We start from the raw sequence: 72089 nt of genomic DNA on the forward strand, positions 1-72089 counted from the left end.
TACTGATGGCCAGGGGAGGACGCTATGTTTGACCAAAACTCTACTTGGTTGAGTAGAGTTTGAATTTGTTAGTTGAGGGGATAATGGGGGAGTGATTTAAGGAGGATTATGTAGGATTTTGAAAGGGGAAGAGTTGTAGTTGAATAGGTACTTTGACAAGGGAATTCAGCCTTGAGGTAGGGAGCTTCTCTCGCTTTTCATTTTCGGGTTTTATCAATTTTTGGTTCTTGGACTCTTATTTCTGAAGCTTTGTATAGCTTTGTTTTTATTTTAAGTACCTTTCGGTTTTAGTTTGGTTTGATTCTACACTTCTTTCTAGCCCTTTAGTCACTGATTTCTTTCCTTCACTTTTTTTTTCTCAATAGGTATTCTTTTCTTTGGCCGAATATCACTTGTCCTTTCTATCACAAACCCTTTTCAGTTTTCAGCCCTGTCTGTGGATTGATTCCTCCACTCCCTCTCTTAAATCTTTTATTCTTCTTTCTTTGGCTGAATCTATTAAGGCCTAAACATCTTCTTTTTGTTCCCTAACTGATTCTTGCTGAGGTTTTGCCGAAATCCCACTGATTTCTTGGTAAGTGTTTGTAAGATTAGTTTCCCTTAGCTGAATCTTATTTGGCTTCTTCTCAAAAGTTTAGCTTCTATATCTCTTGGGCATAACATTTTCTTTTCTCTCTTCTTCTACCTTAGGGAAGGTTCATCTTATAGCTCTTTTCATTTGATTGTTGCTAGGGGCTTGTTTTATTTAATCAAGGAGTTAGGCTAATTGCACTGCCCTTGAAAGGGATTCTTTCACTCGTGGTAAGTACTTTAAGTTTTAGATATAGTTATGATGGTTTATTGATTCTTATGAATCACTTAACTATTTCGTGTGAAGGTTAAAGCATTAGAGAGAACGTTGGTTTTAGAACTGAAGGAGTTTTGCAATTGTTCGATTGGTAAGTAGTGATAAATCGATTAAAGTATTTTTCAATACTATAGTTTTGGATCAACCACGAAAATGGGCTGATGGTGGGATTGTTTTTAATCTTAGGTGCTTTGATATCGGAAGCGTTTTGGCTACAATCTCATAATAGGTGTGTGTGCAACACTACCATTAGATGTGAAACAACAAAAGCCGAAAAGCGAAAAAATGGGCTGTCGACACCACACGGGCGTGTGGCCACCTGTGTGGCATGCCGTGTGACCGAACATGGCTACTTGATCGATAAAAAGGCCATGAGTGATTTCATGGGCCGAAACGGTATTGGGCAATTTTGGGCTGAAGTGGGCCGTGTAGGCCCAATAGGCTTGTGGACCTTACACGAGAAAATCGCACAAAAGTGTGGTAAATATTGCGCCAGGCTGTGTAAACCACATAGCTAAGGTCATTTCTGGGCTATGTGGGCCATACCAGAGTGTTGGCCCACATGGGCCCGCAACATGAGCCATGGGCCCATATTCATTGATTGTAGGTTAAGGTTGCACAGGTCACCCAAAACGACTGTGCACCTACTGTTGAGCCGGCAAGTGTACCTGGACCCTTATTTTGTAAATGACTGATATACCCCTATGTAATGTATGGCTGTCTGAGCATGCCATTGGTACTGTATATACATTTATATTATGTTGCATTGCATGGGGTGGGATATATGATTTTGGAGGAAGTGTATGGAAAGGTGATAAGCCTATTACTTGCAGCTCTGTTGCAAATATTGTTTTAGTGCCAGAATCGGTGCTACTTAGAGTGTAAGGTTGGGTGGGTCGATTTTATCCCCACTTGGTGTGTAAGGTTGGTACGGAGATGGTATGTAGAGGCTGGACTAGGTAAAATTTTCTGATTGCATATTGTATTGATACTGTAATGGGCCTAGGCCCTACTGATACTGTTACTGAATGGGCTCTGGCCCAAACTGCTATTGTTACTGAAATGGGCTAAGGCCCTAACTGAGACTGAAAGGGCTTAGGGCCAAATTGTTTTTGGTATGATTGACTGCTATTATGGGATTACACACTGAGTTTTGTAAACTCACCCATCTGTTAACTGTGCATGTATTCCCCAAACTTAGGCAGATCGGTGTGACGGAGGACTCAGCGGTGGCCACTCGCCTTATTTACCTTTTATTAATTGACATTTTAGTTTTATTTTGTGTTTTCTTTATTTAATAAGGCCTCTTGGGTATTTATTTTTAATTTGCTATTTTATTTTTCATTGGATTTATATCTTCTAGTAGTAGGATAGTTGCATGATTTCAAAAGTCAAATGTTTTCAAAAACACCACGAAAGCACAACTAGTTTTAAAAGCTTCTGTGAGGGATAACTGTTTTACAAAATTAACAACGTTTTAATACAAGTAGAATTTAAACATACAAATTCACATTATCAACGAACAAACACTATTTCCTATCGGCTTTTCAAATTATACAAAGAGGATAGCTAAAGTTTAGATTTAGAAAAACCCTTCAATGTGATATAGGTCGATCTGGTCATAATGTTTGAGCTGGGTTTGGGGTGTTGCCTTTAGTGGTATCAGATCCAGGTTACAAAACTCAGCTGTGGATTTGGGTTTTTTCCAAAAATGTGAATTTTTAACAAAATTATTTCAAATTGGTTTAAAGTGATTGATATAATGTGGAAATGTTTCATTGAAGGAGTGGTACACTGAGTCTCTGCGTCGGTCCTGTAAGTCTTCTGACTTTTTATACTGAAAGGATTATAATAATGTTATGACTGAGACTACTTTAGGTAGTAAAACTATACTAAAACTCACTAGTTAGAGTAAAGTACAAACCATAGTAAGACTGCAAACTGTGAAAACAAACTTTGTGTAACGTCCTGATTTTCGGATTTATTTGCGGTTTTCAATATCTTGTAAAGATTTTAAAATTTTGTATTTGGATGTGAAATTAATGTGTTGGGTAGGTAAATGGGCTTATAGAAGGCCCATGTGTTGGCCAAAACCCAGTTGAATTTTTGAATTTTTGGACTTAGGAGTTAGAGGTTCTTGCTAGATGGCCCTTGTATAAAGTTATGGGTAAATGGCATCACAAAAAGAGCCTTAGTAGAGTGGCAAGGGTGACGCCACTAGGCTCCTAAAAAGGTGGCGGGTGGAGCATTGGGGAAGGCATGGGATCGATTCCCAGTGTTGGCAAATAGATGCATTTATTTTTAAGTCTTTGGAGGGTAAGTGTTGGAGTCCAAGTGGATTCTGCTAAAGGAAAGTTTGAATCAGTCTAAATGCTTGAATTAAGGAGTGATAAGGGGAGAGATTTAAGGGATTGGGTGAGAGACTGAGAGTTGGCCGAATTTAGGGAATTGAAGAGGGAAAATTCGGCAGAGGGTTTAGGTTAATATTTCGGAACCTAGGGCTTTGTGAGGTGCCGTTTTCTTCTGCTCAGGCACCACAAGGGTTTTTCTTTTTCTCTCTTTTCCTCCCTAGCTGAAACTTTCACCTATCCTGTTCTTCTTTCTCTACTTTCTTCTCCAAAGCCGTCCATCAAACTTGCTATTCATCAGCACCTTTGCCGAAGTCGCAAAAGCCGAAATCCTGTGATCACTGCTTGTGCCGATTTCTTCAAAGCCAGGTCCTTCTATGTTCTTTTGTTTTATTAAATCTACGATTATCTTTTCTTAATCCTAGATACCTGACGGCAATTCTACTTCAAGGTCAAAGCCTCATATCGTCATCTCCTTCACCACCCAAAAGCCGAAAGTACCATTGGTTTAGGGCTTAAAGTGAAACTTCTTCAACCCTTGGATTGGGTTTTACCATTTTCTAAGGATAAATCACCGGATTCCATGGAAATCAAGTAGGAGTAAGGGTAAGTACTTATCATCTCGATTTGTTCTTATTTTACGATGTTAGAAAAGCGAAATCCTAAAAATTAGGGAGGTGTCGATTTGAGCATAAGGCTTTAAGGGTTTGTAAATCGATGTTTTCTTTTGGTGATTAGAGTCTTCTTAAGCGTTGGATCAAAAGCGTGAATCATTGGAGCAATCGGATTCGGAACTAGCTATCGATTTTGGCAAAAAGATAAGGGTTCAAAGGCTTTTTAGGAACATGGTTCGACTTTGGTTGAGCAAGTTTTGGGTTTAGTGATTACGGTTTGTAAATAAGAACTGTGCTAATCAATTGTAGGACATCGAAAGGGATCTTGGTAGCAGTCGTCGCGAAATAGGTGTGTACCGAACACCCTTTCTTAGTTCAATTCGGCAAAAGCTGAAATGTCGAAATTTCGGCATTTCATAGGCCTGTGAGTATGCGAATGCTCTCAAGACATAGATTAATTGTTAGATCTAGCACCGCAAAGTGGTAAGTAAGTTCGTGTGACATTTTAGCGTACTTCGGAAAAAGGGGCCAGATGGGCCAAAACTGGGCCCAATGGGCTTACGGACCAATATGGGTAAGAGATGGGCAAATTAGCTTTGTTAGTTAGATGGTGGAACCAAATTGCATAAAAGCTGTTGAAAATTTCGAAGTAATTTGTGTAGTTGCTAAGTTACGAAAATGACCCTAAAGAGTAAAATTACCGATATACCCTAGGTTTTAAATTGGCTAAAGCGCATGATTGATTGATCTTGTATTGTACATGATATGTTTTATTAATATCTCATTGCATGGGATTGGGGTATTGATGGAGGAAGTATTGAAAGTGGTTCATCCACGTCTTTGGAGGCTTTGTCTCAACTTATCGATATTCAAGCAGCGTTCTTTGAATGTGGAGTGTAAATTTGGTTGGGTTGAGATATTCCCACATGGAGTGTAGGGTGGTATGGGCAGCGAAGCGGTTGGTGGGTTGAGTAGTCTCCCCAGATGGGTTTGCATGCATTACTACTATTGTTACTTATGTACTGAACTGGGCCTATTTGCCACACTGTTATGTAAAAAGGGGCTAAGGCCTTGCTACTGTATTCTGAAAAGGGCTTTGGTCCACTGTGTACTGTTATCTGAGTGGGGCTTAGGCCCAATGGGCTCGAGCTGATTTGGGCTTTGGATGGGTTTCTGTATACACTGAGTTTTCCCAAACTCACCCCATTTTCTTCCATCCTTGCAGGTGAGCCCTAGTTGGTGGACTTGGAGCTAGGCGGGATTCAGAGTGGCCACACGTTTTCTGCAAATTCATTCTTTTCTGGTGAACTAGATTTTTCATATTTATCGTTTATGGTTTTGGGTTTTTTTTGTAATAAGGCCGCTAATTATTTTTATGGTTTGGGTTGTTTCTTTATTATTTAATTCTATTATGATAAAACTGATCTATGATAACTAACGAAATAGATTAGCTCTAGGACGCATTTTCAAAAACATTAAGTGATTTCAAAATAACACGAATACAAGTAAGACTTTCGCTAAGCAAACGTTTTCAACCTTAATCATTTTCTTAAGATGGACATAACCAAACGGTTTTCTCAAAATGATACGAGATATTAGAGTGTGGCAATGGCGGTGTGCATGTCTAGGATTGGATCCGAAGGGAGCTTGGTACTTAAGCAGTCCGACGGACTCACCTCCTCTTCTTTCTGGTTTCCTACCTGGTGCACAACTTCCATTCACTTTAACCTACTTTTAAAAGTGTCTTTTACAATACCAACTAAGTAATACGGAATGTTTTGAACGCTTCGATGTGGCGCATCAGATCCGGTCATAACGTCTAGGCCGGGTTTGGGGTGTTACATTTTGAGATAATGTTGTTCATCAAATATCTGTAATAAACACTGGACTAATAAATTGACTGGCATAAAACTGTTAAAATAGACTAAGGGTATACGATCATGAGCACCAGAGGTACTCGTGGAAGAGGCTGCGGTAGAGGCCGTGGAGGTACTCGGGTTGGGTCTGGTCTTCGTCAACTGGACACCAACCTAATAAGGAAGCTAGAGAGGCACCAGCTTCGCTTATGACTGAGACAGGGTCTCAAAATCAAGTGGCTGGGGATGACGCATTGTCCCAAGCGATGTTGAGGATTCGGGAAAGGGTTGCTGGGCCTAGTACTGGTATTGTGGGCTATGGGTCGGTTACGGAATGACTTAGGTCTAATGAGGCTGAGATATTCATGGTTATGGCTGGAGTTGCCCTTAATGTGGTTGTATATTGGATAGAGGCCATAGAGAGGATCATGGATGACCTCGACTGTACCCCTGAACAGAAACTAAAGGGTGCAATATCACTGTTGACAAATGAGGCCTACCAGTGGTGGCTTACTGTCAAAGAGGGCACTCAAGCTGATCGATTGACCTGGGAGTTTTTCAAGAGTACCTTGCAGGCTAAGTATGTAGGTGCCAGCTATGTGGATACCCATAGGAGGGAATTTTTGAATTTAACTCAAGGAGATATGTCAGTGGCAGAATATGAGGCTGAATTTTTACGACTGGGCCGCTATGCATGTGGAATGGTGGCAACTAAATATGAGTGTTGTGTTCAATTTGAGGATGGCCTCAGAGATGGTCTAAGAGTTTTTAAAGCTCTTTAAAGAGAGCAAGATTTTGCAGCACTGGTTGACAAGGCAAAAATTACCAAGGAGGTGAAGCACACTGAGCTCCAGAATAGAGAGAAAGGCAGGGGTAAGAGGGATGCTAAGCCCTCAGACTCATTTTAGAGGCCTAGAGCTACTGGGCCAATCAGAGTTGGGGCTCCTACTGCTGCTACTGGACTGAAGTTTTGTACTGACTATGGGAGACGCCATTAGGGTGAGTGGTGGAAATGGATTGAGGCATGTTTGAGGTGCAGATCTATGTAGCATCGTATCAAAAATTGTCCGCAGAGGACCGTTCAGGTGCCAGCTACTGGTTTTGGTTCAGGTAATACACCTCAGAGGGTTATTCAGCAGCCACCAAGAGGCCGTGGTTAGGCCAGAGGTGGAAATGATATGAACTATGGTCATAGAGCATCGGGCCGAGGTACCGCTCATAGTAAGGTGAGGCAACCAATATTGGTTTATACTGCATGCCGCAAAGAGGATGGAGACGCTCTAGATATTGTTACAGGTACGCTTTTAATTTTCAATGTACCTTATACTGCATTGATAGATGTAAGATCTACCCATTCCTATATTGCCTGTACTGTTACTGAGAACTTAGGGATTCTAGCTCAGAATACTTCGAGTGGAATTACTGTATTGAGTCCATTGGGGCAGTCCATCTGTGTTAATAAATTATTTAGAGACGTTCCCTTAGAGGTACGAGGGGTTATCTTTCTGGCAGATTTAATGGAGCTACCTTTCAGAGAATTCGTCCTAATACTGGGCATGGATTGGTTAGTTAAACATTGAGTAAGCTTGGATTATGCCACTAAACGGGTAGTACTGAGAATTGAGGCAGACGAGAAGGTAGTAGTAATTGGGGAACGACAAAACTATTTGAGTAATGTAATTTCTGCACTAAGGGCTGAGAAATTGGTTCGCATGGGTGTTGAGGCATTCTTGGCCTACGTCAGTGTTTCAGATGCTGGGGACTCTTCGGTAAAGGATATCAGAACAGTTAAGGATTTTTTAGACGTTTTTCCTAAAGAGCTACCAGGGCTACCTCCAGATAGTAAAGTTGAGTTTGGGATTGAGCTCCTTCTTGGTACAGCTCCGGTGTCCATTGCCCCTTATAAAATGGCATCGAAGGAGCTTGTGGAGCTTAAGGCCCAAATTCAAGAGTTACTGGACCGTGGGTTCATCTGACCGAGTGTGTCTCCGTGGGGAGCACCAGTCTTATTTGTGAAAAAGAAGGATGGATCCATGTGAATGTGCATCGATTACAGACAACTGAATAAGCTGACCATGAAAAACAAGTACCCTCTGCCAAGGATTGATGATATGTTCGATCAACTGCAAGGAGCATCGGTTTTCTCTAAAATAAATCTCCGGTCAGGGTATCATCAACTGAGAGTTAAAAAGGCCGATGTGCACGGGACGGCATTTAGGACTCGTTATGGTCATTATAAGTTCCTGGTAATGCCTTTTGGATTGACAAATGCATCGACAGCTTTTATGGATCTGATGAACAGAGTGTTCCAACCCTATCTCGATCGGTTTGTTGTAGTATTTATCAATGACATACTGGTGTATTCGAGGACTGAAGTTGAACTTGATGAACATCTCCAAGTAGTTCCGCAAATTTTGAGGGAAAAACAACTGTACACCAAGTTTAGCAAGTGCGATTCTGGTTGCGTGAGGCAACGTTTCTTGGTCATGTGGTATCTGCTGAGGGGATTAGGGTTGGTCCTCAGAAAATTAAAGCTGTTCTGGATTGGAGGCAGCCTAAGTCGGTATCTGAGATTTGAAGTTTTCTGGGTCTGGCAGGGTATTATAGACGGTTTGTAGAAGGATTTTAGTTGATTATTGCACCTTTGATTAGGTTGTTGCGTAAAGGGGTACCGTTTAACTAGACTGATAAGTAGTAGGAAAGTTTTGAAAAGCTTAAGAAAGTTCTAACTGAGACCCCTGTTTTGATTCAGCGGGAGTCTGAGAAAGAATTCACTGTCTACAGCGATGCATCACATGTTGGTTTAGGATGTGTGTTGATGCAAGAAGGGAAAGTACTGGCATATACGTCTCGTCAGCTTAAGACACATGAGGCAAACTATCCAACACATGATTTGGAGTTAGCTGCGGTGGTATTTGCACTGAAAATTTGAAGGCATTACCTGTATGGTGAGAAATGTATCATTTACACGGATCACAAGAGCCTCAAGTACCTCCTCACTCAGAAGGAGTTGAACATTAGGCAGTATAGATGGATCGAGCTGCTTAAGGACTATGACTAGTCAATTGAATATCATCCTGGTAAGGCCAATGTGGTGGCCGACACACTGAGCCGTAGAGCTATGACTGATCTAATAGCAATGTTTGCTTGTCTTAGCTTATTTGATGATAGTAGCTTGTTGGCTGAGCTCCAAGTTAAACCAGTGTGGATTGAACAGATTAAGAATAAATGGTTGGAGGATAAGACATTGGGTCTTCGGTTCCGTCAGGTCGAAGATGGTAATACTGTAGATTTTGGCTAAATAGTAAAGGGGTACTCTGTTTCTGAGGCAGAATTTGTACACCTAAGGATGCGAAATTGAGGCAGTCTATACTGCGAGAGGCACATAATAGCCCCTACGCTATGCACCCAGGTGGAAATAAGATGTACAGAGATCTTCGTATGATATATTGGTGGCAAGGTATTAAGTGTAAGGTGACCGACTTTGTGGGGAAATGTCTGACTTGCCAACAGGTTAAAGTAGAACATCAGTTACCATCTGGGTTGCTTCAGCCGGTTAAGATTCCACTGTGGAAATGGGAAAGAGTAACTATGGACTTTGTGAGTGGGCTACCCCTAATGGCTTCTAAGAAAGATTCAGTGTGGATCGGTTGACCAAAACTGCCCATTTCATATTGGTTTCGCATAGATTATTCATTGTAGAAATTAGCTAAGTTGTATGTATCCAAGATTATGAGACTGCATGGGGTACCAGTTTCCATAATATCTGACAAAAATCCTCAGTTCACGTCTCAGTTTTGGAAGAAGTTACTTGAAGCTCTAGGTACATGGTTGGACTTTAGTACTGCGTTCCATCCTTAGACAGATGGTTCAGTCAGAGAGGGTGACTCAGATACTGGAGGACATGTTAAGGAGTTGTGTGATTGACTTCTGAGGTAGTTGGGAGGATTACTTGCCGCTAGCAGAGTTTGCTTACAACAATAGCTACTAGCCTAGCATACAGACGGCATTTTACGAAGCACTAAATGGTCGTAGGTGTCGCACTACTTCATATTGGATGAGTTGGGTGAGCAGCATGTTCTAGGTCCTGAGCTAGTATTTGATATCGAGGACAAGGTCAGATTAATTCGGGATCAACTGAAGGTAGCATCAGACAGATAGAAGTTGTATGCGGATCTGAAACATAAGGAAATTGAGCATTCTGTGGGAGATTTTGTATTTCTAAAGGTCTCGCCATGGAAGAAGGTACTGAGATTTGGGCATAAGGGCAAGTTGAGCCCAAGGTTTATTGGGCCTTACCGCATACTGAGATGGGTAGGACCAGTTGCTTTTCAGTTAGAGCTACCTCTGGAATTAGAGTAAATTCATGATGTGTTCCATGTCTCTATGCTGAGACGCTACCGCTCTGATCCTACACATGTTGTACCGGTTGAGGAGATTGAGTTGGACCAGTTCTGACTTTTGAGGAGGAACTAGTTCAGATATTAGATCAAGATGTGAAAGTATTGAGAAGGAAGTTTGTTCTGCTGGTTAAGGTTTTGTGGCGTAATCACAGCTCTGAGGAGGCCCCATGGGAACCCGAGGAGGCGATTCGAGGTCAAAATTTTCTTTAAGCTAAATGTAACACCCCAAACCCAACCCAGATGTTATGAACGAATCTGCCGATATGACATTAAAGTGTTTTTGTAAATCTAAACTTTAGCTAGCCTCTTTGTATAATTTGAAAAGCTGATAGGAAATCGTGTTTGTTCGTTGATAATGTGAATTTGTATGTTTAGAGACTACTTGTATTAAAACGATGTTAATTTTGTAAAACAGTTATCCCTCACGGAAGCTTTTAAAACTAGCTGCACTTTCATGGTGTTTTTGAAAACATTTGACTGTTGAAATCATGCAACTATCCTACTGCTAGCAGATATAAATCCAATGAAAAATAAAATACCAAATTAAAAATAAATACCCAAGAGGCCTTGTTACATAAAGAAAACCCAAAATAAAACCAAAACGTAAATTAATAAAAGGTAAATAAGGCAAGTGGCTACCGCTGAGTCCTCTTCCACACCGATCTGCCTAAGTCTGGGGATTACCTGCACAGTTAACAGATGGGTGAGTTTACGAAACCCAGTGTGTAATCCAATAATTGCAGTCAATCAGAGCGAACACAATTTGGGCCTAAGCCCTTTCAGTCTCGGTTAAGGCCTAAGCCCATTTCAGTAACAATAGCAGTCTAGGCCAGAGCCCATTTTAGTAACAGTATCAGTGGGGCTTAGGCTTATTACAGTATCAATACAGTATGCAATCAGAAAATCCTACCCAGTCCAACCTCTACACACCATGTGGGGATAAAATCGACCCACCCAACCTTACATTCCAAGTAACATCGATTGCAGCACTAAAACAGTATTTGCGACAGAGCTGCCAATAATAGGCTTATCGCTTTTCAGTACACTTCCTCCAAAATCATATATCCCACCCCATGCAATGCAACATAATATAAATGTATATACAACACCAATGGCATGCTCAGACAGTCATACATCACATATAGGTATAACAGTTATTTACAAAATAAGGGTCCAGGTACACTTACCGGCCCAACAGTAGGTCCACAGTCGTCTTGGGCGACCCGTGCAACCTTAATCGACAATCAGCGAAAATGGGCCCACACTTTCATATGACCCACGTAGCCCAGAAAAGACCTTAGTTGTGTGGTTTACACAGCCTAGCCTAATATTTACCACACTTTTGTACGATTTTCCAGTGTAGGGCCCATAATCCTATTGGGCCCACATGGCCTAATTCGGCCCAAAATGGCCTAATAGCGTTTTGGCCCATGAAATCACTCATGGCCTTCTCGTCGATCACACAACCAAGTTCTGTCACACGACATGCCACACGAGCGGCCACACGCACGTGTGGTGTCGACAGCCCACTTTTCAGCTTTTCGGCTTTTCAACTTTTGTCGTTTCATATTTAATGGTAGTGTTGCACACACACCTGTTATGAGATTGTAGCCGAAATGCTTCCGAGATCAAAGCACCTATGATTAACAACAATCCCACCATCAGCCCATATTCATGGTTAATCCAAAACCATAGTATTGAAAAATACTTTAATCGATTTATCGCTACTTACCAATCGAACAATTGTAAAACTCCTTCAGTTTCGAAACCAATGTTCTCTTCAATGCTTTAACCTTCACACGAAATAGTTAAACGATTCATAAGAATCAATAAACCATCATAATTATATCTAAAACTTAAAGCACTTACCACGAGTGAAAGGATCCCTTGCAGGGGCAGGGCAATCGGCCTAACTCCTTGATTAAAGAAAACGAGCCCCTAGTAACAATCGAACAAAAAAATGTGTTAGATGAACCTTCCCCAAGGTAGAAAAAGAGAGAAAAACAAACATTCGACCCAAGAGATACAGAAGCCTAACCTTTGAGAAGAAGCCAAATAAGATTCCGCTAAGGGAAACCAATCGTACAAGCACTTACCAAGAAATCAATGGGATTTTGGCAGAATCTCAGGAAGAATCAGTTAGGGAAGAAAAAGAAGTTGTTTAGGCCTTAATAGATTCAGCCAAAGCAAGAAGAACAAAAGATTTAAGAGAGGGAGAGGAGGAATCGATCTACAAGCAAGGCTAAAAATCGAAAAGGGTTTGTGAGAGAAAGGACAAGTGATATTCGGCCAAAGAAAAGAATACCAATTGAGGAAAAAAAAGTGAAGGAAAGAAATCGGTGGACTAAAGGGCTAGAAAGAAGTGTAGAATCGAACCAAACTAAAACCAAAAGGTACTCGAAACAAAAACAAAGCGATACACAGCTTCAAAAATAGGGGTCAAAGAACCAAAAATTGAAAAAACCCGAAAATGAAAAGCGAGAGAAGCTCCCAACCTCAAGGCCGAATTCTCCCAAAATACCACATAATCCTCTTCAAATCACTCTCCCATTATCCCCTCAACTAAAAAATTCAAACTCTACTCAACCAAGCATAGTTTCGGCCAAACATAACCTCCTCCTATGGCCATTAGTAAAAATAATCTCCATATGGACAAGCAGGGATTCGAACCTCAGAGCCCTTGCACACTTTACGCGTCACTATCCACTGGACCAGTAGGCCCATTCTGTCAGGTTTTTAACATGTTTTGTAAAAAGCCGTATTGACCAAAGATAGGGGTTCAACCTTAAAAAGTAAAATTTTTGTGAAACCCAAGGCTTGAACCCATGACTTCCCAAACACTCCCAGAGCACACTACCACTAAGTCAGCCATACTATCACGTCATAAACACACAGTAATAATTTTAACAGGGGTTTTCGGGATTTGGGGTGTTACATCACGTCTACCTTTTATGTCCTCCTCCAATAGTACATGTGTCATTTCCTTAGAATTATTTTGTCCTTGTACGTACAGGTTGGTTGCACCAGACTAGACAGCTCATGCAATTTTAGTTCTTATCCGGATAGCTGTTAGGTGCAGCGACAATTCTATACATAATCTAGAATTAACTCATGTATCAACATTAACGGAAAAAAGAGAGCAAAATTAATGATAAAATAGGCTAGGATTCACTGAGTTATAAAATGCAATTTACTAAATAGAAAATGCTTAAATGTATGCTAAGGATAACTAAATGGAAACGACTTACTAATAAGTAAGGGGGGAAAACCTATGTTCTTTCTTGTGCTATCACCAACCTATAGGGTGACATCCCTAAAGGTGTTTTGTATGTTGTCCTATATGCCTATAAAGCATTATCTAGTCTTTTGGACCAGTCTTGTTGGTTTGGAAAAACTACCTACTCGAGTATGTCTTTTATCTTTTTGTTCGCCAGTTCAAAATGCCCACTCGTCTGCAGATGGTTGGCTATGGCAACCTTGTTCGTTCCATGTGTATCAAGTAACCATTTGTTAACAAAATGGGTCCCTTCATCACTAATAATAGCTCTCAAGGTTTCAAACCTTTTGAACATATGTTTTTGTAAAAAATTCATTACAACCTTGAAGTTGTTTGTTGGATATGCATCAGCTTCATCCTACTTTGATACATAGTCTACTGCTACTAATATGTACTTGTGACCAAAAGACGGGGGAAATGGACCAAGAAAATCAATACCCCAAACACCGAATAGTCCTACCTCGATGATATTTGTTCAGGGCATCTCATTTCTTCTGGTAATGTTTTTAACCCTCTGACATCGATCACAAGTCTTTACGTAAGCATATGCATCTTTATATAGAATTGGCCAAAAGAATCCCGTTTGTAATACTTTTGGCTACAGTACACGTACCTTTGAAGTGTCCCCCACTCGGAGCTGTGTGACAATAATATAAGATCTTATGTACATAGTTTTTGCCACGTATCTTGTAACAGTCCGTTTTTTAGTGGTGTCAAAAATAATGGTTTCGAGGCCCCAAGTCGTACGAGTAAGTCCGTAAATATTATCACTTAATATTTACGAGTTGATTATAGTGTAATGATAAATTTTGATTAAATGATTTATGTTAAATGAAAGAATAATTAGGTTCAAGTTGTATGTCCCTAATGTCAAGTGGTTTTAAAAAATAAGGTATCAGGACCTCATTTCTATAAACTGAGTTGTAAATATTTTATTAAACATTTATGGAGTGTTATTAAGGTCATATTAAATTTTGGTTAAGAAATTTTAACGTTTAGATAGTTAATTAATTAAAAGGATTAAATTATAAAATGTGCAAAAGTTGAATTATATTAGTTAAATGGATCTAATAGCTATGGAAAGGTAAATTCATGGACTTGGATGGTAATTATTCCATGTTTAAAGTTGGTGGCTGATATTGGAATGGTTTTGGTGTAATTAAATAGTTTTTAAAAGGTTAGTTTAGTAAATAAGTAATTAAAACTTAAGTAAAAAGATGATAAAATAAAACTATCATCTTCTTCCTTTTATTTTTAGTTGACAACCAAATAGCCATTGTTTTAGGAGAAGCAAGTTTCGGCCAATTTCAATTCATTGCATGATAAGTTATTTTTGTCCCCTTTTTTACTAATTTTTAAGTTTTTGAGCTTGTATTAGCTTAATCTAGCTAACCCGGGGGTCAAATTGTAGAGTTGTTAAATTTTATAAATTGTGTCATAGATGAATTTAATATGTTTTTGAACGTTTTGTGATAGATTGTAACACCCTGTACCGGAGTCCGTTACCGGAGTTGAACACAAGGTGCACACAGACTTAATTGTTTTCACAGTCCATAAAAAAAAATTTCAGACTAGCTGGTTACTGCATCACTGTCGCCTTAAAAATCATATCTTGAGTTTTAAAGCTCGAAAATCAGTTTCGTAATTTTTCCCTGAAACTAGACTCATATGTCCATCAACTTATTTTTTTATAGAATTTTTGGTCGGGCCAATTAGTATAGTGTATTAGTTAAAGTCTCCCCTAATCCAAGGTTCGACTACACTGACCTTCACGCATTACGAACTGGATATCTCCCTGTACAGGGCTTCAATACTGATGCCGTTTGTTTCTATAGAAACTAGACTCAACGAGGAATCTATACATATATGGCATGACTCCTAATTATCTCTGGTTAATTTACAATGAATTTCCAAAGTCGGAACAAGGAATCCAGAAACCGTTCTGGCCCTGTTTCACGAAAACCAAAATATCTCTTAACATACAACTCATATGACCGTTTCGTTTCTTCCATATGAAAGTAGATTCATCAAGGTTCATTATTTAATTCCATTCCTGCTATTTTTAGTGATTTTTCACATCCATACCACTGCTGCTGTTAGCATCTATTTTCAGGTAAACTTTACCTATTTCGTGGTTTCCATGGACCAACTAGAGTTTTGTCATACATAGGTCCACCTATGATCATGTTTAGCCATTCCAAGGGCTGATCATTGCCAAACACTTCCATTCCAGTCCATAGTCACATAATGAAACCATATATACATACATAAACACAAATGGTCTAATGCCATACTCCACTTCTACGAGCCATTTTTGCATGGCTGTACACACATACATCACAAAACGTACTTGAAAAACAGCAAAGGGTAGTCCTATACATGCCATATCCAGAGTTCAACTAAAAGAGTACCAAAAGGGCTTTGATAGTGTGGATGACTTCGACTTTGATGATCCCGAATCCGATAGCTAACGAGCAAAATCTATAAAACAGAGAGCCAAAGCAACGGGGGTAAGCATTTTAATGCTTAGTAAGTCTCAAGTAAGGAAATCAGCTTTGACTAAAGTATTACATTCACATAGCTAAATGGATCACTTTAGTAATACACATTCTCATAATCATACATACTTCACACTTCATCAACATATACACACACAAGGTATCAACCTATCTAAGAGCCGAAAGTTCGTTAGTCGATTGAACGAATATTATTTCAAACGAATCAACTTTTCCGATGCACATGCAAACATACCTTATCATTTGGGTTTTTTCGAGCGTATTAATTGAAGTTATTGCAGCACAAAACGCTCACCATCAAACCAAGTTTCTTGAATTTAGCGGATATAACCACAAGCACAATTGCCTTGGTCTTAACCCGGGTATAGCAACTTCGCACAAATGCCTTGGTCTTAGCCGGATATAACAACTCGCACAAATGCCTTCGGGTTTTAGCCCGGATATAACAACCCGCACAAATGCCTTCGGGGCTTAGCCCGGATATAATCACTAGCATAAATGCCTTCGGGGCTTAGCTCGGGTATCATTCAAATGCTCATGCACATATATATCAATAATCACGACACATCCATATTTCACTTTCGTTACTAAGGCTCAAACACAAAACATTTATCAAATCTTTCCAATTTCGGCTCAATAGCCACACACAAAGAGCATGATTTCAATTGACTTTACAACGTAGTCCCTACGCACATTCGGCTATCTGCCATAATATGACAAATCATTCAATATAATTCAAGTAGGGTCATTACTCAAAGACTTACCTCGGACGTGGCCGAACGATTTCGATGGCTATTCGATCACTTTTTCCTTCCCCTTATCCAACGGTGGTCCTCTAAGCTCTTGAGCTAATTCACACAAATTTAACTTATTAAAATCTCACTATGCTAGCTTATGGCCGAATATGACAAGGAGTTTAAATGGTCATATGGCCACCCTTTAGCTCGAATACACAATGGTCATGAACATTTTTAATTACATCAAGCAATTCAATACAATTCATTCAAACATCAAAGAGAAGCTCAAGGTACTTAGCCCATTTTTAGACATTAGAGTCACACGTGTACGAAATCACGAATCGAATTCAACATACTAGCTAATATTTCCCCCTTAGCCGAATTTCTAAGTCAAGCTAAAGCCATCAATAGGCTACCTAAGGCCGAATATACACATCAACATATGTACTCGTTCATGTGGCCGAACATACACATCTATGTTGAGGCCGATTTCAACACTTGATACATTCTACAAGTATGGTCACTTGTATCGACTAAACACCATTTTGTTTCAAGTTCAAAACTAGGCTAATACGCACATATACACTAGTAAATCAAGCACTAACATTTGTACTTCACCTTACTAGCACTTCTCATTCAAATAACATGAACAACGACCATAGTTTTCTTTTACTTCCTACCATGGCCGAATGCCATACAACACCATACCATGCATCATTACAAGCTTTACTTTTAGCATGCAAATGACATCCACAAATCCACCTTAGCCGAACATTATCTCCATGGCATAGTGAAGATTTGAACCATGGGCTAGTTAGAACTCAAGCTAACTACTAAAACATGCTTGAATCTCATGGTACAACATTAAACTTACCTTAACTTAGATGCAAATATGGCTGAATATCTTCAACTTTTCTCCTTTCAAACCGGCCAAGAAGAACCAAAGGATGAAGCTTTTCTTTTCTCTTTGTATTTTCTTCCTAGTTTTGGCTCAAAGAAAGGATGAACAATTTTTTTCTTTCTTTTCTTCAACTCACGGCAATGGGGGAATCACACACCTTCTCTCTTTTTTCATTTCTTTATTCCTCACCTTAGTTTAATTTTTCCTCCTATATTGCACCAACAAAACATGTCTATGACATGTTTTGCCCATCCTCCTTGTCATGGTCGGCCACCACTTATAAAAGAGGGTATTTGACATGCAAGACCATTGTTTTGCATGCATGCTTTAATTAGTCATCACACATTTCCCTATCCTACTTTCAAAGTTTACTACTAGGTCCTTTTTAGTGAAATTCACATTTATAACCCTAAGTCAAATCATCAAAAATGTCACACACGAATTAACACATATCATAGGCATCAAAATGAATATTAAATTATTTTTATGCCTCGGTTTTGTGGTCCCGAAACCACATTCCGACTAGGGTCGTTTTAAGGCTGTCACAACTCTCCCTCACTTAAGAAATTTTCGTCCCCGAAAATCTTACCGGTAAATAGGTTTGGGTATCGCTCTTTCATAGAGTTCTCGGGTTCCCGGTAGCTTCTTCTATCCGTGTTTGAGCCATAACACTTTCACTAGCGGAACCCTTTTGTTTCGCAACTCCTTCACTTCACGAGCTAGGATACGAATCGGTTCTTCTTCATAACTCATATCGGCTTGAATTTCAACCTCTGATGGACTAATTACGTGTGATGGATCAGATCTATAACGTCGAAGCATCGAAACATGAAAGACGTCGTGAATCTTTTCAAGTTCAGGGGGCAAAATCAAACGATACGCAACTGGACTGACTCGTTCAGATATTTCATATGGCCCGATGAACCCCGGACTCAATTTGCCTTTACGGCCAAATCTAAGTATCTTTTTCCAAGGCGAAACTTTAAGAAACACTTTATCTCCCACCTGATACTCAATGTCTTTTCGTTTTAGATCCGCGTACGACTTCTGACGATCGGAGGCTATCTTCAGATTTTCACGGATTACTTTTACTTTCTGCTCAGCATCTTTAATCAAATCCACTCCGAAAATTTTACTTTCGCCGAGCTCGGTCCAAAACAATGGTGTACGGCATTTACGATCGTACAAAACCTCGTAAGGTGCCATCTTAATACTTGATTGAAAACTATTGTTGTAAGCAAATTCAATCAAAGGTAAATACCGTTCCCATGAACCACTGAACTCGAGGATGCAACATCTCAACATATCCTCAAGTATCTGAATTATCCGCTCGGATTGACCATCGGTTTGTGGATGAAAAGCGGTGCTAAAATGCAGTTTGGTACCCAAAGCTTCTTGCAATTTCTTCCAAAATCGCGAGGTGAATCTCGGATCTCTATCCGACACAATAGAAATCGGTACCCCGTGTAATCTCACAATCTGAGAAACGTACAATTCAGCTAGTTTATCCAATGAAAAATCTGTACGCACGGGGATAAAGTGAGCCGACTTAGTCAGTCTATCAACAACAACCCAAATCGCATCCTTCTTACTTGCTGACAATGGCAGTCCGGACACAAAGTCCATTGTGACTCGATCCCATTTCCACTCGGGTATCTTGATCGGCTGAAGTAATCCTGAAGGCACTTGATGTTCCGCTTTCACTTGTTGACATATTAAACATCTCGAAACAAAGTCGGAGATGTCTCGTTTCATACCATGCCACCAAAACCGACGTTTCAAATCATTGTACATCTTCGTACTCCTTGGGTGAATTGACATTCGGCTACAATGGGCTTCGTTCAGAATCATCGAAATGAGTTCCGAATTCCTTGGAACACACAAACAACTTCTGAACCTCAAACAATCATCATCATCAATTTGAAACTCCGATTCCTTGTTCGGAACACACTCAGCCCGTTTTGCAACCGATTCATCATCGACTTTCTGGGCTTCACGAATTTGATGAATCAGTAATGGTTTGGCTTTTAATTCGGCTACTAACACATTGTCGGGTAGAACAGACAAGTGTACATTCATCGCTTCGCCATTAAACAGTGATTTCGGCTTAAGGCGTTCTCAACCACATTAGCCTTTCCCGGGTGATAATCAATGACCAGCTCATAATCTTTCAACAACTCAAGCCAACGCCTTTGTCGTAGATTCACTTCTCACCAAATAAGTAATGTCGCCATATTTTCAAGGCGAATACGATGGCAGCTAATTCGAGATCATGGGTCGGATAATTCTTCTCATGTGGCTTTAATTGTCTCGACGCATAGGCCACAACTCGACCTTCTTGCATCAATACGCAACCTAACCCAAGTAGGGAGGCGTCACTATAGATGACAAACTCTTTGCCTGATTCGGGTGCACTAAAATTGGAGCTTCCGTCAAATAAGTTTTCAGTTGATCAAAACTTTTCTGACATTTTTCCGTCCATTCGAACTTAAGATCTTTTTGAAGTAGCTTCGTCATGGGTGTGGCTATCATCGAGAAACCTTTTACAAACCGTCGGTAGTAACCGGCGAGCCCCAAAAAGCTCCGAACCTCAGTAATATTTCTCGGAGGCTTCCAGTTAAGTATGGCTGAAATTTTGCTCGGGTCGACTCGAATCCCCGATGCAGATACCACATGACCTAAGAACCTAACCTCTCTTAACCAGAACTCACACTTGCTGAACTTAGCATATAACCGCTTATCCCGAAATATTTGCAACACTAATCTCAGGTGTTCAGCATGTTCGGTCTCATCTCTTGAATAGACCAAGATGTCATCAATGAACACAACTACGAACCGGTCCAAATACTGTCTGAAGATCCGATTCATCAAATCCATAAATACCACAGGGGCATTAGTGAGCCCGAACGGCATCACTAAGAACTCGTAGTGACCGTACCTCATTCTGAAAGCAGTTTTGGGTACATCCAAATCTCGAATTCGCAACTGATAATATCCCGATCTCAAATCTATCTTTGAAAACACTGAGGCTCCCTTTAGTTGATCAAACAAATCATCAATACGCGGTAACGGATATTTGTTCTTTATCGTCACTTTATTCGGTGACGATAGTCAATACACAACCTCATGGTTCCGTCCTTCTTTTCACAAACAATCTTGGTGCACCCCAAGGTGAGAAACTTGGTCGAGCGAAACCTCTATCCGTCAATTCTTGCAACCGAGCTTTCAACTCCTTTAACTCGGTTGGTGCCATACGACACGAGCTATCGAAATTGGCGTAGTCCACAGTACAAGCTCAATACCAAACTCTATCTCCGAACAGTGGCAAACCGGTAATTCTTGGGAAAAACATCCGGTATTCACAAACCACCGCACAGATTTGGGTTTTATTTCTAACTCCTTATCATCAAGTACATACGCAAGGTATGCTTCGCACCCCTTTCTTACATATTTCTGGGCCAACATTGATGATATTACAGCTGGCAACCCCTTTAAGTCTGTAGACTTAACTCGGATCATCTCGTTATTTGCGTACCTCAAATCAATAGTCTTGCTTTTGCAATTCACAACCGCATCATGCACGGTCAACCAATCCAACCCAAGAATAACATCAAATTCATCGAATGGCAAAAGCATCAAGTCTGCCGGAAAACAGGAACCTCGAATTACTAGGGGACATTTCTTACACACTTTGTCGACCAGCACGTAACGACCCAAGGGATTTGAAACCCGAATTACGAACTCAGTAGACTCAATAGGTAAAGTCTTACTGGATGCTAAGGTTTCGCATATATAAGAGTGAGTAGAACCAGGGTCAATTAAAGCAATCACATTAGTATCAAAGAGAGTGAAAGTACTGGTAATAACATCTAGCGAGGAAGCATCCTCGCGTGCGCGTATAGCATAAGCCCTAGCAGGAGCGCGAGCCTCGGATCTGGTCATAGCATCTCTAGATCCTCTCTGACCACTACTAGCATTGCCCGTATTTCCAGATGGTCTACCTCGAGCGGTGGTAGCACCCAGTTTCCCACTCTGATTTATATTCTGTTCAGGTAACCTCGGGCAATCTTTAATAAAGTGGTCGACCGATCCGCACTTGTAACAGGAGCGGTCACGGAACCTACAGCTTCCAGAATGCCATTTTCCACAATGCTGACACTTCGTTCTGTCTCGACGTTCATTCCCAACACCGGCGACCGAAGTGCCTCGTGTCCCCACAGGGGGTCGATCACGATCTCGTCTAAAAAGGCCTGAAGTGCCTCTAGACCGGCCCACATCATCTCTAAATTTCTTCGATGCATGTTGAAGAGACTTTCCCGGGGATCTTTTACGAAACTCTCCAGTTCCCACATCAACTTTTTGTTTTTCTTTTCTAAGCTCTTGACTTTACAAGCTCGCTCGACAAGTACTACGAACTCTCGTATTTCAAGAATGCCAACGAACATTTTATGTCTTCATTCAGCCCATCCTCGAAGCATTTACACATGATGACCTCGGACGAAACACATTCCGGCGTATCTACTAAGTCTAACAAATTTTCGCTCGTAATCGAGAATCGACATAGAACCTTGCTTAAGCTCAAGAAATTCCTTCCTTTTTGATCAACGAATCTCGATCGATATACTTTTTCCGAAACTCGGTTTGGAAAAACTCCCAAGTTACTTGCTCTCGGGCACTGTGAAGTCGAGTACTCCACCAATAGTAGGCGTAATCACGTAGCAAGGAGATAGCACACTTTAGGCATTCATCGGTGTACAAGATAGCTCATCGAGTGCGGATAGTATTGTCCAACCAAAATTCAGCTTGCTCGGCATCGTCGCTATCCGTAGCTTTAAATTCAGTAGCCCCATGTTTTGAATTCGTCAACTGGGGCTTATTCAACCTTATTTGGTCGATTCTCGGAGGCATTGTAGGTGCGGGGTGTGTTTGTTGGGAATGGAGGTTGTGGAAGCAGTAGTATTAGTTCGAATGTATTGGTTGAACCAATCATTCATCACGCTATAAAAGGCTTGCCTAGCCTCATCATTCGGATTGCTAGCAATAGGTTGAGAGTCCGCCGAGCTGTCCCTTGTCTTGGAGCAGCGCCACACTCTCCACATCATCAGCTATCGCTCGGTTGGGATCGGGATCCATTACTATAAATAAACACAAATTCAAATGTCGAAATATCCACACTATCAATTAATCACATAATGGCATGTATAGCTAGACCCAAGCGTATTACGGTAGTCCTAGAATCGACTAAACCGTAGCTCGATACCAATAAAATTGTAACACCCGCACCGAGTCCGTTCATCGAGTCGAACACAAGGTGCACAGACTTAACTTAATTGTTTTCACAGTCCATAAAAAAAATTTCCACACTAGCTGGTTACTGCATCACTGTCGCCTTAAAAATCATATCTTGAGTTTTAAAGCTCGAAAATCAGTTTTGTAATTTTTCCCTGAAACTAGACTCATATGTCCATCAACTTATTTTTTTATAGAATTTTTGGTTGGGCCAATTAGTACAGTTTATTAGTTAAAGTCTCCCCTAATCCAGGGTTCAACTACACTGACCTTCACGCATTACGAATTGGATATCTCCCTGTACAGGGCTTCAATACTGATGCCGTTTGTTTCTCTAGAAACTAGACTCAACGAGGAATCTATACATAAATGGCATGACTCCTAATTATCTCTGGTTAATTTACAATGAATTTCCAAAGTCGGAACAGGGAATCCAGAAACCGTTCTGGCCCTATTTCACGAAAACCTAAATATATCTTAACATAGAACTCATATGACCGTTTCGTTTCTTCCATATGAAAGTAGATTCATCAAGGTTAATTTAAATAATTTATTCACTATTTAATTCCATTCCTGCTATTTTTAGTGATTTTTCACATCCACACCACTGCTGCTGTCAGCATCTGTTTTCAGGTAAACTTTACCTATTTCGTGGTTTCCATGGACCAACTAGAGTTTTGTCATACATAGGTCCACCTATGATCATGTTTAGCCATTCCAAGGGCTGATCATTGCCCAACACTTCCATTCCAGTCCATAGTCACATCATGAAACCATATATACATACATAAACACAAATGGTCTAATGCCATACTCCACTTCTACGAGCCATTTTCGCATGGTTGTACACACATACATCACAAAACGTACTTGAAAAACAGCAAAGGGTAGTCCTATACATGCCATATCCAGAGTTCAACTAAAAGAGTACCAAAAGGGCTTTGATAGTGTGGATGACTTCGACTTCGATGATCCCGAATCCGATAGCTAACGAGCAAAATCTATAAAACAGAGAGCCAAAGCAACGGGGGTAAGCATTTTAATGCTTAGTAAGTCTCAAGTAAGGAAATCAGCTTTGACTAAAGTATTACATTCACATAGCTAAATGGATCACTTTAGTAATACACATTCTCATAATCATACTTACTTCACACTTCATCAACATATACACACACAAGGTATCACCCTATCTAAGAGCCGAAAGTTCGTTAGTCGATTGAACGAATATTATTTCAAACGAATCAACTTTTTCCGATGCACATGCAAACATACCTTATCATTTGGGTTTTTTCGAGCGTATTAATTGAATTTATTGCAGCCCAAAACGCTCACCATCAAACCAAGTTTCTTCGAAATTTAGCCGGATATAACCACAAGCACAATTGCCTTCGGGTCTTAACCCGGGTATAGCAACTCGCACAAATGCCTTCGGGTCTTAGCCCAGATATAACAACTCGCACAAATGCCTTTGGGTCTTAGCCCGGATATAATCACTAGCATAAATACCTTCGGGGCTTAGCCCGGGTATCATTCAAATGCTCATGCACACATATATCAATAATCACGACACATCCATATTTCACTTTCGTTACTAAGGCTCAAACACAAAACATTTATCAAATCTTTCCAATTTCGGCTCAATAGCCACACACAAAGAGCACGATTTCAATTGACTTTACAACGTAGTCCCTACGCACATTCGGCTATCTGCCATAATATGACAAATCATTCAATATAATTCAAGTAGGGTCATTACTCGAAGACTTACCTCGGACGTGGCCGAACGATTTCGACGGCTATTCGATCACTTTTTCCTTCCCCTTATCCAACTGTGGTCCTCTAAGCTCTTGAGCTAATTCACACAAATTTAACTTATTAAAATCTCACTATGCTAGCTTATGGCCGAATATGACAAGGAGTTTAAATGGTCATATGGCCACCCTTTAGCTCGAATACACAATGGTCATGAACATTTTTAATTACATCAAGCAATTCAATACAATTCATTCAAACATCAAAGAGAAGCTCAAGGTACTTAGCCCATATATCCATTAGACATTAGAGTCACATGTGTACGAAATCACGAATCGAATTCAACATACTAGCTAATATTTCCCCCTTAGCCGAATTTCTAAGTCAAGCTAAAGCCATCAATAGGCTACCTAAGGCCGAATATACACATCAACATATGTACTCGTTCATGTGGCCGAACAAACACATCTATGTTGAGGCCGATTTCAACACTTGATACATTCTACAAGTATGGTCGCTTGTATCGACTAAACACCATTTTGTTTCAAGTTCAAAACTAGGCTAATACGCACATATACACTAGTAAATCAAACACTAACATTTGTACTTCACCTTACTAGCACTTCTCATTCAAATAACATGAACAACGACCATAGTTTTCTTTTACTTCCTACCATGGCCGAATGCCATACAACACCATACCATGCATCATTACAAGCTTTACTTTTAGCATGCAAATGACATCCACAAATCCACCTTAGCCGAACATTATCTCCATGACATAGTGAAGATTTGAACCATGGGCTAGTTAGAACTCAAGCTAACTACTAAAACATGCTTGAATCTCATGGCACAACATCAAACTTGCCTTAACTTAGATGCAAATATGGCCGAATATCTTCAACTTTTCTCCTTTCAAACCGGCCAAGAAGAACCAAAGGATGAAGCTTTTCTTTTCTCTTTGTATTTTCTTCCTAGTTTTGGCTCAAAGAAAGGATGAACAATTTTTTTTCTTTCTTTTCCTTCAACTCACGGCAATCGGGGAATCACACCTTCTCTCTTTTTTTTCATTTCTTTATTCCTCACCTTAGTTTAATTTTTCCTCCCATATTGCACCAACAAAACATGTCTATGACATGTTTTGCCCATCCTCCTTGTCATGGCCGCCACCACTTATAAAAAGAGGGGTATTTGACATGCAAGACCATTGTTTTGCATGCATGCTTTAATTAGTCATCACACATTTCCCTATCCTACTTTCAAAGTTTACTACTAGGTCCTTTTTAGTGAAATTCACATTTATAACCCTAAATCAAATCATCAAAAATGTCACACACGAATTAACACATATCATAGGCATCAAAATGAATATTAAAATATTTTTATGCCTCGGTTTTGTGGTCCCGAAACCACATTCCGACTAAGGTCGTTTTAAGGCTGTCACATAGATTGTTAAGCTTGGCTGTTAAATAAACAAGTTTTGTTAAGTTATTTTTTATAATTTTAATGTTTAGGGATTAAATTGTTGATAAAGTAAAGTTTAAGGTAAATTGTGTGAAATGAAGAAAACGGTGGGCTGATATGGAACCTTAAGAAAATCGGTTAACATGAAATTTTATTAATTGTGGTGAAATTTCAAGTTTTGGTTGTAGGGACTAAATTGCATAAAGTCTAAATATTAGGGGTAATTTTGTAAATTTCCCAATAATAAGATTTATAAGTTAAATTAATTATTTTTAAGTTATTGAATGGTTTTTTTGTGTGAAACATTATTTTTTAGATCAAAAAATAAACCAAACAGATTAAAATCGAGGTTAGTTCGTAGTTGAATAAAAATTATTATTTTCCACTTTGGATGAATGTAAATAGTTATTTATATTTTGGTCAAATTAATTGGTAAAGATGTGATAAATTATTATTATGGATCAATTAGAGGAATTAATCAAATTAAAGGATATGCGAACTATTGCTAATGTATTTGGTGATTATGAATTACAGATTGTCTGTTTAAATGTTACTTGGATTAAGGTAAGTTCATAATGTTTGATGTGTAAATTGTAAGTTTCTTGAAAATAAGTTATTGTTGCTAGTATATTATATAAATACATGTGAAATTTTATATGTTATTATTTTATTTTAAATATTGAAATTAAATTCATATGAAAGTGATTAATGGATGGTGACAATCTTTGTGATGGCACATTGTCAGTATGAATATACATTGATATCATATTATGTGTACGGAAACGATGAAGTGCCCCTGATTGATGAATATGTATAAATTTAATGGATTACATGAAATGCCCGGTTGAACATAGTAACCACTAGGATACAATAGGCATGTCAATAGGGTTAGTATGTGCGCTTGTAAGGGATTTGCACGTGCCTCTGTATACACTTTAGTGTCCCTATTCACACTACGGTTCCCCTGTTTGCATATTTGTGCCCTTGTCAGCACTTCTGTGCTTCTATTATGCATCTATGATTCCTTTGCCGTGGTGTAGTTACTTGAGTATCCGAGTTAAGTTACTAGTTCATTGGGCTAAATGTTAATGGAATTTATAGAATTATTTATGTGCTTAAAGGCTAATGTATAGTCAAGGTATTAGTAAATGTTAATGTTCAATGAACTACTTGATCATATATGAGTATAATTATATTGATGATTATACGGTTAAATATAGATATTTATACACATATATGAATGAGTTTGGATTGAATTATTATAGTATAAGAAACCTACAATGAACCATTTTAGTACTAATCCTGTAAGTGCTTCGTAAATGAATATTAGGTATGATCAATTTATTTATTTAGTTTTCACATTGTTTGGTGGAAGTAAGTGATTTCGAGATGATATGTTTATATGAAAGTTTGAAACAAAAGATGAATTATAGAATGATTATATGTTAATGTGTAAGTGTTATGGTACGAAGAAATGTTTAAGTGAAATGCTTATAAGGAAATATATATATATATATGTATAAGCAAGGACACATCAATTATCCTTGAGAGGTGTAGTGAATAAAATGAAAGTTAGCTTTTGATATAATAAACATATTGCTTAGATGTTTATTCTAAAATGTTCAATAGTTAAATTGCCTTCGTACGAACTTACAAAGCATTATTGCTTACATTAGTTGTTTTCTTTTCCTGTACTTCATCGGAAGGCTCGATTTGGCTGGAAGCATGTCAGAGACCTATCACACTATCCAACAGTCAATTCGGTAGTTTTTTAGTATTTTGGCTAAGGTTAATAATGGCATGTATAGGTCTTTTGTACTAATGGTTCATGGATGTATTAAATGGTTGGTTTAGTATGCTTGTGGCTTGAAGTTTATGTTTACGTGATGGACTTGTATTTCTTGTTAAGTAAGGTCATCTTGATCACTTTTAGTGATTAAAAAGCATGATCTTTTGGTATGTTTGTGATGGTTTGAGAATGATATTTTGATGAATGTTTTAATGATGTCTTTGGTATGTATAAGTTTTGAAAGTTAAGTTGGTTGGGTATATTTTGGTACCTTGCCGAGTTAGGTCATTCTGTTACCTCATTATGCTTGTATATAAGACTCTTATGGTATGTTTTGTATAGTTTGAAAATGATTATAATTGTTATGCTTGGTACCTAGTTGAATTAGGTAAGCATGTGTGAAATGGTACATTTTTGGCATGTGTTGATAGCTTTTAAATTGGTATAATGTGGTGTCTTTGAATGACATATTGATAAGTTGAAATGACATTTTGATGTGTGTTTGGGTGATGTTTAGGTCCCTTTTAAAGTATGAATGAATGGTTGAATAGTTATGAATTGAATTTTTTGGAATTGCTTGATTTTAGGTAAAATTTGGGTTCGCACGGCCTAAGACATGGGCGTGTGACTCAGCCATGTGAGGCGCACAGCCTGGCGACATGACCGTGTCTCATCTGAAAGTTCTTAAATATTCAAGTCAGTGAGTTACATGGCCTGCCACATGGGCATGTGACATGGCAGTGTGACCCTATTAAGAGAGATACAAGGGTGAGGACACGAGCTAGGACACGACTGTGTGTCCCTTGTTCAAAAGTTACATGACCTAAAATATTCCACAAAACCATGTGACCCCTGTTTTCCAATTTTTGCATGTTTTTCCTAAACTTTTCATTTTACTTCAAATTAGTCTCGAATTTCTTCTAATCTATTTTTAGGGCTTCGAAGGCTCGATTTAGAGAAAAATTGATTATCAATGAATGGTTTTTAATATGTTTATTTTATTAAATGTTATGATGTTATATGATTTTCGGTTGATCGGTAATGCTCCGTAATCCTAATCTTATGGCGGGAGACGGATTAGGGGTGTTATACATATCCTAATCATTTGATCTACACACTTTTTAAACAAATATGGTTCTTCCCAGATATAGCACTTCACATCATGAAAAAAAAAATTCTTTTATTGATATGTAATATCAATCGGCATCAAACCACAAGCTAAACAATAATAGCTTCATTAAAATATCTTTGCAATTCAAACATTATTCCACTGACTACTACTGTCATCAATAATCTCACATTATCCCAGTCACTAAAGAATTCAATTCAGAATAAATTCCAGTTCATTCGTTCTTTAGATACCAAACTTAAATAAATCGGTTAGTCAAGATTAACTTCTTCTTTAACAGCGACATTGCGTAATCCAAATGCTCTTCAGAAAAATATGATATCTCTTCTAAAACCGTATTTAGTTGTTAACCCATTCTCAGCTCTAACCGCATTACAAATCATTCAACCACTAAACTTTTTGGTTTCACACTTATGAACTTAATCAATATAAATCTTGTGAATTTCATTGTATAAGACGTACAGGTGAGGGGGTGAAGGTCGTAAAGCCTCAAAATTTTGACTCTCATATATACACACATATTGTAACAGCCCGATTTAGACCCTATTTAGAACAGTGGTTTCGGGACCATAAATCTGAGTTAGAAAAATATTTAAAAATTATTTTGTGTTTATTATGTGTGAATTTATATGTGTTAATTTTTTGTGTTTTAATTTTATTGTTTGGATGTCGATTTAGTAAAAAGGGCTTAATCGCGTAAAGTGAAAATTTAATTGTTAAATATGAAAGTGCTTAATTGAAGTTGTCTTATTAATATGAAGCAATTATAATGCAATTAGGCCATAACTAAATGATTTGGATGGTTAAAGGCATGATTTATGATGGTTTATTATTTTATAACCAAGGTTAAATAGGTAAAATGATAGTAATGTTATATAATATAAATCAGAAAATAATAAAAGCCATGCATGTTCATCTTTTGGTAGCCGAAATTAGCTAAAGGAAAATAAAAAGAAAAAGAAAAGAAAGCCATATTCGGCTTTTTTTAGCTTAATCAAGGTATGTAACTAGCTCGGTTTTTGATAATTTTTACGTTTTTGAGATCGCTGCAGTGTAATGTACAAAGCCCATGCTTGAATTTTTTATTTTGATGAATATTTTGAGTTATGCCATTGATGAATAATTGAGTTTTGTGGTGTTAGTTGATGAATTATGAAAGATATGTTTTGGATTAATATGTTTTGTATTGGAATTTTTGATGAATTTGAGTAATTAGGGCTAAATTACAAAAATAATAAATAGAGGGACTACAATGTGAAATAAATGAAATGTATGGACTTGTATGAGCATGGGTAACATTCAGCCTAAGCATGATGTGTGCAAATTTTGCATGTTTTGTGTTTTGTGCAATTTGGACTAAATTGTAAAAAGTGTGAAATGTTAGGGGCAAAATGGTAATTTGCCCATTTATGTCTTTTTGAACTAAATTGAATAAAATTATGTTTGAATGAGTTTAATTTGAATATGTTTAGATGAAGAGCCAAAGAAATCAGATTTGGATCGGAGGAAAACCAAAGTTGTCGAATAATCGTTCTGTTCCAATTATCATTGCCCGAGGTAAGTTTATAAGCAAATAGATGCTGTAAATTTTAAATAAATACGAGTTATATATGCTGAAATGAATTATGTGAAAGTATAAATGTGGTAGTCGAATGTGTATATGCTTGGGAGCTATGTTTACGAACTCGATTCGGCCGAGATACGATGTACGAAAGCCCCGTACTAACTTTAGGAATAGCTAGGATACATATGTCATGACATAGGATTTCTGATATGTGATTACGTGTAAGGCCATATCTGGGACATCGGCATCGTATTTGATTCATGTAAGACCTTGTTTGGGACAGTGGCATCGATATGTGATTACATGTAATTCCACGTCTGGGACATTGGCGTTGTACGATATGTGTGTACGAGTAAGACCATGTTTAATACGTTGACATCGATATGTGATTTCGATATGTGTGTGCAAGTAAGACCACGTTTAATACGTTGGCATCGATATGTGATTCTGATGTGTGTGTGAGTAAGACACATTTAGTGCGTTGGCATCGATATGTGATTCCGATATGTGTTTACGAGTAGGACCCTATCTGGGACAGTGGCATCGATATGTAATGACACATAAGACCACGTCTGGGACATTGGCATTGTACGATATGTGCGACTATCCGAGTATCCTATTTAATTCCGAATGATTCAATGGGAAATGTTAAGTAAAGACCAAATGCGAAATTGAATTAAAAGGTTCAGGTATGTGTTAGCTAATATATTGAAATTAAGGTAAGTTTTGGCATCTGAAGTGATGATATGAATCATGTTATAAAGTTGGTTATATGTATATTGAATGCAAATCTATATTTTGTAAAATGATATAAGTATGTGATATTAAAGTGTGAAACATGTGTATACATATATGAATGTGTATATATTCATCTATATGATGATATTATGACCTTGGAAGTAAATGATAACTTTGATAATGGATATATATATGTATTTTGGACAAGTTAAAGTTGATACATGAATGTATATGTTGTATATGAATTTGCAAATTTGAGATTAAATGTGATTATGGTAGCATGAATTGGTTTGGTTAAATTGAGCTAATAATGTCATTGATTCTTTTATTTTCTTATGACTTACTAAGCTGTGATAGCTTACTATGTGTGTATGTTTGTTCTCTGTATTATAGATTTTGGAAGCTAGTTATAGGCTCAGGGATCATCAACGAAGTCTATCACACTATCTACTGTTCCTCAGTACTTTTATAAGTTGAATATTGAACCTATGACATGTATAGGCTAGTTTATATTCGGTTAAGATTGAAGTTGTGTATATAAAAAGCCATTCGAAAATGGCTTGTTTATTTTATTAAGTTTGGTTCATATGCTTTGCTCAAGTGATGATTTTATTTGGTTTGATTGAATCGACTATGGTATATACATAAGTATGAATTATGCTTGTTATGTTACTCATGGTTTTAATGATTCAGTTATGTCTTATATTTGATAGTAATGGTTTAATTTGGTTGACGAGTGTATTCGGCTAAATGTTGGGTAATGGATATATTTGATTGATGATTTGGCCATGCTATGTACAAATATGTGAAACATGTTTTATTTAGTTTTGCTATGTATTTTGGTAACAAGGTAATTCGGTTATGGCATGTGATAAAGGTGAGTTCAATATGCTTGCATTAAGTGAAAATAATAATAAAATAATGGAAGGTTTGGTTGTGGTTAGGCTCATTAATGAGTATGAGAAAATATGTATTTAGCTATGTATTTGGTTATGTGGTGTATGAATAGGATGTAGATGTAAATGACTTAGTAATTCGGTAATAGATTAATTAAGAAATTAATGTTCATTCATAAATGGCTATGATTAATATTCAATTTTATGCATTTCGACCATGTTTATATTTATATGTTTTATTGATATGTTTGTTTTTGATTTGAGAATTTGGTTAAATTATGTATATATATATAAACTTGTGAAGTGCTTGACATGTAATGTAAATTATGGTTGATACATGTAATTTATTCTATGCAATGTTACATACGCGTGATATGGCTGAGTAAAATGAAAGTGGACATTGAATAAGCATATGTATTTATCAAGTTTATATTTTGCTAAGGCATTGGAAAATGACCAAATCAATAGTAATTCAAGTTATAAGGAATCATGATTGTTTTTATGCAAATTAGGTAAGCTGATTTTTGAGTTTAAGTTATTATTCAAATGGTTCCTACTAATATGTACCATGCGCATAATGTTATAAATTTTGAAATTATGCTTGAGATATTTGTGAGATTTATTAATGTTGTATTTGTTGCATGTTTAATAGTTACGAATTAACAATTGTTACTATATGTTTCAAAGCATGGTTCAACATTATAATTGTATGACTGTTTTTGAATATGACAGGGTTCGAGTATGAAATGAGATGTTTGTTTAATGTTGTTGTTTCGTAAAATTTTACTATGTGTTTTATAAATTATTATGTATGCATTCCTAATGACCTAAGAGTTCTTGTAATTGTTCGGAAGTTGTGTCTAGTCCAGTAATGCCTCATAACCCTATCCCGACGACGGATAAGGGTTAGGGGTGTTACACATATAACATAACATTTATCAACAACATAATATTATGAAATTTTATTCATACCTTTTTGAGTTCTGACTCATCATAAGCAACATTTTTACTCAGATACTTGAGTATCCCTTTCAACATTATCGAAATTAGTTTGGTTGGAAAGCATCTCTGTTTAAAAATGAAACAAATCACATCAGCGTCGGGAGATATCACACTATCACAAGTTATCTAATGGCATGTATTTCTAGGCTTCACATATACTACATTTAGTCCAAGAACCAACTAAACCATAGCTCTGATACCAATAAATGTAAGCCCCTTAACCCGTATCCAACTCTAGAATAGGGTTACGGAGCATTACCGGAGTTTACATTTTAGAACTATTGAAGATTTTAAAACATTTCATTCATATCATCAATCACAACAAATCCAATCAATAAAATACATATTGTCCTTTATACGAGACCTCAAGGACCTAAAGATACATTAGAAACAAATCGGGACTAAATAAAAAACATATAGAAATTTCAGGTAAAAAATGAAAATTTATAAACTACAGGGGTCACATGGCATTGTAACTCACACGGCCAAGAGACACGCCCGTTCTTAGGCCATGTAGGCATTCAAAATACAGATACACGATCGTGTCCCAGCCCGTGTTCGTACCCGTGTAACTCACTGACTTGGGTCACACGGCCAAACCACACGCCCGTTTGCCAGACCGTGTACCCTTCGAAATAACCTCACACGCCCGTGTGCCAAGCCTTGTGCTAAGCCGTGAAAAACCTAACTTGGAACGCTTTAAAAACTACAGGAGACACAAGACCATGCTACCTGGCCGTGTGTCACATGCGGCTGAGGCACACGCCCGTGTCTCTGTCCGTCTGGACGAAAATAGGCTATTTTAAAAGCCATTTTTCTCACCGTTTTCAACATGTACCTATAATCCCTTTTGCACATATATGTAAGTCCTCAAAGGGAACCTAAATCATGCATAATCAAGCCAAACACATGTGGTATAATAACATCTAACCAATATGCCCAAAGGCACCTCAAATGACAATATTAAAACATGTATAACCATGTACCCGATTTGACCAAAACAATTGATTAATTCTAACTAAGTTTGCATCATTACACTACATGTAAATGACTTACCAAAACATACCATTTGGTACCAACTGTACCACATAATCATTAGCATCAAAATACATATATGCTTACTATGGCAAAACACCAATTCACAACAAGTTATATGTCATATCTAATATGCACATTCAACTACTTTTCTGGCTACCATCATTCAACCATAACAAGTCATATATCAACCATTATAAGGTGTATTATAAGGCTACTTATATACACCTTATAATATATATCATTTTACGAACAAAGGCCAAAATTCAAACTAATCAAATAGTCATTTCCACAACCAAAACACATAGGCTAACATTAGCAAAAATATCTATACATGCCATTATAACCTTAACCAAGACATCAACATCTATCGATATAATCACTAGATAGTGTGATAAATCTCCAGTGAGCTTCCAACCCGATCGAGCTTCTGATATTCTGAAAAGTAAAGAAAAATAACTATGTAAGCAATGAATGCTTAGTAAGCTCGTATAAACTTTAATCAGATCAATTTATTTCCAATATGAAATTTATACATATCAAGAATAATCATATAAAGATACAACACAATTCATGAAACCAAATTTGACAACTCACAAATTAAATAATTCCACAGCATCATTTATACTTATTATCCTTAACAAAGTAGGATTTTATAAAAACTTTAAATCTGTTTCAATTTTCTTCCTTTCGTTTGCATGTCATTACTTTTCATTACATTCACTTTCTTTAGCTTAAATAACATAATCAATTTGACTCATCATTCTCTTTTTCATCAGTCATTTCATATGCATAATACACAAGACACAAGTATATCATCAACCATACCCACAAGCGAGCGCATTTAAACATAGCGCTTTTAGAATTAATCACATGATAAACAATTTCATAAGAATTTGCATAATTTAAACCTTACCACTTTTTCATGGGTACAAGCATATTTTCATTTGAGCACTTACCATTTCAATACGACTTATAAGTAAACATAATACCATTCAACCAACAGCTTGGCACTTGCCTAAGCATCAAACAACAACACATGTTAGCATACTTGAACACATTTCATATAAATTCAATATTGTTAACGTTATTTTCTCAACATGTCACACTTGAGTTCATTACTCGTCTCAACTTACATAATTACCATGTATCAATATACCAAAGATATTCATATACGTACATGTCATGATACATATCATTATCTTACCGTTTCATCATATACGTATATCATCCATTTTAATATATCAATATATCATGTACCATCATTTCCATGTATTTCATCGTATCAAACTCATATTATCTCGTAACAGTACATTTCCCCTTGAACCACTTAAAATAATATCGGATACGCGGGAGTCTCACACACTATGTGTGAACTCTTGTTCAAAGCCACTACTATCTCGTATCTCATATCAATACTCTCAGTCGAGCCATAACTAGGTCTACTTACACAAGCTGTCAGTCAAGACATAGCTACACAGTACTACTCACACAAGCTGTCAAGTACGAGACTAGCACCCATAACCTGGTAACCCCTAATGACATTTCATTTGTGTCCTAAATATTCCTAAGGATCAAACGAGACTCGATAGTCGTCGTGCGTCGTTGAATTTTCCCCGTTTCATTATAAGATAAATTGTATAATATCATATATATATATATCGATTCGTTTTAAATAAAATTCATATAATAACATTCAATTTAATCAGAAATATGCATAGTATAGTTCATACGAACTTAGCTGGCTAAATTGCAGATATACAAAAGTTTAGGGGCATTTTGGTAATTTTCTATTTTTCTCGATTTCCACCCGATCTTGATCTAAAATAATAATTTCATTCAATATAATAATTTAGACAATAAAATAATTCATTTCATACAATTTGGTAAGTTTTGAAATTTTTTATAAAATTGTCCCTAAAGTATTACTTTTATTCAATTTAGTCCCTAAGTCCAAAACATGCAAATTAACCATTTTTACCCAAATTTGAGCTTAGTCAAATGCTCATGGTATAAAAAAAAGCCCACTTATGCAACAATTTCACATTAAATCCTTATACTTTTATAAATTTAACAATTTAGTCCTTAATCGAAAAGTTTATCAAAATCACTTAACAAAATACTTTTACATATAAATCAACATTCCAAATTTATTATCTAACATAAAAAACCATGAGACTCATCAATGGCAACATTCCAAATCTTTAACAGTTTCAAAATCGAAGGTACGGGCTAGCTGGACCTAGTTGCAACGATCTCAAAAACATAAAAATTATAAGAAACTGATAATTTAAAGGCTTACATGCAAGGAATGAAACATGGCTGAACCAAGCTTTATTTTCTCTAAGTAGAATCGGCTATGGTGTTTTGGAGAAGATGAACAAAGCAAAAGCTTGTTTTGTTTTATTAATATATCATTTAATTACCTAATTTACTTTATTAACCTTTATAATACTTAAAAATTCCAACATTGCCAAACCACTATCTTCCACTAACAAATTAATGGTCTAATTACCATATAGAGCCCTCCATTTTAAAGTTCTATAGCTATTTAATACCTTTAGTTATTAAAACTTAAATTTTGCACTTTACGCGATTTAGTCCTTTTTAGGTAATTAACTATCGAAACGATAAATTTTTCAACAAAAATTTAATAGCACCTTAATTACACTTTGTAAATATTTATAAAAATATTTACGGCTCTATTTATAGAAACGAGGTCGCGATACCTCATTTTCTAAAACCATTTGAACTTAATAAACCATTTATCCAACAAAAATCACTATATCGAAAACCTTTTCAAAATCACAATTAACTCGTAAATATTAAATATAATATTTACAAACTTACTTGCCTGATTTGGTGGTCCCAAAACCACTGTTTTTAACACCACTGAAAAACGGGTTGTTACACACATTGGACCAGACTTACCTAAATAAACATATTTTAAATGTGAGGGAAGTACCTTTAGTTCTAATTTAGGTGAGTCCTCAATTGACGCTTTTGGCCAGGCATAATCTCTAGTTTCTAACTCCTATGATTCAAAGAAGGAATACATATTAAATCCCCTTTGATTAGCTTCTAGCAAAGCTAAGTATTACTCTCCCTTTTCATTACTTAGAGATGCAGAAAAATCATCAACTGTGTTAAGAAATCGCATACACTTAAAAACATTAAATGTTACCTGATCGTCCTAAATAGGCATGGTAAGTTTTCCCTTTTGCACATCAATAAGGGTCCTTCCAGTTGCTAGGAAAGGCCTTCCTAAAATGATTGACACTTCTTTATATGCTTCAAAGTCTAGAATAACAAAGTCAATATGAAAAATAATTTTTTCTACACGTACCAATACATCCTCAGTTTTTCCTTCTAGATACGCTAAAGATTGATCTGCTAATTGAAATGTAACTATAGTAGGTCTAACTTCACCTATTTCTAGCTTTCTGAATATAGACATGGGCATCAAGTTGATGCTTGCACACAAATCTCATATTGCCTTACCATAATAAGTTGCTCCAATGTTGCAAGGTACGGTAAAACATCCAGGGTCCTTTATCTTTGGGCCTATTTTATCTTGCAAATATGCACTGTATTCCTTCATCAGGGCTACCATTTCAAAATTTTCCAAGTCTTCATTTTCTAGACAGAACATCCTTCATGAATTTGACGTAATTTGGCATCTTCTCAAGTACTTCTACCAATAGAATGTTGGTATGAAGTTGCTTGAGTACATCTAGGAACTTCTTGAACTGGACTTCCTGCTTCTACTTCTGAAGCCTTTGAGGGTATAGTGGCAGAGAAATCTTCACTGGAACTGGTTGATTCGTCTTCTTCTTGGGCTTTACCGATTTTAGCTTTGGTGAAGTTGGAATTTCAACACTTGGTTGAATTTCCATTGCATCTTAAGCATCAATAGGCTCCTCCTCAATTTTGACAGTGTTGAGTTGTAATGTTTTTCCTCTTATTAGAGTCAATGCTTTACAATGCTCATTCCCTAGATTTGTTAAATTCTCCGTATCACTAGGCAAAGCACCTTGTGGTCAGTTTCTAAGTTCAGTAGCAAGTTGACCCACTTGATTCTATAGGTTTTTTAATATGGCTGCTTTACTTTGGATTAAGGCATCATTTTTTGCTATGTATGCCTTTAACAGGTTTTCCAAGCCATTGGATGGTTTAACTTGAGGTTGTTTCTGAATTTGTTGGGTAAATACAGATGGTTGGGTCGGTTTAGGTTGTGCATAAGTGTTACTTAGCCCAACTCCTTAGTTACTCTAAGAAAAATTGGGGTGGTTTCTTCAAGATGGGTTATAGAAATTGGATTGCAATCCTTGCCTTCCTTAGTTCTTATTCTGGTTACCCATGTAATATACGGATTTTGGGTTTGATGGACAGTCTTCGAACAAGTGTCCTTCCCCACAATAAACATTGATTCGGTGGTTGAGCTATAAAATTATTAAACCCATTTACAGTAAATTTTTAAGCATTGAGGAAACCGAAGATACCTAAGATGCTAGTGAAGTGATAGTATCCACTTCATGAACCCCAGCGACTCGTCTTCCTAATGCTACTCGATTGGTTGGCCATTGATAATTATTACTGGCAATTCTCTTAAAGATTTCATAAGCATCATTATAAGACTTAGAAATAAGAGCTCCATTAGTAGAAGTGTCTACTACCATTCTCATGTGAGCATTGAGACCATTATAGAATGTCTCAAGTTGGATGCAATGCGGGATTCCATGGTCCTTCCGTAATAATTCTTTGTACATTTCCCATAACTCATATAAGGAATCTGCATCCATTTGTTGGAAGGTAGTAATTTCATTTCGCAACTTAGCATTCTTACTAGGTGGGAAATACTTCATAAGGAATCTTTTTGTTAACTCTTGCCATGTTGTAATAGAATCTGGTGGCAATGAGTTCAACTAGGCTCGAGCTTTGTCCCTTAGCGAATATGGGAACAACTTTAATATTAATGCATCTTCGAGTAATCCAGCTAGCTTGAAAGAATCACTCACCTCCATAGATATTCTTAAGTGAAGGTGAGGATCTTCGGTAGGCATTCCACTGAATTGGCCCACTGTTTGAAGCATTTGGAGCATAATCGGCTTCGGTTCAAATTGTTGTGCCTCAATCTTGGGTCTCCTAATACCCAGATTAAGCTCATGAAACATTAGCACAACATATTGTCTTAGAGCTATATCCCTATCATCAGCAATAAGGATAGGATTTTGAACATGATTCGCTCCGTTTCCTTGATTCTGGTTTTCGAAGTTCATCTCTTCGGTCCTTTTTTGAAATGCTTATCTTTTTCGTTGTCGAAAAGTTTTTTCAATCTTAGGATCTATAGGGAGTAAGTCAATAATTTGATCAATAGTCATAAACACCTGAAACAATCAAAAAAATTAATTAAGTTCAAATTGAAGAGAAAAATAAACCAAAATGCAACATTAACAATTTCACAAATAATGACTTTTTAAAATAGTCATCGGTAACGACGCTAAAAACTTGGAATGATGGAAATGTGTAAGTGTGCACAATCACAACAAGTAATAAAGCAACAAGTAAATGTCGAGTTATCGTACCCACAGGGGCTATGTCAAAAAATATTTATGAAATGCAATTACAAATACTTTGGTGAAGAAAAACCTTTTGTTTTGAAAGAAAAGGGTTTAATAAAACTAGATTTTTACAAAGTAAATTAAGTAAGAAAATTAAAAGGTAAAAATTTCAAAGAACGATTTTTGAAAAATAAGTTTAATAAATATGAAATAATTATGTTAGATTAATTACATTTCTTAACTTATTATTACCAAAATAATGTTTATGTTATTACAAATAAATTCACGACAACTTGGTAATTTGTTAACGATATCACATATAGACTTACTAAATTAACTAATCTCTTAAACATATTACTATGGCAATTCAAGAAATTAATAAATTTTTATAAGCAAGTAAAAGATTAAGTGAAGTAACAATATATTCCTACATTGAAATAGTTTTATCACAATAATCTTACAAGTTATGCAAGGCTAATGTACCGTTTAATACTGTCGTTAATTTAACCTTTAGCTACCTTAGAAGATTAAACATGCACTGATTAAGTATTGTGTCAGTTAGTTACAATATCAACATAATTAATAATTAATTCATTAGTTACCTATAATGCAAGTATAACATAATCATGGTTTTACTTAATCAAACAATTTACCAATTACCAATACCTATAACAACACAAACATGATTTTAATAACTTAAGTGGATAAAATGAAATCAACCTAACATGAATTATATTTAAGCCATGTTAATGAAATTTAGAATAACAACATAACAAATATTCATAGACATGTTCATAACAACAGCAAGGAAAGTTAAAGGATAGGAAACTAGAATGAAATCTAGTATTTCTTTGAAGCCAGATGAGTTTGGTCCTCTCTTTCTTCACTCGTTCTGTTGAATTGAGGCTTCTATCAACACTTGAATTCTGCTACCCAAGGTGGAAGAAAGACTCTTTTACAAGAGGGAAATCTGTAAAGGATATGGACAAGAAAATTGGAAAACAAAGAAGAGAATATGAGTGAAAGAGAGAGATGTGTGGGAACGAAGGTGTGTTGAATGAATAGATGAAGGGGTATTTATAGGTAGGAGTGGCTGATAAAAATAGAAAATAATTAGCAGCCACACACTTCCCTTGTCCGGCCACACATGGAGCAAAGTTTGAACGTTTCAAACTTTGCTAAATTTAACTTGGGGCAAATCTTCAAAGGCACAAAAAGTGGAGGGGTATGAATAGGATTTTAAGGAAACTCGAGGGCTACTTTACATGTAATTTAATCATCTAAATAAGCTAATTGGGTCAGTTTATAGGTCAGTTTTGGGCTGCAAATTTTCTTATTGGATTAGTCTTCAATGCTTAGTACACTAGGCCACTTTCTCCTTCAAGATTTATATTAATTTTTAACCAAATTTAACTTCGATAAAAATTAAATATAAAGTATATAAAACGATCATCACTTGGACCAACCTTTGATGGACAAATATTTAATCTTTCCCTTAATTCACTCGATGCAAAAATTCCCCAACAGTTCAAGCCTTTCGAGGTGTCTGTCGAGCCAATTTTCACCTTTTGTGCAAAACTGTCGAAAATAAACCAAATTTGTGAAAACATATTATAAAAATAATTAAAATTCAATATGTTAATAATTTAAGTGAAAATTAATTATTTTATACTTAAAGGTGTTAAAATTTACTATGAAACTACGTGAATCAGAGCTCAAAAGGTGTTGAAAAAGTCTATATATTTTTGTGTTTCCATAAATCCTTTCTTTTTCTTCGGAAGATATTTTCAAAAAAAAATTTGAAAGTCTAATTTTAAGTATTTTAAATAATAATGTTAATCTTAAATTATCGTAGTGGAAAGTTTAACAAAAATCTCGTCTGTTGATTATAAATCTTTACTTGTCAAAAAGTTGAAAATTTAAGCAATTTAGTTTAATTTTCATAAAAACATATGCTTGATTTTGTAAAACAGTTTCTATAACGAAATCATCATTGTATTGAAAATTTTATTTTTTCATACTAATTTGATAAACCATTTTAATTAATGTTTTCAAACCAAATCATGCAAAATATCCCCAAAAGTCCAAAATCAATGTCCATACCAAAATTCATAATAATATTAAAACAGGCTTAAAAATACCAATAATAAGGTTTATACGTGAAATATCTGAGAACTCCTCCAAAAGCCCAACCCATGTCCTAACCTCATGGGTTATCTGGAAAGTCAGGAATTTAAAAGGGCGAGCATTTAAAGCCCAATGTGAATTCAACACCAAAGAAAGCAATAATCAAGTCTTACATTTCATAATTATAGCAACATGTATATTTCAACAAAATTTCACATATAGCAAGGTACAAGAGAATGTCGATGCCACCTTTTTAGAAATCAATGCAAGTTTTACTAAACTTTTCTATCCATCTTCGTTACACACCAATCAAGAGTTCCCCTAGAGCTCGTCCATCCAATAATACTTGACATTGTAGCCAAGCCACTCAATATTACAATCAAGCTACATGGTGTGGTCAAACCACTCATTTAATTTGTGGCCAAGCCACTCAATATCGCTTTGGTCAAGTCACTCGTTAGTGTTGTGGAACAAGCCTGTAACACCCTTAACCCGTATTCGTCGCTAGAATAAGGTTACGAGGCATTACTAGACAATATAACATTTATCAAACATCCAATATCGCATATCATTCATTCACATACACAAAGTCCCTTAAATAGGTCTACGAGACCTTAAAACATGCGTAAGAGTGGTTCGGGACTAAACCAATCTCATATAAAAATTTTCGAACACTTAGAAAAAATTTCATGAAATCATAGGTCACAGGCCCGTGGTGTAACACTCCAAATCAAGCCCGGACATTATGGCCAGATCTGGCGCATCACATTGAAGTGTTTTAGTGAAAACCTTGTTTTCATTGAAATCCCTTCCTTGAAAAAAAATATCAAACCTTAATAAACTTATTAAACTCTCCTTTCAATCACAAAAACCTGTTTATAACATATGATTTTATGAAAACCTGTCATTCTGAAATTTAATTGTGGAAACATAGTATATAAAAAACTAAGGTTTAGAAACTCCATGTTCAACTTCTCATAATTACAACGCATAAAATAATAATCCAAAAAATAAAAAAAAGGAAGCCTTATTACATTCTGGTCCAAAAAGTACTTAATAAAATAAAGAACTTATATGCTTTTAAAAGAGAAACAAGTCCAAGTTGTCTTGCTAGCTAGCCACCAGAGTCCCTCTAAACATTGAACCTTCTACTGAGCATCACCTGAAAATAAAATAAAAGAGGGGGTGAGTTTTCGCAAACTTAGTGTGTACAACCCTCAACGAGTAACAAACATCCAATAATCACCATACATCAAACATGCAATGTAATGCAATCCCATCCCAATAATCCATCCGCTACACACCAACTCTGTCCCCCGATACACATCATGTGGGGATATAAATATTGACCCACCCAACCAATACACATCCATGGTAGCCCAGTTGCGGAACTACCTTCATTTATACATTGGGCTTAAAAGTTGTCGGTGGATCCACGATTGTCAAGCAACCATGCGATCCTCATATACTTCCTCCATTCCATATTTCCCAACCCATATGCAACCTAAGTAGAATATCATATGTATGCAGTAGATATGCATGTCATATCCATAAAACTTACATTCATCACATAGGGGTATTTTGGTTATCTTCGCCCTTAGGGGCATTTTGGTAATTTTCCCATTATTACGGTTTTCACTTACATTGGCCCGTTAACAAATCCCGTGACCTAAGATGAACGACTACTATGCACCAGGTAAGATTCCAAAAAAGAGGAGGTGAGTCATTAAGACCGCTTAAGTACCAAGCTCTCCCTAGATCTAATCCTAGACAAGCATATACCCGTTGCCACACCTTAACCCTATGACTTGTCCACGGTTGCATTAAATTAATTAAGTTTTATGTAGTCATCATATACCAGACCCAAAACCCTTTACAAAGCCTAGAAAAATTCACATACCTGTATATGGCCCACTAGACCCAATTATATTCACATGGCCCATTAGGCCCAAATCACATTTATATGGCCCTTTAGGCCCAAATCACATTTATATGGACCTTTAGGCCCAAATCACATTATATTCATGCTCACATACGAATTTCTATCACATAGCATTAATGATCAATTTTTGGCCTATTCACAACCCAAGTCCATGGAGTTGCCCATGGGCCTCAGAAAACCCGTCAGCTTTCCTCTTACGAGTGTTCGTGCACTCGTAAAACTACCATAGCCAAACTTTTGGCTTTTCGACATTTCAGAATTTCAGGATTTGCTGATCTAATGTGTGTGTACAGTGTATATACACACCTGGTAAGCAAGCGTGCTGCGATTCCCTTAGTAACCAACCTATAAATGACATCACTCTTCAATTAATCGTATGCTTAATACATATTTTACCCAAAAATTTAAACCTCACCTTAACCTTACCTTGAACACCAATCCCTAATAGCTTTTCCTTGATCACGTACTCCCTAGATCTACATTAATCTTACTCATTAAAACCAAATACTAGGGGACTAGCTTCCAACATAATTCACCCCCTTATCTCACTTAAGACCATTCGGCCAACCTTAGACAATAAGAGAGGAATACTTACCAAAACCGCAAAACACCTAAGGAGCAATTCGACAGAGAGCTAAAATCCAAGATTCGATACTAATTCCCTACCGAAGTTGATTAAAAAGAGTGAAGGAGGGGAGTAATCGGTAGTAACAATACTAGCTGAAAAAGAGATAAGGTACTTACCCCAAAAGAGTAATCGGCCCAAGCGAGATTTGACTTTTTGGCTTTCAAACTAATATGGTGAATAAGGTTTATTTGGAGCCAATTAAAGAAGAAGGGTAGAAGAAGGAATCGACTAACCCAAAGGGTAAATTAAAAGAGATTTGAGGAGAGAAAGAATGGCAAAAGAATCAGCTAGCAAAGATGGAAAAGCCAATCAGACCTAAAAAAATGAAGAATTTGGCATTAGCATAGGATCCCAAAGTCGGCATATATTTATAGCCTCTAGCCAAATTGCCTGACCCTCAATTCCCAATTCAGCTCCATCACTTCCCTCTTCTCATCTTCTCATTTTTCTCCCTGATAACTCCCCAATCTATTTCCTAAATTTTCTCTTCTAAACACTCCCCTTAGAGTCCATTTTCACGCCACTTCCAACCTTCTAGAAGGCCAAAATTAAACTTTTAAAAATACTAAGCTAGGATTCGAACCTCGAATCTCCTTGCTAGCCACTAACGCCACCTCCCTACATATTAAGTGTCATCACTTAGCCACTCCTCCACTAGGCTTTTTGATGCCATTTTCCCCTATCTTTATTAAAAGCCCAACTACTGCCAACCCTGATTCTTTTAATAATTAAATTAAAATTCCTCCACCACAAAACTTGAACCCAAAACTTCTCCAACAAACCTAGACACTTCAAATTCCTTAAACCCTTAAAGCCAACATGTCTTTTGTCATTTTCTTGCTTATTTAAAAATTTTATGAAACCCAAAGCCCAAAGCCCAATTCATGTAGGCCTAAAATTCGGGGCGTTACACGTGGGAACAGACCTGTGTCTCACACGACCACCAGACACGCCTGTGGCATAGGCCGTGTGAAAATAGGGCATACATATTGACTTTTACCACACGGCCAAAAACATGCCCGTGTGCCACGACCGTAGGAAAACTAGGAAGGTTACTAAATTGGGTCACACGGCCGACCACAGGCCCGTGTGTCTAGCCCGTGTACCCTTCAAAATGGCCACAGACGCTCGTGTGCTAGGCCATGTGCCATTTAAGGGGGTATACTGACTTATGTCACACGGCCAGTCACACGCCCGTGTGTGATTCCGTGTGACACACACGACCAGTAGACACACCCGTGTGTCCAGGCCGTGTCAAACGTGTAGGGTATACTGACTTAATTTGTAGGGCTACCCTGGGGGACACATGGCCATGTAACATGACTGTGTGTCACACACGGTTGAGACACACGCCCGTGTCTCTGCCCGTGTGGACAAAAATAGGCCATTTGTTAAGCCAATTTGCCACCCTTTCCACAAGCATACAAATCAACCAAAATATCACCATTTCAATAAAGTTTTAGGCAACCAAAAACATGCCAAATCAATCACATATCAAGCTATATATTTATCATTAACCAATTCAACTACTAAGTTCCATATACAAATATACCAAATCCATATACCGAAACCATCAAAATTTACCAATCCTCAAACATTGATAACTAACCAAATCAACATCCATTTAACTATATCCACATCTATGGAAAACATACCAAAACAAGCCAACGTATAAGGCATTATATGCATCACATAAATCACTTATCAAGCACATAACTTAAGCCAACTTAAATGGCTAAAAACATACCAACATTTACATCATTAACAAGCCAAATCACGTGGCTAACATCATAGCTCAAAACTTACCAAAATGACTCTAACCTATACATGCCATATACCATATATACAAGCTTCAAAAGTACCAACAAATGATCGATAGTGTGAAGACGTTTCCCAACGATCCCCGAGTCCGAGCTAGCTTTGATTATCTATAACACATAGACAAATAACAGATAGTAAGCAATTCAAACATTATCCACAATCTCATAAACACATTTTTATGCAATATCAAAGCATATAACATTCATTTATAATGAAATTAACACCTACGAACTTACCTCGATCATAGAAACAATGAAACTAGCCGATTAATCGAGTACTTTGTTCTTGCCTTGATCTAAATCCAAGTTCCTCTTTTCTTGATCTATATGTATTCAAAATTAACTAATTTAATCACCTATTCATTCAATTTCATCCAAAAATATACATTTGGGCATTTTTGCACTTTAGCCCCTAAACCTTCACATCTATTCAATTCAGTCCCTATTTCACAAATACACGAAATTCAAAAAATTCAATTTAACGCATGCCTGGTCGAATTACCATAGTGCCCCTAGTACCCCATATTTTTCATCCATTTCACATTTCAACCCCTCAATTTACATTTTTCACAATTTAGCCCTTAAATGGCAATTTCACTAAAAATCATTTTACAAAACATGACAATCTATCAACAAATACTCATTTTCCATCATCAAACATTCAAGAAATCAAACATTCATCAATGGTAACTTTCAAAATAATCAACAGTTTCAAAATTGAAGGCATGGGCTAGCTAGAACACAAAGCAACTATCACAAAAACGTAGAAATCATCAAAAATCGAACTCAAAACATACCTTAATTAAGCCAATTACTTGCCAAACCCTAAATATTCTCCAAAGCTTTCTTTTCTTTTAATATTGGCCAAGAAGAAAGGAAATGAGCTAAATTTTGGTTTTTGTTTTAATTAAATTAACCTTAATAACCAAATTACAATTTTACCCTTAATTAAAACTTTAACAAAACATTTAATGGTTGGCCATTTATGTCAAATTACACTAATCATGGCCTAATTACCACATAAGGACCTCAAATTTAATAAGCCATAGCAAAACGAACCTTTATCATATAGAATGAAACTTTTGCATTTTACGCGATTTAGTTTTTTTTCTCAAATTGAGCTATTAGACGACAAAATTAGCTTACGAAATTTTTCACATATATATATTCACATGCTATAAATACCAAAAATAATATTAAAATAATTTTCCAACCTTAGATTTATGGTTTCAAAACCATTGTTCTAATTTAGCTAAAACCGAGTTGTTACAAAGCCACTCAATTTTTGTAGTAAAATTGCCAAGTCTTCCTCCTTTCATAATCAACCTGTAATAGCCCGTTTTCAATGAAATTAGAATAGTGGTTTTGGGACCACAAATTCAAAGTCAGAATATTTATTTAATTATTATTTTAATGTCTACAGCATGTTAGTAGTGTCATATAAAAATTTCATTAAGAAATTTCGATGTTTGCATGCTTAATTTAGTGAAAAGAACTAAATTGAAAAATGTGCAAAATTAGAGTTATATAAGTTAATGGTACTCAATGGCTATGAAATTAAGTAGTTAAGGGATTTATGTGGTAATTATACCATTATTATTATGAGTGGACTTGTATGACCATTAAAATGAAATTATAAAGGTTATATGTTAAGGTTAAACTAGTAAATAGCCAAATAACTTAAAATTAAATAAGTAAAATTAAGGTATCATTTTCTAGTAAGCTAAACATCACTGAATTTCAAGGTTGAAGAGCCATGGTTAGGGTTTGAAGCATTCGGTCAACATTTCTAGTGCATTTAAGTGCAATTTTACTCGGTTTTAAATGATTTCTATGTTTCTGGAGTCGTTATAACTTAATCTAGCTAGCCCATGGACTAATTTGTGAAACTGTTAAAGCATTAGGATTTCACCATTGTTGAATGTGTATGTGTTTTGATGTTTGATGGTAGAAAATAAATGGTTGTTGTTAGATAAACAAGTTTTGTAAAGTGATTTTGGTTGAAAATGTCAAATAATGATTAAATTGAGAAATGTGAAAATTATGTGGTAAATGTGTGAAATAATGAAATGTATGGGCTGGTATAAGCTTGTATGAAATTCGGCTAGCATGGGTGTGGATTAAATTGCATGAATTTGCATTTTTATGAGCTAAGGACTAAATTGTAAAGAAATAAAAATATTAGGGGTAAAAGTGTAAAATTGCAAAATATGTATTTTGGGCTGAATTGAATAGAATGAATACTAAATGGATTGAATTTGATTATTTAGATCAAGTTAAGCCTCGTACGGGTCTAGATTGAGGGAAAGATAAAGTATCAAACTAGTTGATCTTATTTCGTCGTTTTTTTGATCGATGTAAGTTTATATGTTTAATAAGCATTAAAATATTTGTGTTTGAATGCTTAATCGATATAATTGTGATGATACGACACCACGGAAATTCTCAATGAGTTATTGGCAAGTTGAACCTTAGGAATAGATAGGATACAAATGACATATCATTAGGGATTACTGTGTTGTGGGTGTTGGTCTCGTACGTTATACCGGTGGCTGAGTTTTTCGGCATGTGTTGTGGTTAATCATCAGCTTGTATGAGTAACACCGTGTAGTTACGCCTTGACTGTCAACTTGTGTGAGCAGACCCAGTGATAGCTTGAGAGTGAGCATTTATATGAGATATGAGATTGAAATGGTTTTGACTATGTATTGACACTAAGTGTGCGAGATACCCGAGTATCCAATATTATTCCAAATGGTTCAACGGGCATAGTGATGTTACGGAAGTAGATGAATTAAATATGAACCAGTACAGGTATGTACGTGAACCATATCAAAACTGAATCTATAAGATTTGTGATCTCCTAACTAACCTTGTGAATGAAAATGTGATAGGTTTGTGGATCAAAATGAGTTATATTATGATATGTTTGATCACTTAAATTGTGTTTATAAGGTAAGTTGAGTTTTATGCTATACGAACTTACTAAGCTTAATATCTTACTCTATTTACTTTTTCGTGTTTTATAGTGATTTCGAAGCTTCCTCGGATTGGAAGTTTTCAGAGATCTCATCACACTATCCAGTCGTTATTTTGGTACTTTTGAACTTTGTATATTTTGGTTATATGGCATGTATAGGTCTGTTGGCTAATGTAGCCTTTATGCCTTGATGAATTTTTGGCCATTTGAATTGGCTTGTAAGTAGTCATATATTTTGAAATGTATATATATGTGGTTAGTCTCATCTTGTATGTATTTGGATTGCTCTGGAAATGCCTTGATTGTGATTTGGAAATTTTGAGCATCATGTGGATGAGATTGAGAAATGGCATATTGAATGTGTGTTAGGCACAAAAGTGTATATATGCATTTGACCATTTAGGTAACTTTTGGAAGAAATATTGTTATGATTTTGAGTGGCCAATTGTGATGTTTTTGAGCATTATGGTTGTTGGTATTGGTATTGCATGATTTAGACTTGGTTGAGATAGGTTTGAATGCTTATTGATGATATGGTCATATGTTATTTGATGTGTTTACGTTGATGCAAATTTGGGTGAGAAAAATGGCTTGGAAGATAGCCTAGTTTTGTCCACACGAGCAGAGACACGAGCGTGTGTCTCAACCTTGTGTGACACACGGCTAGTTGACACGGCCATGTGTCCCTTGATATTTATCTAGAAACAGAGTCAGTAGATTCATACGGCCTAGCACATAGGCGTATGGCTTGGCCGTGTGGCAGAAGTCAGTATACCCTCCGATTTTTATACGGCCCAGCACGCCTCCTAGCATAGGAGTGTGTGAGGCCATTCCGAAGGGTACACGGCTTGACACACGGGCGTGTGGTCTAGCCTTGTAACCCAAGTCAGAGAGTTACACGGTTCGGACATAGGCTGGGACACGACCATGTGATTCCATTTCAAATATCCACACGGCTTATGGCATAGGCGTGTCTCTTAGCCATGTGAGACACATAGCCTTGTCATACGGGTGTGTGTCCCCTGTACTTTGAAAATTTTTAATGTTTTTCCAAAATTTCCTTGAGTACTCAGTTTAGTCCCGAACTACTTCTAATTCTTGTTTTGAGCCTTGAGGGCTCGTGTAAGAGACTATATGAATGTATTTGAATGGTTTTTAATTGGTGTGAGAATTGTATTCGAATTGTATGATTGTTTAAATGTTAAGTCTGGTAATGCTCCGTAACCCTATTCTAATGTCTGATATGGGCTAAGGGTGTTACACAACCCAACCCCATGCATGTAATATGGAATATGAATTGTATTATCAATAGGCGTGCTTAACATGCGAATCAAATCTAATATCAACATAGTCGGCAAGCTTAACATGCAAATAGGATCTCAATTTATCTTAGTTGGCATGCTTAACATACAAATCAAATATTAATTAATATAACAATGGCATGATTAATATATATAATGCATAATCAATTTTGCCATAAAATCACATGTCGTGAGAATTTGTATATACATATCGTTTCAAATTAATCATTTAATCACATCACTTATAACATACATTCACCAAGATAGTCATATCAAAATACATACTTGTGTTTTTCCTTTTTTTCTTTTGGATTTAGCATCCCTTTGGAAAACTTAATGTATCCCAAATATTTTACACATATAATCTTAATTAAAGTTTCAATCTTAGTAAACATTATTATCTTTTTTTATCAATAAATACATAATTAAATTTTTTGATACGTTACATCCACACCTTGATTGGTAGATCTGATAAGTCGACCCCAAATCCGGTTCCAACTCCCAGTCGAAGAAATACGATCTTAAACCTTTTTATTAATAAATTAATACTATGTTAGAATGCTAAAACAATCCATTAAAGTCTCTTTACAAAGATCGAATAAGGAGACTTACTTATCTGTCTTCCAAGTGAGAGTACTTTTCCTAATGCAAGAATATGAATCTGAGCACTACAGAGAAGAACACTTCACGCGTGTATAAAAGCATTATTAGATTCAGATTAGATAAGTGGAAAGAAAAGATTATCATCAGAGTTTAAAGATCACTTATGAAAATCTCATGGAATAGATGAATCCTTGATCCCACAGTATTTCGTTTACAATGGAAGATTATCTAATGAAATTGTCATTTAAAATTAAAATGAATAGATATTAAAAGCGTATATGTGATAAACCACAATTTATACATATTTTTATCCCATGCTTAGCACATTTATGGATGATTTCTCCTTAGATTTGGTGTATTCAATGCTCCTAATCCTTTAAATTCATGTTTTTATACTTAGGTGAGCATAGGAGAGTAAAAAAAGCGAGAAACGGGCCAAAAATGGAGAAAATGGACCAACATGTCAAATCAACATGGCCTGGACTTCCGTACACGGGCAGACCACACGTCTGTGTCCTTTTAGTAGAATCGAGCACGACTTACATAGGTAGACCACACGCCAGTGTCCTTTTAGTAGAATTGAGCACGACTTACACAGGTAGACCACACGCCCGTGTCCTTTTAGTAGAATCGAGCACGACTTACACAAGTAGACCACACGCCCGTGTCTATTTAACAGGCTCAAACACTTTTGAAGCAATCGCACAAGTCTAGTCCTATTTGGAAAAGGCCACTATTAATGGTTTAGAAGCATTATAAAGCCAATATAAACACCCCAGGAGGTACCAAAAAGACACACATAGAGTAGGAGGCAAGGAATTACTCAAGGGAATCCTATTGATCCATCTCAAAAGCTGGATTCACCTTCAAAATTGAAGATCTCCCTTCAATTCCCTTCAAGAATTCTTGGGTTTTCTTTATGTTTTGTTATCATTATTCTTTTGAAATGTTTTCTTTCATAAATATGAACTAAACCCCCTAAATACCTAAGGGGAATGAAACCTAAAACGGATCTTGTTATTATTATTTGAATTGTATGATAAATATTTGACTTGTTCTTAATTATGAATTCTTAATTCTTTCTTTAATATTCCAGGATATTGATTCAAGTATTGATGTGCTTATTTAGAGGAGCAAAAGTCCCTGTCTAAGAGTAGATCAAACATAATTAAGCGGAGTTGATTGCACGCCTAGAGATAGGGTGACAAGATTTTTTCGGATTAGGGTGAAACCTAATAAGGGAATCCATAGATCGAGTTAATGCAACACTAGCGACTTAATTAGAAGGAGATTTCAATTAATCAACCTAGGGTTAGACGTTGTTAGTCTCGAGAGAGATAATAATATAAATTAATGATTTCTACAGATTAAGTCAAGTGAATAAATCATATGATTCAGAGTCATTAACAAGTGAAGTCTAGGTGGATTTTTCCCTTAGGTATTGTCCAAATCATTTAGTTTCCCCAAAAGTTATTTCCTCAATTTATTTTCTGTACATTCTTAGCTTATTAATTAGTTTAGAGAAAACAGACCCTTTTATTTTTAGGCTAGATAATAAAAAGAAAGTTAATACTAGTACTTTTAGTTCCTTTGGGTTTGACATCCCGGTCTTGTCATAAGCTATAGTACTATTCCATAAGGTGTCCTTGCCTTTGTCGTGATAATAGTTAGTTTTTAAGAACGGATATTCATAAATTATAAAACTTATCACGATTCATATCACATCAATATGATCTATGAAAAATAAGAGAAGAGGTTTAGAAGTTCAAATTTAATAGAAGAAATTAATAGAAGATGAAAATCGACAAAAATGGTGATTTATGGCGGTGGAGGTGTGGTTATGGCATGGCGGTGGTACAGCGGTGGTGAGTGAAGAGAAGACATGGAAGAGAGGGGAAGTTCTGGTGGTGCTGTGGTGGTTATTTAGTGAAGAAAAAGTGGCCAAAAGTCATGGTATGGTGGAAAAATGTCAAAAAAATGGTGGTAGAAGAAGGAGGAGAAAAGAGAAAAAGATGAGAGAAAGTGAATAAAAAATAAAAATGAGTGTTTTAGGGTGTCTAGGTACATTGGCCAACCATAGTATGGCAAAGGGGAAGAAAATGAAAATTAGGGGAACATAGGCATAAAAAGTGGATCATGGAATGAAAATGGGAGGTATTGAGGAAAGTTGACTCAACAAAAGAGGAAAAAAAATCTTCCTCACAAGGCAATTACAGGGTGGACGACAAGGGGCTTGACCTTCCCTTATTACATGCTAAAAATTTAAATAGAAAATATATGGATGATGGGAATTAGACCTAGGATCTCTTGGAATTTAATTAAGCTCCTTACCACTTGACTAAAAACTTGCTTGTTCAATAAATTGATGAAATAATTAATAAAAATACAGGGTATGACAACTCTACCCTCCTTAAAATAAATTTCGTCCTCATAATTTACCTTATTAGAATAGGTAAGGATATTATAACAGCTTGTTTTTAGTCAAATCAGAACAGTGGTTTTAGGACCACAAATCTAAAGTCAAAATATTTATTTTATTATTTTAATAAGGTCTATAGCATGATAGATTAATTAAGTGAAAGTTTCGTAAAGAAATTTTAGTGTTTAAATGCTTAATTCAGTAAAAAGGACTAAATTGCGTAAAGCGTAAAACTTGAGTTCTATTAGTTAAAGGTATTAAATAGCTATGGATCATTAAAGTAGAGGTCTTTATGTTGTAATTATTCTATTTATAATGTAAGTGGACATTCTTGGACATTGTTTAAGTGATTTTTATGTTTAATTAACAAGGTTATTTATGTAATTTGGAAATTAAACGTTAATTAAAATAAAACAAAATTTCGTATCATCTTCCATTACCAATTCTTCCATCGAAAATTAAAAGATTAAAAGCCATGGGAATGGGCTAGATTTCGGCTACTTTGGAAGCTCAATTGGTGAGTAAATTTTGTCTCATTTTTAATGATTTCTATGTTTTTGAGATCGTTGCAACTAGGTCTACCTAGGTTAGGGACTATTTTGCAAAACTATTAAAGAGTTTGAATGATGCCATTGTTGAGTACATGTGTATTTTGAAGTTTCTTGATAGATTATGAGTGGTTGTTGATAGTTAAGCAAGTTTGGTAAAGTGATTTTTAGTGAAAATGAAAAATAGGGATTAAATTGAGAAATGTGTAAAGTTAGTGGTTAAAAGTGTGAATAAATGAAAATTATGGGCTGCTAGGGGCATTATGGTAATTCAACTAGCATGGGTTAGTCTTGAATTTCGTTAATTTGTGATTTTATGAAATAATGACTAAATTGTGAAAAATGTTAAATTTGTGGGGCAAAGTGTAAATGTATTTTAAAGTGTATTTTGGACTAATGAATGAATAAATGATTGAATAAGTTAATCTTGAATATAATTAGATCAAGAAAAGTGAAATACGGACTTAGATTGGGGAAAAGATAAAGTTATCGACTAATTGACACAATTTGTTGTTTTAGCATCTGAGGTAAGTTCGTATGTATTAAGCATTGTAATAATTATGCTTTAATGCTTTGATATTGCATAAATTGTATATACGGGACTATAGATATGTTCGACAACAAATCAATTATTTGTGGCACTTAGTGTGCGATACGACATAGCTTTGGCTATATATGGCACTTAGTGTGCGATTCGACATAGCTTCGGCTATTATGGCACTTAGTGTGAGGTTTGAGATAGCTTCAGCTATGTATGGCACTTAGTCTGCGAGACATTGAGTATTCAACGACATTCCGTGTATGTATGAACTTGTTATGAATTGGTACCGGTATGTACATGTATATTATGAGTTTAAAATCAAAGAAGTTACAAAGTTTGTATATAAGCTTATGAATAAGCAGTTGAAAGGTTTGTTAGTAATCATAAAGTACATGATAATATGTTTAGATTGATGAATTTTGTATTTGTGATTAGTTAAGTTTATATCATACGAGCTTACTAAGCTTTGAAGCTTACTTTGTGTTATTTTTCTATGTTTTATAGTGAATCAAGGCTAGCTCGGATCCGAGAGTTGTCGGGAACATCATCACACTATCAAACATCTAAGTTGGTACTTTTGGATTATAAATTTTTGGCATATGGCATGTATAGGCTAGATGTGGTATTTTGGTTCTGATTATAGGCATGAGATTTGGCTTGTAAATTGTATATGTTTTGGTTTGGATATATAGCCATAAGTGATGGCTTATTTTGGTATTTTTGGTGTGAATATGGTTATAGTTTTATAGTTGTTTAAATGGTTAGTTGATTTATGAAGTATAAAATTCTTGAGAAATGCCTTGATGAGGTATGATTTTAGATGTTGTGTGGTTATTTATAAGGAAGTTATGTGAGTGTGAATTATGGTAAATGAACTATATAAATTGTTATTGTTTTTGGCATGTATTTGGCTAAGTAAATGGTAGTGATTTGATATTTGGAATAGATGAAATTATAATGGCATGAATTGTGCATTTGGTTGATGATTTTGGATGCCTAAATGTATGATGAAATGGTACCATTTTGGTTGTTTAGGTTAGCATGAATAAGGGTGGCAAATTGGCCTTCAAAATGGCCTATTTTTGTCCACGCAGGCAGAGGCACGGGCGTGTGTCTCAGCCGTGTGTGACACACAGTCATGTTACATGGCCGTGTGTCCCCTAGTGATGAAATTGAATTGAAGTCAGTATGCTCTACACGGTCTCACACACGAGCGTGTGAATGGCCGTGTCGTATAAGTCAGTATACTCCTTAATTGGCATATGGCCTAGCACACGGGCGAGTGACTTGGCCGTGTTGCATAAGTCAGTGTACCCTACAATTTTGGCACGGCCTAGCACATGGCCTAGCATATGGGTGTGTAACCCCTATATGGTTGAAATCTTTCGAAGTTTCCAAAATTTTTATATGTTATCGGTTTACTCCTGAACCACTTCTAAAGCATGTTTAAAGCCTCGTAGGCTTGTTTGAGGGACACTATGATTGGTTGTGATAAATTGTATTTGAATTAATGAATTGTTTGATAAATGTGTATTTAAAAGTGTTGTAAGTCTGGTAATGCTTCATAACCCTATTTTGGCGTTGAATACGGGTTAGGGTGTTACATTTATTGGCATCATTGCTACGGTTTAGTTGATTCTGTAACACCCTTTACCCGTATCCGATGCCGGGACAAGGTACGACGCATTACCGGACCTAAACATACACATACATGTAAAAACCGAGCCATAAAATTTCTTTTAATTCAAACTTTTCAAACACATGCATGTCCTCCCTTAATTGGGTCTACGAAGGCCAAAACATACGTCAGGATTAATTTGGGACTAAACTGAGAGCTCTGAGAAGATTCGGGAAAAATTAGGAAATTTTCCCAAGAAATAGGGTCACACGCTCGTGTGGACATAGGGACATGCCTGTATGCCTTTGACACACCCGTGTCCTCAGGACGTGTAACTTTCTGTTTATGACGTCAGCATGCAAATCGAACCATACGGCTGGGCCCCACGCCCGTGTCTCCAAGCCGTGTCCCTCACATGGTTAAGACACACAACCGTGTCTTAGCCCTTGTGGCTAACACTTAGGCTATTTTCCAAGCCATATTTCTCACCCATTTAATCATTTATTTCCACCAACATTTTAATACATTTATGAATCAATTTAAGGTATTCAACCAAGCCTTAAAATTATCATCGTTTGTTCATTTCGTAGCCATATCAATCACGATAAAATCATAATAATTTGAATCTCAAACTTACTAAATACAACCCATACCAATGGCTAGTTACAGTTATACCATTCATAAGCCAACATTGACTAATCAATTAATATATATTAGCCATATCTCTGTAATTTAAATATATTTTCATAACAACTTATCTTGATTTCATACTATTTCATTTTTAAGCTTAAATAACCAAAGTATTTGAAATATCATCTTTATTCAAATAGTACAGATGAGATACATAATTCCATAGTTATGAATGAACACATTTATCAAACATGTTTCATATTCATATATCAATGTCTCATGTCTCCATATATCAATAACTGTCATTTTCATGAATTTTGAGTTCAATTTCATAATTATTTGTCTCGTGTTCAGTTTATTCCATGTCGAAACCTTATTCATTAAATCATTTGAAATATCAATACATATGGACAATATACTCAAGATGAATAATTATATAATCACAAATGAATTCATTCATCAACCAAGTTCTATACACATGTCATATCAACTCGTACTTCCTTAAATCACATAGTTCCATATAACACTTACCAAACTTTGTCAAATTAGTGAACGTCTTACGGAATTGAGTACTTCGTTTTCTCGATGTCATAGTTTAACTATGGTCTTACACATCTTCATATAATGATGCCATAGCCCAGCTATGGTCTTACGCATATTCATATATCGATGTCATAGCCCAGCTATGGTCTTACACGTAATCACATATCACATATCGATGCCATAGCCCACTATGGTCTTACATGGATCACATATCACATATCGATGCCATAGCCCAGCTACGGTCTTACACGAATCACATATCTCATTGATGCAATATCCCATATATGGTCTTATACAGTAGCGTATATCACACCGATGCCATATCCCAGATATGGTCTTATATAGAAGCACATAATCACATCTCTCCAATGCCATAGCCCAGCTATGGTCTTATATGGAAATCTCATATCACATGTTGCCATGGTCTAACCATGTTCTTTTTCGTCAATTCATTTTAGCCACTGAACGAAAGTACTCAACCCTACATTCCACTCAATTTGAACATTTAGTTCAATTTTCATACTTTTTCAATATTTACAAATTTAATAATGAACATAAGAAATAAAACATTATACCATTACTAATTCAACGTTTATTGTTTATAATTGGGCATGGAATCAAATTATACATAAGCCATTCATATATTTTTCCTCCTCCTCCTCTCCATCCACATCCTTGGTATAAATAACACACTTGTAAGTAACATTATCCATAATTTTCACTAATTACTTATGTGAATATTCAAGCTATCCACCCATGTCATAGTCACTAAATTATTTATATTTAGAGCTACAGAACTCCAAATTAAGATCCGCTAATTTTTCCTGAAACTAGACTCACATATCTTTTTACCATAAAATTTTCAGAATTTTTGGTTTAGCCAATAAGTACAGTTTATTCTTTAAAGTCACCATTGTTCTGCTGTCTGACAATTCTGACCCTTCTTCACTAAAAACTAATTATCTATTCATACAAGATTTGGATGATGTTTTTGTTTATTTCTATTGAAAATAATTCAGGATTCTAGAAATATAAATTTAATCCCATAATTATTTTTCTTCAATTTTTTATGATTTTTTAGAGTCAGAACAGGGAAACCCGAATTCATTTTGACCTTATCTCACAAAATTCATTATATCTCATTATTTACAAATCCATTGCTTACACCATTTCTTCTATGAGAAACTACACTCAATAAGCTTTAATTTCATATTTTTTTCATCTTCTAATTCAATTTGTACAATTTATGGTGATTTTTAAAATTTAGTCTACTGCTGTTGTCCAATATTGTTTTAGTGCAAGCTGTTTATTACCATTTTTCCCCTAAGCTTTTAGTAAATAATAATTTCGTCCCTACTCAATTAGCCTCTCAATTGAGCTAATTTTTCTCAATTAACACTTTATTCTACCACTTTAAATTACTTTACAACTTTTGGAAATCTTAATTTCAGCATTAGACTTTAATTCTAAACATTTTCACTATTAGGTCCTAAAATCAATTTCCATCAATTTTACTTGATGAAATTATCATATATCAAAATTAAATCTTCAATTATATGTTTATTTATCATATGCTTCCAACACTCATCCATAACAACTTTAACAATTAGCCATGAAATCAAAAACTAATGAAATAGTAAGTTGGACCCAATTGTAAAAGTCCAAAAACATAGAAATTTCAAGGAGAAAGTAAGAATTAAACTTACATGAAGCTAGAGTATGAAACACAGCTTGAACCCTCTTCCATGGATGTTTTTCAACTTATGAAAATGAAGAGAATTGGAGAGAATTCTAGATATTCCCATTTGGTCCCACTTTTATTTAGTTAAATTTGGCAATTTTCCAATTTTGCCCTTAATTCACCCATTTCTTGATTTTTCTCAGCTATTGCCTCCCAAAATATCTCTTATGGGCTTATTTTCACTTTAGGTCCTTCCTCATTTGACAATTGAGCTATTTAATCCTTTTAGCAACTTTTACACCTTTTTCAATTTAGTCCTTTTTATTTAATTAACCACCCAAACGTTAAAATTTTCTGACGAAATTTTAATACTACCTTATTGATACTCCATAAATATTTATAAAAATATTTACGGCTTGATTTATAAAATTGAGATCTCGATACCTGTTTTCTTCAATTTCTTGACTTAATAAATCTTTATAAAACAAAAATTACTAATTTAAAAATCTCTCAAAAATCACATTTGGCTCACAATTATTAAGTAAATAAATTTACGAGCTTATTTGTCAAATTTAGTGTTCTCAAACCACTATTCCTAACATCATTGAAAGTCGGCTATTACAGATTCTAAGACTAATGTAGCGTATGTGAGTCTATCTATACATGCAATATATATAATCTGAGATAGTGTGATGACTCCTGACATTTTAAATTGTGTTGGATCCCAATCGAGCTATAGCAGATGAGGTAGAGAGTAATGCGCCTACTCTTATGCAAGGGACAGTGCCATCTAATCCCGTAATAAGTAGTCAAGGAGGAGAGGCTAAAAAAGCCTTCTTCCAAATGATGAACGAATGGTTCACTTAATACATTCATACAAACCTGGCTGCTCAACAACCTCCACCCCCTCCTAATCCCCAACCCGTACCTGTGGCTCCTCAAGGAGTTCAACTTTTAAGATTTAATAAATCTCCTGCTGACAAAATCCGCAAACACGGAGCTAAAGAGTTTAGAGCTAATGTTGATGATGACCCTGAGAGAGTTGATTTTTGGCTTGAAAATACGATCTGAGTATTTGATGAACTTTTTTGCAAATCAGCTGAATGTTTAAAGTGTGGTATATCCCTTTTAAGAGATACCGCGTATTAGTGGTGGACTACCTTGGTGTCTGTAGTATTGAGAGAACAAGTGACCTGGGAATTCTTTCAGACGGAGTTTCGAAAGAAATATATAAGTCGACGATTCCTTGATCAAAAGCATAAAGATTTTTTAGAGTTGAAACAAGGCCGCATGACTTTAACCGAGTACGAAAGGGAATTTGTACGGTTGAGCAAGTACACTTGTGAGTATGTGTCTATTGAAGAAATAATGTGCAAGCAGTTTGTTGATGGGCTGAACGAAGAGATTAAACTTCTAGTCGGGATTTTAGATTCAAAAGAATTTGTTGTGTTAGTTGAACTGAGTTGCAAAGCCGAAAATTTTAGTCGAGAAAAGAAGAAAGCTGAATCAAAGGCTAGATATACAAGGAAGAGATCGATGAGTAAACCTTATCAGTCCTCATCGAAGAAATCCAAAGACTATTTTAACTGATTGACAGCTTCAGTGGGATATTCTAATAGAGATCGTGGAAAGCAATAAATCATCCCTAAAGCCCAAGCTACATCTGTATCGAGTGTTAGCAATGTGAAAGATGTTAAACCCGAATGTCAACAGTGTGGAAGATGACATTTTGGAGATTGTTGGATGAAAAATAATAATAGAGCTTGTTAGAGTTGTGGTTCGTGAGATCATTTTATCAGAGATTGTCCTGAGCTGAATGAAAAAGATAAATCTCAGCATGCAAGATTGAGCAATATGACAACGAGAAGGGGACCGCCAAGAAATACGAGGAAAGTATCTAGTGGTAGAGGTGTGATGAGAGATTCTGCTATGAGGTCTAAGGCATGAGCACCTGCCCGAGCTTATGCTATTCGTGCAAGGAAGGAGGCATCATCTCCAGATGCTATCACTGGTACTTTCACTCTCTATGATACTAATGTGATTGCATTGATAGATCCAAGATCAACTCATTCTTATATATGTATGAATTTAGTATTTAGAAAGACATTCCCTATAGAGTCTACTGAATTTGTGATTAGAGTACTGAACCCTTTAGGAAAATGTGTTTTGGTTGACAAAGTCTGCAAGAATTGTCCGTTAATGAATCAGGATTTCTGTTTTCTAGCTAATTTGATGTTGTTGCCATTCAATGAATTTGATGTGATTTTGCGTATGGATTGGCTAATGATGCATGATGCAGTTGTGAATTGTAGATGAAGGATTATTGAATTGAAATGTAAGAGCAATGAAATTCTTTGGATTTAGTCTGATGATTCGAGTGAGTTACCTACTGTGATATCGTCTATGTTAGCTCAGAAATGTATGAAAAAGGGCTGTGATGCATATCTTTCATACGTACTGGATACAAAAGTGTCTGAAACAAAGATTGAATTAGTACCAACTGTGTTCAAGTATCCAGATGTATTTCCCAAAGAGTTATCAGGTTTACCACCTATCAGAGAAGTTGAGTTTGATATTGAATTAGTACCGGGAAAAACGCTGATATTGATAGCTCCGTATAGAATGGCTCCGACAGAGTTAAAGAATTGAAAGCTCAGTTGTAAGAGTTGACAGATAGAGGTTTTGCTAGACCGAGTTTCTCTCCTTGGGGTGTACTGGTGTTATTTGTAAAAAAAAAAAAGATGGCACGATGAGAATGTGTATAGATTATTGACAGCTCAACAAAGTGACGATCAAGAATAAATACCCTTTGCCAAGAATAGATAATTTGTTTAATCAGTTAAAAGGGGCAACAATATTTTCGAAAATTAATTTGAGATCGGGTTATTACCAGTTGTGAGTTAAAGATTCAGATGTACCAAATACTGCATTTAGAACAAGGTACAGACACTACAAATTTCTTGTTATGCCTTTCGGACTAACAAATGCACCTGCTGTTTTTATGGACTTTGAACCAGATTTTTAGGCCGTACTTAGACCGATTCGTAGTTGTGTTTATATATGATATTTTTATTTACTCTCGTGATGAATCTGAGCATACTGAGCATTTGAGAATCGTGTTACAAACTTTGAGAGATAAGTAGTTGTTTGCAAAGTTCAACAAATGGGAGTTTCAGTAATGAGAGTTTAGTTTTCTGGGACATATAGTTTTAGCAGTGGGTATTTGAGTTGACCCGAGCAAAATTTTTGTGATTATAGATTGGAAGCCTCCGAGAAATGTATCCGAAGTACATAGTTTTTTGGGACTAGCCGGTTATTATAGACGATTTGTGAAATGCTTCTCGATGATTGCGACTCCAATGACATGATTACTTCAAAAAGATGTCAAATTTGAGTGGTCAAAAAAGTGTCAGTAGAACTTGGAATAGTTGAAAGCATTATTGACATAGGCACCAGTATTAGTTCAACCTGAGTCGGGTAAAGAATTTGTAATAACCCGAATTAGGGCCTAATCGGAATAGTGGTTTTGGGACCACAAAATCTGAGATAGAAATAATTATTTTATCATTATTTTGAGGTCTATGATATGATTGCATGATTGTGTGAAAATTTCATGAAGAAATTTTATGCATAAAGTGCTTAATTTGAAGTTAGGGACTAAATTGAATAAGTTGCAAAACTTGCATTCTAGAAGTTTCTAGTATGAAATTGCTTTGAAATATTAATTGGGAGGTCTTAAATAGAAATTTGACCAATTTCTAAGTTTATGGACAAAAATTGGACATGGATGGAATTTTTGAAAGTTTAGTAAGGAAGGGCATTTTGGTCATTTGGATATTAAATGAAATAAAATGGGAAAAATAACACAAAAATGATCATCTTCTCCATAGGTTGCTGCTGAATTTTTCTCTCCACAATAGCTAGGGTTTCAACACTTTTAAGCCTTGATTGTAAGTGATTTCTATGCCCGTTTTTAATGTTCTTTACATTTTTGAAATCCTCGTAGCTCTGTCCACCTATTTCTACCAATATTTTGAGCTAGGGTTTATATTTAAAATTTTACCCATGGATGATATGTATGAATTTTAATGTTTTATGGTAGAATATGAAGTTTGAGATTGTGTTAAACAACTTTTGCTAAGTGATTTTTTGTAAAAACGAGTAAAATGACATAATCGGTAAAAATACCTAATATTCATAAGTACATGTTAGAGTGTGAATTTGATGTTGCTATAGAAGGGAAAAATTATCAGCATGTCATAAAACATAAGAAAATAAGATGAGGTTTAATTTACAAGCCTTGAGGCAAAAGTGTAAATATGTGAAAGTTTAGGGACAAAATGGTAATTTAGCCAAAGTTCGTACTAGGGGCTGTTTTGATGAATGTGTGTAATAAATAAATTAATTTGGTATTATAGATCAAGAGAAAAGAGATTCGAGTTGAGATCGGAGGAAAAATAAAGTTTACGGGGAATAGGCTCGACTATTCTCATTTTGTATCGAGGTAAGTTCATATGTAAATATTGTAATATAACCGTTATTTTAAATCATTTAATGCTATTTATACGATATTATGATTGTTATCATGCAATTCTATGCTTTGTGGTCATTGTTGGACAACATGCAAAAATTTTATGAATTATGTGAAAAATGTGAAAGACTGCCGAAGTATCGTCATTGGTATTCCAAGGAGAATGGTAAAGAAGTACGAACGAGGAAAGTCCTGTTGAACCTTAGGAATAGATTCAAATATTTGGGCATTCGAACTCGTTGAGTTGAGTCAGAGTTCACTTATGGATGCGAACATCTAAACTCGTTGAGTTGAGTCCGAGTTCACTTATGGATGCGAACGTCTGAACTCGTTGAGTTGAGTCCGAGTTCGTGAAATGTAACTAGGCTTTCGAACTCATTGATTTGAGTCTGAGTTTGGTTATGGACGGGTTACATGGTAGCTTGGCTACATATGTGGCACTTATGTGCAAGCTTTCCATGTATTCGAGTTATATTCCGATGTGTTCAACGGGTAAAATTCTAGTGAAATGGAAGAATACTCAAGATGCAAGTGATGTATAGGTAAGTGTTGTGGAATGGGCACTTTGGATAGGTATGTACTTAACCCTCGGGTTGAGACTTGATACGACAACAATAATATGGTAAGATGATGAATGATGAATAGAAATGTGATACATGTTTTGGTGATATTATGCTAATGTTGGTTGGTATAATTGCTTTGTTAAGTTATTTGTTATTTGCATGTGGACTTACAAAGCATCTATGGTTACTCCCTCCTTTCCATTCTTTGTAGTTTTGACAAGTCAATTTGGAGATCGGGACGGTCAGAGGCATGCTCACACTATCACTGGACAATCACGGTATAATGACTTGAAATTTTTGGAAATATGGCATGTATAGCATTCCAATCATTTTGTGTGTATAATCTTACGGTATGGCCATGGATGGAATGGAAATGTTTGAGAATGATTAGCTATTGGAATGGCTAATCAAGTTTATATATGATAACATGTATGTTTTATGTCTTAACTAAACCATGAAAATCCTTGGAAAGGTAAAATTTGCCACAAAACAGAATCAGACAGCAGCAGTGGCGTGAATTTTAAAAATCACTAAAAATAGTAGAATGGTATTAAATGATCAATAGGTTATGGAATTGAATCTTGATGAGTCTATTTTCATATGGAAGAAACGAAACAGGTAAATGAGTTATATTTTATGAGATATTTAAGTTTTCGTGGAACAGGGTTAGAGCAATCTCTAAATCCCCTGTTTTGATTTTAAAAATGCACCATAAATTGTAAAAAGATAATTAGGAGTTTTACATTACATTTATGAAACCCTTATTGAGTCTAGTTTTATTAGAAACAAACAACATAGTCATTGAAACTCTGTACAGGGAGATATCTGATTCGTAATACACAGGGGTCAGAGTAGCTGAACTTTGAAATAGGGGAGAATTTAACTAATAAACTGTACTAATTGGCCTGACAAAAACTTCTATAAAAACATTAGTAAGTACATATATGATTCTAGTTTCAAGTAAAATTTATAGAATTGGATTTTGAGTATTGTAACTCAAGATATGAATTTTTTAGCGACTGTGACGCAGTTAGCCAGCTTGTCTGGAAATTCTAAAATAAATTGTTTGAGCTGTTTAATTAATGAATTAAGTCCGTTAACATCTCGTGCTCGACTCCGGCGACGGTCTCAAGTACGGGGGCGTTACAGAATTTGTAGTTTTCAGTGATGCATCATTAAATAGCTTGGGTTATACTTTGATTCAGGAAGGCAAAGTTGTAGCTTATGCCTCGACAATTGAAGCCGCACGAAAAGAATTATCTGACCCCGATTTACAATTAGCCGCGATAGTGTTTGCATTGAAAATTTTGCCTCATTACTTTTTTGGTGAGAAATTTCATATTTATATCGACCGCAAAAGCTTGAAATATTTAATGACTCAGAAATATTTGAATTTACAACAATGGAGATGGTTAGAATTGCTAAAAGACTATGAATTAGTGATTGACTATCATCCGGGGAAAGCAAACGCAGTTGCTGATGCTTTGGTAAAAAGTCCTTATTTGCTTTACGTGATTTGAACACACAATTAGCTTTGTCTAATGATGGTTTGATAGTAGCCGTGTTGAAAGGGAGACCGTTATTTTTACAGCAGATTTGTGAGGCTCAAAACTTTGATAATGAATTGCAAGCAAAACAAGCTTAGCGTGAGTCAACTTCTGATTTCGAGTTTCGAATAGGGCCTGATGACTTTTTAATGTTTCATGATAGAATATGTGTACCAAGAAATTCTGAGCTTATTTGGAGGATTCTAAACGAAGCACACAGTAGTTGTTTATCAGTACATCCTGGAAGCACGAAAATGTATAATGATTTGAAACAATTTTATTGGTGGCATGGCATGAAAGGAGATATCTCAAAATTTGTTTTGAAATATTTGATTTGTCAACAAGTCAAAGCTGAGCATCAAGTATCGTCAGGTTTATTACAGCCTATTATGATTCCTGAGTGGAAGTGGGATAGAGTAACAATGAATTTCGTATTGGGTCTACCCTTATCTCTGAAAAAGAAAGATACGATCTGGGTTGTTGTTGACAGATTGACAAAATCAACTCATTTCATTCCAATACGTACAAATTTCTTTCTTGTTAAGTTAGCTGAGTTGTATATTTCTGAAATTGTGAGGTTACTTGGTGTTCCTCTATCTATTTTTTCGGATAGAGATCTAAGATTTACTTCGTAATTTTGGAAGAAATTGCAAGAAGTTTTGGGTTCAAAGATGCATTTTAGCATTGCATTTCACCCGCAAACGGATGGTCAATCTGAACAAGTTATTCAGATACTTGAGGATATGTTATGTTGTTGCATTCTTGAGTTTAAAGGTAGTTGGGAGAAATATCTACCCCTGATTGAATTTTCTTACAATAATAGCTTCCAATCGAGTATAGAAATGGCACCGTACGAAGCTCTATACAGTCATAAATGTCGAACACCATTCTATTGGAGTGAACTCAGCAAAAATAAGATTCACGGGGTTGATCTGATCAGATAGACTAAAGAAAAAGTGAAAGTAGTTTGTGATAGTTTGAAAGTAGCTTTGGATCGACAGAAATCGTACGCAGACTTAGAAAGGAAAGATATTGAGTTTCAGATCAGGGATATAGTGTTTTTCAAAATGTCGCCGTGGAAAAAGATATTACGGTTTGGTTAGAAAAGGAAATTGAGGCTACAATTTATCAGACCGTATGAGATTACTGAGCAAGTTGAGCCAGTGGCATATCAAATATCTTTGCCGTCTGAGTTAGATAAAATACATAATGTGTTTCATGTGTCAATGCTTCAACGATGCTGATCTGATCCTTCACATGTCATTTCCCCGACCGAGGTTGAAATTCAGTCTGATATGTCATATGCTGAAGAATCGATTCAAATTTTAGCTCGTGAGATCAAAGAGCTAAGAAATAAGAGAATCACATTAGTGAAAGTATTATGGCATTGACACAGGGATGAAGAAGCTACATGGGAACTTGAGGATGCTAAGAGAAAACAATACCTGAATCTATTCACTGGTAAGATTTTCGGGGACGAAAATCTCTAAAGGGGGAGAGTTGTAACAGCCTGTTTTTTGTCAAATCGGAACAGTGGTTTCGAGACTAAAAATATGAAGTCAAAATATTTATTATATTATTTTAATAAGGTTTATAGCATGATAGATTAATTACGTGAAAGTTTCGTAAAGAAATTTTACCGTTTAAATGCTTACTTCGGTAAAAAAGACTAAATTGCGTAAAGCGTAAAACTTGAGTTATATTAGTTAAAGGTATTAAATAGCTATGGATCATTAAAGTAGAGGTCCTTATGTTGTAGTTTGTCCATTTATAATGTAAGTGGACATTCTTGGACATTTTTTAAGTGATTTTTATGTTTAATTAACAAGGTTATTTATGTAATTTGGAAATTAAAGGTTAATTAAAATAAAACAAAATTTTGTATCATCTTCCATTACCAATTCTTCCACTGAAAATTGAAAGATTAAAAGCCATGGGAATGAGCTAGGTTCGGCTACTTTCGAAGCTCAATTGTGAGTAAACTTTGTCCCGTTTTTAATGATTTCTATGTTTTTGAGATCATTGCAATTAGGTCTAGCTAGCCTAGGGACTATTTTACAAAACTGTTAAAGATTTTGAATGATGCTATCTTTGAATACATGTGTATTTTGAAGTTTCTTGATAGATGATGAATGGTTGTTGATAGTTAAGCAAGTTTTGCAAAGTGATTTTTAGTAGAAATGAAAAATAAGGATTAAATTGAGAAATGTGTAAAGTTAGTGGTTAAAAGTCTGAATAAATAAAAATTATGGGCTACTAAGGGCATTATGGTAATTCGGCTAGCATGGGTTAGTCTTGAATTTCATTAATTTGTGATTTTGTGAAATAATGACTAAATTGTGAAAATTATGAAATTTGTGGGGCAAAAGTGTAAATGTGTTTTAAAGTGTATTTTGGACTACATTGAATGAATAAATGATTGAATAAGTTAATTTTGAATATAATTAGATCAAGAAAAGAAAAATACGGACTTGGATTGGGGAAAAGATAAAGCTATCGACTAATCGACTCAATTTTCTATTTTAGCATCTGAGGTAAGTTCGTTTGTATTAAGCATTGAAATAATTATGCTTTAATGCTTTGATATTGCATAAATTGTATATACGGGTATGAAAAATTAGTTATTTGTGGCACTTAGTATGCAATACGACATAGCTTCGGCTATATATGGCACTTAGTGTGCGATTCGACATAGCTTCGGCTATATATGGCACTTAGTGTGCGATTTGAGATAGCTTCGGCTATGTACGGCACTTAGTGTGTAAGATATCAAGTATGTTACTTAGTCTGCGAGACATTGAGTACTCAATGACATTCTGTGTATGTAACACCCCTTACGCGTATCCGACGCCAGGACAAGGTTCGACGTTACCGGATTTAAACATTCACAAACATGCAAAACCGGGCCATAAAATTTTGTCCAAATTAAAACTTTTCAAACTCATGCATATCGTCCCTTATACGGGCCTTCAAGGCCTAAAACATACATCGGGGTGGCTTGGGACTAAACCAAGAACTTTCAATAAACTTTGGACAACTTAACAAATTTTCTTGCTTTAGAGAGTCACATGCCCGTGTGGGTTGGGTCGTGTGATCACACACGCCCGTGTGGCTTGGGACACACTCATGTCCTCAGCCTGTGTAACTCTCTGTTTGTGATGTCAGCAAGTAATTTGAACCACATGGCTAGGCCACAAGCCCGTGTGCTGGGCTGTGTTCTCCACACGACTGAGACACATGGTCGTGTCTTTGTTTGTATGGCCAACACTTAGGCTATTTTCTAAGCCATCTGTGACCATTAATACCTCATATACTTAAATACATTATAGACACATATATTGTAGCATCAAGTAGATAATTAAACATCCTCCATTAAGACTCAATTGTAATATTCATATGTCGTCATACATATGTTTTGCTTACTCAACCAATTCTAAACATACCAATTTAAAATCAATTGAACATATTTTGATTATCACTTATAGATTTATACCATGCTTGACATTATTTCACATTCACAAACGACATGCTTGCCTAAGTCATTCCACACCAATTTCGTTTTCCAGCATTATTGACTTATTGCCATCTCTGATAATGACCACTTCATTTGGTCATAAGACATTCATCAAGCATACATACTGTAACACTAACCATTCATATCAAATAAATATAATCACATGACCACATCGCAAGGCAACAATACATAGCTTGCATAAATAGGCTTACAAGCCATCACCCATATAAGCCACGTCTTGTAACACCCCATACCTGTATCCTACGCCGAGACGGAGTACAAGGCGTTACCTAACTTAAACTCGTTCTTACAACCAATTCTGAGTCTCCAAGACTTGGACAAATTTAAAACTTTCTCAAGCTTATCAACACGTCATTAATATGGTCCTACGAGGCCTAAAACACACATTGGAAATCATTCAAAAATCACTCGGGTTCTTTTGTCAACTTCAGAAAAATGACACTTGACACAGGGGCACACGCCAGTGTGGGAGGGGCAACACGCCAGTGTGACCAATTTGACATGGTCGTGCTATTGGCCCGTGTGGCTCACACTGCCTAGGAAATACAAGGACACGCCTGTGTCTGACACCCGTGTGGAATTAATTCCAAATTCATACCTACAGGGGTTTTCACACGGCTTGGCACACGTCTGTGTCCCTGGCCAGTGTCCTTCACACGGCCATGACACGCCCGTGTCCTAGCCTGTGTGCAAAAACCTGGACATTTTGTTTCTGACATCAGCATTTCTTAAGGGAGTAAGCATAAAGCTTAGTAAGTTATACATAAATAAAAATACGGCAACAATTTTACCATTCTTCAACATGCTCATCACACAAAAATGGGCATAAGCATAACTTACTCATCACTACCCATATAAATCTCATAGCATATATCGAGCTCATATCTCATGCATGTTAATTAAGTACCTGTACCACTCACAACACAGTTATACCTCACTCATTAGCTTAAACTACATCTCTCACTGTTGAACTATTCAAAACATTACCAGATATTCGACAAGACTCAAACATGGGGTAGGGTGCGAATGCCATATCCCAGATATGGTCTTACACTGACTATCAACTCGTAGCCAATGTATGTCCCAGACATGTCTTACAATGGCTTACGTCTCGATGCCGATTCCATGTCCCAGACATGGTCTTCCACAGGCTCTCATAATCTGGCCGATGCATGTCCTAGACACATCTTACACTAGCCCACAATAACCCATATGTCATGGCATGGATATCCGATTTATTTCCTAAGTTTAAATGGGAGCACTACTATCTCTACTATCATCATACTTTCTCAATTCCATAATAAATCAATTCATGCTATATTAATTCAAATACAAATCAACACACACATTAGCAATGTAGTTGTATTATTTACATACAACTTACCTCGGTTACAAAATATGGTGTCAAGTTGGTCAAATCAATTTGCTTAGCTTTCCCCCAGTCTAAGTTCAGAGTTTGAATTTCTTGATTTGTAAGAGGAATAAGTTGCTGAAATTTTGAAGCTCAAAACCTCCAAAAATGGCTGAATTTTCGATGGAGAGAAATAGTGAAAAAGGATGATACCATCTTTCTTTTATTTTATTTCATTTTGGTCAAAATAAATCACCAAACTTCACCTAATGCTTGACTATTTTAATTTCTTGTCCCATGGCCGTCCATCACCTATTTAATGGCCTAATTTCACTTTAAATACCCCCAATTTATGATACATGGCAAATTTGACACCCTTAGCTATGAATTTAAGGCTTTGGCACTTTATGCGATTTAGTCATTTTTTGCAATTGGGCTCACAAACGTTAAAATTAACTCACCAAAATTTTTACGCACTAATATAAACATGCTATAACATCTAAATATTTATAATATAATTTATTTGACTCTGGATTTGTGGTCTCAAAACCACTATTTCGACTAGGCCCTAAATCGAGCTGTTACACGTCTCATGGCTAAACACAACGAATCAATTTAAGTTAACATCTTGACCAAAATAGAGAGGGAGTAAGCATTTAAGCGTCACTATAAGAAAATAGGAAAAGAGAAGGAGTAAGCATAAAGCTTAGTAAGTTGTACAGAAATAAATAGACGACAACAATTTTACCATTCATCAACATGCTCATCACACAAGAATGGGCATAAGCACAACTTACTCATCACTACCCATATAAATCACATTGCCTATATCGAGCTCATATCTCATGCATGTCAATTAAGTACCTATACCAATCACAACACAGTTATACTTTACTCAATAGCTTAAACTGCATCTCTCACCGTTGAATCGTTCGAAACTTTACCGGATATTTGACAAGCCTCAAACATGGGGTAGGGTGCCAATGCCATATCCCATATATGGTCTTACACTAACTATCATCTCGTAGCCGATGCATATCCCAAGCACGTCTTACAGTGGCTTACGTCTCAAGGTCGATGCATGTCCCAAACATGTCTTACACTAGCACTCGTCTCGATGCCGATGCCATGTCCCAGACATGGTCTTACACAGGCTCTCATAATGTGGCCGATGCATGTCCCAGACATGTCTTACACACTCGTCTCGATACTCATGCCATGTCCCAGACATGGTATTACACAAGCTCTCATAATGTGGCCTATGCATGTAATACCCCGTACCCAAGACCGTCACTAGAGTCGAATACAAGGTGTTAACGGACTTAATTCATTACTTATACAGCTCAAACAATTTATTTTTAAAACTTCCAGACAAGCTGGCAATCTGCATTATAGTCGCTTAAAAATTCATATCTCTAGTTCCGAAACTAGAAATCCAATTCCGTAAATTTTTCCTGAAACTA

The sequence above is a fragment of the Gossypium arboreum genome, unplaced genomic scaffold (assembly GCF_025698485.1).
Source record: "Gossypium arboreum isolate Shixiya-1 unplaced genomic scaffold, ASM2569848v2 Contig00174, whole genome shotgun sequence".
In the NCBI taxonomy this organism is placed as follows: Eukaryota; Viridiplantae; Streptophyta; class Magnoliopsida; order Malvales; family Malvaceae; genus Gossypium; species Gossypium arboreum.